Source organism: Bos javanicus, chromosome 19 (genome assembly GCF_032452875.1).
Source record: "Bos javanicus breed banteng chromosome 19, ARS-OSU_banteng_1.0, whole genome shotgun sequence".
In the NCBI taxonomy this organism is placed as follows: Eukaryota; Metazoa; Chordata; class Mammalia; order Artiodactyla; family Bovidae; genus Bos; species Bos javanicus.
The window spans coordinates 36734196-36804229 of NC_083886.1; the positions used below are offsets into that span (position 1 = coordinate 36734196).

The window sequence follows — 70034 nt, forward strand, 5'->3', positions numbered from 1 at the left end:
TTGGTTCTCTGTCCTGCCCTGGGAGGCCGTGAGCCCCTTGTATGTTTTGAGGGTTTCCTGCTGAGGAAGGAGAGACCTGGGCAGGTTCCTGGGAGGAGGCAGTTCCTGGGGCTGTGACACTGAGAGGAACCTTGGGAGCCTGAGGGCGGCAGCCTGCAGGCGAGGTACCAGTGAGGCACTGCCGGGTTTTCACATCCCAGTCACTGGTTAATTGACGCTGGTATTGTCATATTAAGATGTCAGTGTTACAGGAGCTGGCAGCTCTGAGCCTGCTGGCCACTCAGCCCAGTAAACCCCAGCCTGCGGGGTCCCCTCCTCACCCACCCCTGCTCCTCATGGCTCTGTGGCCTCAGGAGCAGCCCCTTGTCTCTGGGCCTCACACTTCTCAAATAAAGGAGCGGCTCAATTGGGCCAAGGGGCTTTTTGCCCTTCTGGCCTGTTTGTGGCTCTGAGAGTGCCCGGCTCAGCAAATGTTTCTTGAACAGCTACTGTGTACCCCACTCAAGGCTGGGAGGGCCTAGGCCCCACCCTGGAGTAGAAGAGAATATTTCAGAGTAAGGTGTGCTGGGAAGGGCTGGCTGTAGCCAAAGCTCCTGCTCGTCTCACTGGCTTCTCACACAGCTGTGGGAGGGGGTTTGTTTTACAGAGAAGGAAGTGGGACCTGCCTCACAGGGTGAGTCAAAGTTCCCCTACCTGGCCCTGCTTGGCCCCCTCCACATCAGAAGGAGGTGTGATGCCCCCACTGCTGTGGGCAGTGCCCTGGAAGGGCCATGAGCTCTCTGCCCACAGGTAGACAGTGCCTGCATCTGGACATGGGAGTGCCTCCCCAGGGAAGCTGGTGACCTTTGTTGCCCAGCCAAGGGCCCATAGGCTGCTGGTGGGTGTGATTAGGGTTAGGAATTGAGTTCCCACCTGGCAGGCAGGTCAGGAGGGAGTTGCAGAGCCTGAGGAGTCAGGCTTATACCTCTGCTGGATGACCTTGGGAAGATGGCAGCTTCTCTGGGAAATGGGTCTGATAAAGGTTCTGGGGGAGGCTGGGGCCCCGGGGTCCGGCTGACTAGCTCTGAGACTGGCCCTCTGGGTGGGGGCTCTGTACTTGGGGCTGAGGGTACCCTCGTCCCAAGACCTGCTTGAGTTCGACACAGAGTTGATCCAAGGTATTCCTGTCTATTCCCCAGCTGAGACCATTTGCTGGAACTGTCTCCCAGCTGAGAGGTGTCTTGGCTCCTCTGGGGACCCTGGGTGTCTTGGGGCCCCTTCCTCCTAGGGTGGTACTCTGTCCTGTCTTCTGGGAACCTGGGCACAGGAGGGTGGGGAACTGAGCCTCTTCCCTCCTCGGTCACCGTGAGGGAGAGGGAGGAAAAGTTTCCTGAGAGCCTTTGGTCCCCAGGGAGCTGGTCTCAGCGCAGGAGAAAACCAGGACACCAAGTACCAGTGGGCGGGGGGGAGGGGCTGTGGCTGGGATCTCCTGGGATGCCCCTTCTCTCTGCTGCAAGCTGTCAAGGCAAGGGCGCTCAATCTGGGGGCAGATATACTTTTGAACTCGTGAAACAGGGCCAGTGTCGTGGTAACAGTGGAGTGTGGTTGTGAGCCAGCACTCGGTCAGCGTTTCGCCGTGAGCCTGCCGAGGGTGTTGAGTGAGCTTGGTCCTCAGTCCTCACTGTAGCTGCACGACCTGGGCGAGGAGAGTGAGGCACAGGGAGGTGAGGGGATCTGTCGCCACCGCTGGGCAGAAGACCTGGTGTGGCTCCAACTCTGGACAGCCTGGGGTGAGTTTTCTGGGTGGCCTTGGCCAGGCCAAACCACCAGCTGCCTGGGGCTGGGAGCCTGGGGCTGGTGGGGCCTATAGACCGCTCTGTCTGAGCAGCCAGCAATCTGGGCGGTGGCCAGAAAGCCATCCTCCTTGGTTAGAATCCTGCAGCCAGTCTCCCTGCTGTGCAGACACATAATTATATTTCACATTAAAGGGGAAGCTGAAGGCTGAGGGGGCCAGAGAGCTCTTTGAGGCTGATGCTCTGGGCACAGACCTACCTCCTTGGCCCAAATCTGTGGCCCCTGAGCTGAGCAAGGGTTCAGACTGGTGATAAAATGGGGTCTCCCTTTTAGGCCAAGGTCCAGCAGGGCAGGTCTGTGTGCGGGGATGAAAGGCCTGGGCCCTGCCAATGGCTGAGGGATCTGAGGCCCAGACAATAGGCCCCAGGAGGCTTGAAGGGCAGGCCTGTGGGAACAGGCTGGGAAGAGGCAGAGGCAGGGGTGGCAAGAGAAGAGGGTCACATGGGGGTCAGGTCCTCGGAGAAAGAGGGCAGGGGGAGGAGCACAGAAAGAAAGCAGGAGACGGAAGAGTCAAGCAGAGCACACGATGAGGAGACAAATTCTATTAAAGAGGGAGAAATATGTGTGTCCGAGTGTGCACGCCTGTGTGCAACGGGAAAGGAGTCCATGGGAATGTGCAAGTTGAGATCTGTGCACAGGTGCCCTCCCGCAGCCACCAGCCTGCACGTGGAAGTATGAGTGTTTATCGTACCTGTACACCTGCAACCGTCATGTATGTCACAGCATGCATTCTGCATGTGTGGATCCAGACGCCTGAGCTCGTGTACTTGGCTGTGTGTGCCTTCGCCATGCACCTGTGTGGGTCCCTGGGAGGACATGCCTCCGCCTGTGTGTGTGTGTGTGTGCGCGCGCGTGTGCACGCTCGCGCGCGCGCTCCAGTGCGCAAGTGGCTGGTGGTGTGTCTGTGTGTGGAGGGGGGCCGGGGCCAGGGACGCCCGGTCAGGCCTGGGTCTGGTGGGCGGGGGCGGCGGCGGAGCGGCGCAGAGCGGGAGTGCTCTCGGCTGAGAGTTAGAGTTGTTGCCGAGCTGGGTTCTGGTGACAGCCGGGCGCGGAGCTGGGAGCGCGCCGAGCCTCAGTCTCCTGCCGCCTCCTCGCCCTCCATTCCACTCTCCCCGCCTTCTCCGGGCCTTGCCTCTGCCACCGCCTCCCGGGGAACCGTAGCTGAGGGCGAGCGGCCGGAGCGGGCGTGGAGGCGCGGGGCGCCTGGGCGTAGGGGAGCGCGCCGGGCCCAGCCTGGGATCAGATAGCAGCAGGCGGGGGAGGGGTTGGATCGGCCGCACGAGCCGCCGGACTGAGGGACGGAAGCCAACCGCGCCGACCCGAGCGTGCGCCCCGCGACCGGGGGCGCCGTCCAGGCGCGCGCCCCCGACCCGCGGCTGGACCGGGGCGATCGGCGGCCCAGACCGACGCGCCCCTCAGCATGGAGCGCCCCCGGGGGCTGCCCTGAGGCGGCGGCAGCGATGCAGGCAGCGCGGCGGCTGCCGGGGCCAGGAACAGCCGCCCGGAGCTCGGAGGACGCGGAGCGCGCAGTGTCCAGGGCACTGACCGAGGTAAGCGCCCGGGGGCTCGGCTCCAGCTCCCCGCCGGTCCCCTCCCGGGCCGACCGAGCAAGAGAGGGTGCCGCAGCAGGGCAGGTGGGACGGCGGGCTTGGTTCGTCCTCTCGTTTTCTGTTTTTTTTCTTTTTCTCCCCTTTCTCCCCCTCCCTGGTGAGCTATCGGAGGAAATGCTGACTGCAAGCTTTTCTCCCCTGCCATGTCTCCAGCCACCGCCACCAAGGAACTTCGCTTCTTGCTAACCTTCGTCCTGGGGGCGCTCCGGGAAACTTTGAGGCGCCCACGGTCCCCTTCTGGACGACTTGCACGAAAAGATTCGGGAGGGAGCGTGGGAAGGCACTTTCGTGGGCAGCGTCAGTCTTACCCATGACCTTCTCCGGAGACCCCCCGACTGGGGTCGGGATGCGCAGGGGAGCGCGGACTACTGGCGGCCGGGAAAATGCCCCCAGGCCCAAGGGCTGCGGGTCCTTGGAGTCGGCTCTCTTTCTCATCTTCTGTGCTCTAATGGAGCAAAAACATTCTGGAAACGGTGTTCTCCGCTGGCGAGTGAGCTAGCCAGCGAGTCCAGGCGCACCTTTTTTTTTTCCTTTGCTTTTAGAAATCGGCTTTGATCGCGGAGCGGGGGGGGGCCTTGGCTGAGAAGCCCGGCGGATTCAGGGCCGGGGTCCTCTCACCGTGCTGCGGTCTGCTCTGGACGTCCTGGGGCGCGGGGGAGGGGCCCCGGAGAGAGCAGCTGGGTGCAGAGCTCCTGTGGGGCTTCAGATGGGATTCGAGGCCTGTTCTGACGAGTGTGCACATGTCTTGTGTATATTTAAACACCTGTGTTCAGAACGAGAGAGCACAGGAAAGTGTCTCTTTGGAGGTGGTCTTTAGTTCTGCCTCCCCATGGCCTGGATCTGCTAGGACCTGGCCACCCTGCTTCCCGTTTCCTGGGCTGCTCATCCTCCCAGAGCACTGCACTGCCGGGACCACTGCCCGCTTCTCTGCTCCCCCATGCCCAGGACGGGCCCTGGAATAAAGTGCTGGGGACTTCCTGTCCCCCATATCCATGTCCCGTCCCACAGCCCGGGGTTTTCAGGCTTCGTTTCCTGGGAGCACAGAGGCGCCCACACGCCGCTGAAATCAGCAGCCGCCTCCTGGAAGGTGTGAACCCAGAAGGTGGTAGCCTCTGGCCTACCCCTCACCTGCTCCCTAGGTGCAAAGGACAGCCAGGCCCTGGCTGCTGCCTGACTTGGACCCCAACCTCCCCTTGTGCTAGTTTGCTCCTATGCAGTGCCTCATCACAGGTCTCCGTCCCGACCGCCACCATGTGGCCAGGGAGGGCCAGGGAGGGGACAGCCCATGGAGCGGTGGGGCTTTCTGGCCTTCCTGTGGCATGCTTCCTCCTCCGTTGTGAGAAGAGCACCCCCACCTCGTGCTGGATTCCCATCTCAAAGAAACTCCCCAGCAAAATCTGCCCCTCGGCTTTCGGACAGCCCCTCCCTTCCAGGTAGGGGGCCGGGTTTTGGCAGCTCCAGAAAGGGGGTTTCCATCATGTGGGGCCAAGACCCCAAGGGAGAGCAGGGTGCAAAGGGGAGGGGCTTGTTTGAGCATCCCTGGGGACAAGAAGGGGGCACCAGTATGCTGGACAGCAGCAGAGGTCCCTCTTCCCTACTGATGTACCGCTAAGCACATGCACTGGGCATTCTACAAATGCTGGGTGTTTACAAACACCTGTGTGTGTATATGTTTGTGTGCTCAGTCATGTCCAACTCTTTGCGACCCCATGGGCTGTAGCCTGCCAGGCTCCTCTGTCCATGGGATTCTCCAGGCAAGAATACTGGCATGGGTTGCCATTTCCTTCTCCAAGGATCTTCCCAAACCAGGGATCAAACCTGGGTCTTCTGTCCTGGCAGGCAGATTCTTTACCACTGTGATTGGGACATACCTGGCACATCTGAATTCCCAGTCCCGGACCTTACCTTGTGCCCCCTGTCCAGGTGAGGGTAGAGCAGAGCCCCCTCCCTAGTCCTGAATGGGATGGACCATCCCTTGGTGAAAGGGGCAGAGCCTGACTTTGCTGGTCTCTCCCTGGACCTCCTCCCATACCCGACTGCCATGTCAGACCCTCATCGGGCTTCAGGTTGCTCAGGAGGGGACCCCCTGAGATATGTACCTGGTGGAAGGATGTTCAGTGAACTGTGCTGTACTGGGAGGAAAAAGTGCCCAGGGAGGGGTAAGATCTTGCCCAGAGCCACACAGCTTGTCAGGAGTTTGAGCATAAAACTCCACCTTGCTCTCCCTAGGCCAGAGGGCTGCCCTGTTGGGTTTCCTGTCTCAGGGCCATGCTTTCCCTCCTCTCAAGTCTGCCCAAACAGGACAAGGAAACACTGGTGGCCCTGAGGCAGTGAAGTAGTAGCGACAGCAGTGATAACAGTAACAGCAGTCACAGCGACCGCAGCGCCCTGTACTTGTGAAGCACTGGGACCGGCTTGGCTGTGAGCAGATTCCTCTGGCCTGGTGAGGCCTCAGGTGCCCTGGGCCATGGCTGGCAACACCAAGCATGGCACCCAGAGCCTTGGCACAGTGTCTGGGGTGGAAGCAAATGCACTGTCACTCCCAGAAACCTCTGTGGCCATTGTCTGGCTCCAGGCTGGAGGCTGCTGAGCCCCCTCAGGGCCCACCTGAATCCCACTCAGCCTGCTGCTCCCAGCTCAGTCTGGCTGTCCTTTGACTGGGTTCACCTGGTGCCTGTTGCTGAGCCCCTGCTGGGGCTTTTGCTGTGAGTGACACTGGGCACACCTGCCCCTCCCCTGGGGCTGCAGCTGGAGCCTTGCCACTGCTGACCTGGAGGAGGGGCTGGGGGAGGCAACTCATGGACAGCAAGGGGTTGGAGGCTGGGCTGGCCACTCGGAAGGTGTGGTGGGTGTGGGCTTGGACAACAGGATGGCTGCTCCAGAGGAATTTGGCCGTGTGGTAGGGAGACAGCCAGGGGAAGGCCAGAGATGAAAGAGAGCCAGCCTGAAACTGGGCTGCGGGCAGGGCAGGAGGCTCAGAGGCTTCAGAGAAGCCGTGGGGGTGGGGATGGGGTTGGGGGTGGGGGTGAGGCCAGGCTCAGGCAGGCGGGTTTTCCAGAGGGTCTGGGGCCGAGAGCAGAATTGGAGCCCTCACTGGGCACTGGCTGAGGGCCCAGCACTCTGCCAACCGATTTAATTTCCTAATGGTCAGCCAGTGCAGAGGGTGGCAGTAGCTTTTGAGTCCCAGGGAGGCTCCCAGAGAGACTGGAACATGGCTCCGACCCAGAGCCCACCTTCCTGCATCCCCCAGATACCCTGCCCAGATGTGTCTCTGCGCCAGGCTGACTGTGGCGGCTCCTACACCCAGGGCTGGACCCCCACAGGGCCTGGTGCCTGCCCGCCATCCCAGCTCCCAGGTTGCTGTGTCCTCAGGGCCTGGTTAAGGCCTCGCATGCAGTAGGAGCTCTGTAAATGTTCAGCGGGTCTGTGTCTGGGCTGCTTTCTCTGCCGCAGAGCCTCAGCAGAAGTGTGCTCCTGGGGTGGAGACTCTGGTGCTCTCTGCTGAGCTGTGGCCCCAGTGCAGTGTCTGGCATACAGAAGGTGCTTAATAAATGGGTGTTGAGTAAATGCAGACCCTGCCCTTGCCCCCAAGGATCTCCTTGTTTGGGGAGAGACTTTGGGGCAGGCAACCGGGGCAAGTGCAGCCGGTGGTCTGACTGCGGCGTCACTTCTCCTCTTGGGCCTCAGTCTGTCATCTGTGAAGTGGGATCAAAGCATCAGGCAGGGAGGCTTCTGAGATGCCCGGGACGGGACAGTGAAATGTGAGCCTCTGTGAGTGCCTCTGGGGGTTCCTAAAACAAATGGGGTGTGGAGTGGAGGGGCTCCGTGGCAGAGGGTGTGGGCTGGTGCTGGGGCTTTTGCTGTGAGTGACACCGGGCACAACTGCCCCTCCCCTGATACCCTCCTCCCCTTGGACAGGTGGGGAAACTGAGGCCCAGCGAGGGCAGCCGAGTCACCTCCCGACTCCCCTGCCTCCACTCACCCCACCTGTGTCCCGCTGCTCCGTCTTCCTGCCCAGCTGCTGAAGTGGCAGCTGCAAAGGCTGCATGAGGCTGTGGGGGCCCTGGGCCCCCAATTAGCCTTCAGTCGGGTAGCACCACACGTGGCTCTCTTTGCGTGGCCCCTAGGGTCTGGGCTCTGGACCCTCCTCATCCTGGTCCACCGGGCCCTGCAGACTGGTCCTCCTTGTGCCTTCGCTTCCTCTTTCCCTCAGGTCATCCTGCTCCCTCCCCTCTGCACCTCCAGCACGCAGGCCAGCTCCTGCCCCAACACTCCCCTGCAGATGTCCACTTGACTCCGCCCTCATCACCTTCAGGTCTTGCCTCTCGGGCTCCCCTGGGCAAAGTGGTCCCTTGTGTTTGTCTTGTTTCCTGTCAGTCTCCCTTGGAGTGTTAGTACCCTGAGTGCTCATCTCCTGAACTCACCTCTGGAACACAGCCTGGTCCCACCCGCTCACTGTGGCCATGGTCCCCAACTGTGGGGGCAGCCTGGGGGAGAGGACGGTGGGACATGCTCACTGTGGGAGTGGGCAGCCTGTGGCCTGAGAGGGACAGCCCCAGCTGGAGGTGGCAGGTCTCTCTAGGAGCAGAGTTGGAGGCAGCAGTTGAGACCCTCTGCCTCTAAAGCCTCCTCACAGCATCTTGGAGGCATCCCTTGGAGAGCTGGGCTGGGTGGGTGAGTGGGGTGAATGTGGAGATACCGAGGTACTGAGCTCTGTGTGTGTGTTTGAACAGCCGATGGCCAAGGTCAAGGAGGGGCTGTGCCCCCGCTCCCCACCCACCTCCTCTCCTTCCAGCTGCAACCCAAGCCCCCTGAGTTGGCTGCTCCAGCCTGCAATTCCCCAGCACTTAAAGTAAAAATAAATCTCTGCCAGCAGCTGGCATTCTGGGTGGTAGCAGTCACGCCACCCCCTGCCCCGACCCTGTGCCTCTGGGCTCTTGGTTCCAGGCCAAGCTGGGCCAGGGGTGCCAAGGGGAGCTGGCTTCATCTGGCCTCTTTCCAGGAGCAGAGGTGCCTCTCTGGGTCACTGTCACTGGGAGGGCAGAGTAGGATGGATGCTGGTGACTCCTGTGGGAGCTGGGATCTGGGGTCAGGTGGGGCTCAGAGGTGGGGCTTCCCAGGGGCCTGGGCCATGACCTTGTGGAGGCAGGGTGTGGGCAGGGCCCTGGAGCCCCTCTCACATGACACCCTCGGGATGGGCCCTTGGATCTTGCTATCCTTGCTGGGCTCTCTTTCTGTTCTCAAAGAGCTCTGGAGGTCTCCGATGGGGGAGTTTTAGTGACACAGGCCTTGAGGAGCTCAGAATTCAGCATTATTCATTCTTCTGACAATTAAGTCTCCAGCAAGCATCATTGCTATGCCCTGTGCCTGGGGCTGGGGCCTGGGAACTGATGTCTCGGTTGGGGGGATAATGAAACAAGTGAACAGACACTTAAGGAAGCATAGACTTTGTCATATTCTTCTGCTAATTATCACAGCTTTTTATGACAAGAGTGTTACATGCTCATGGTAAAGCATCAGAAAATTTTAAGGATAGAAATGAATTTCTTTTTCTCAAACTTTGTCTTCCCCTCACCCCTACCATGAAGCTACATGCACTCGAGGTGACTGTCATTAGAGAACTTTCTGGGTTGTCCGAGTGCTTCACCAGTACATGTCGGCAGTGCCCTGGGTCTCTCTCCCCATCCCCCTTTCCATGTTTCTCATCTTCCACCCTGCTGTCCATGCTGGTGCCCCGGGCCCCATCCCCTGGGGCTTCATCCTTTCTCCTTCGATGGTGTTGGCTTGAGGGCTAAGTCAGAGCCTTGGGACCATGGAATCTTAGCTGTGGAATCTAGGAATGCACAGTCACCCGAGTTCCCAGGCAGTGGGCTCTGAGTTGTGGTTGTGGCCTCTTTGGGACAGAGAACCTGGAGTTGCAGAGTTGGTGTATCTTGGCCCTGGGAGGTGTGTTGCATCTTTGCTGGGGTACCTCCTTCCTCAGCTCCCTCGGGCAGCAGTTGGAGAATCCAGATCTGGCTCCACCCTCAGAAATCCTGGTTCCAGGGACCCGGGGTGGAGCCCTGGCTTAGCACCCGCGGGGAGGTCACCCTGCTGCAGGCAGACCTGGGCTGTCCATGCCTTCTGGGTCTTAGGGACCGTGTGGCCCAGCATGGACAAATGCGAGGCTGAGGCCGGTGTGGTGCCTGACCCTGAAGGGGAAGCGCTGGCCAGGTTGCTCTTCTGAGGCCCTGGGGGCGGTGGGGGTGGGGAAACAGGCCTCTGCTGGGGACGGTCACCCTCAGTCGGCCACCGAGCTTCCTGCTGGGTGCCACCAGCAGTCCTGTCACCTGGTTTGGAGGAATCGGAAGGACGGTCCCCGCCTGGCCCCACTGAGAGCTCCCGTGGAAAGTCTGAGAGGCTGAGTTGAGAGGACCGCCCGGGTGCTCACGCCACGCCTCAGCAGTCCTGCTTGTGAAGTGGATGTGAGCATCACGCCTCCGTCTGGGAATCTGTTTTCTTATCCCCCTTCCGCTCCAGCTCTGCGGTCAGGGCAGCCAGGGCAGCCAGGGCAGCCTCCTTGCTCCCTGCCCCCAGCCCCTCTGCCATGCAGGCCGGAGGCTAACTGTGCCCATCACCTTGGCCCGCTGTGCCTCAAGCTGTCAGCAGCACCTGCCTGGCCAGGGTGGCCAAGTCTCCCCCAACCCCCACCCTGGCTCCAGGAGCCTTCAGGACCATTGGAGGGGATGCCTTCAAAAGTCCTTGGGGGCAGCCACAGAATGGCCTGTCCCCTCCCTGGGGTCATAGCAGAGGAGACCCCAGCCACCCTTTTCCTTTCCTCTGCTGGCCCTGCCAGCTATAGCCTCGGGGCACTTGTGGGCTTTGTCCCAATCCTGCAGCAGATGCCCTGACCCTGAGGCTACAGAGCGAGGTGGCCAAGCTCTGGGTCCTGTCCTGACCCAGCTGCCCTCCCGGTGGGCCTCAGATCAGACACCGGTGGAGGGGGCGGTGGGGGAGCAGCACCCCTGGGAGCTGTGACCTGAGCCTATGGTCTCAGTCTGCTCATCTGGGAACAGGGAACATGAGGGCAAGTGGTTGAACAAATCTGCACAGCTGACATGTCTGCACTGCCCTGCGTGGGGCTGCCGTCCTGAGGACGTCAGTCAGCTAGGTCCCAAGGGGAAAATGGAAGTGGGATGGTGGGGAGCAGGTGGAGTCTGTACTACTTTCTTCTGTAACAAGTCAAAACAGACTGGGGGCTTAAAACAGAGCAGGCTATTGTCTCTCGGTTCCAGGGCCAGAGTCTGAATTCAAGACGTTGGCAGAGTCGCTTCCTCCTTGAGCCCTCCTGGGGTTCCTTGGCTGGTAGACGTGTCCCTGCCATGTGTCTTCATATGGCCTTCTGCTCCCTGAGTCTTCTCTCCTCTCTAGAGGACACTTGTCATTGGATTTAGGGCCATTTTTCCCTGATGACTCAGTGGTAAAGAATGCGTCTATCAATGCAGGAGACTTAAGAGACATGGGTTTGATCCCTGGGTTGGGAAGATCCCCTGGAGGAGGGCATGGCTACCCACTCCAGTATTCTTGCCTGGAGAATCCTGTGGACAGAGGAGCTTGGCATGCTACAGTCCATGGGGTCACACAAAGTCAGACATCACTGAAGTGACTTAGCATGTATGATCCAGGATGATCTCATCTCCAGATCCCTTGCTTAATTATATCTGAAAAGACTCTTTACCTAAATGAACTCACATTCACAGGTACTGGGTGAACACGTAGTTTGGAAGAGCCATCACTCAACCTGGGTATGCTGTCCTGCATCCTGATTTTTTTCTCCTTTAAGAAAAATATGTAGTTGTTTAGCAATATATCTTGGAGAGAGAAGCATATTCAGTATGCTTGGTTTGTGCTACTTACCAGCTGTGTGTCCTTGGGCAGATTTCTTGACTGTTCTGTGCCCCTATTTGCTCATCTGCAAGGGAGGTATTGATGGTCCTCCCCCTCATCAGACTGCGGGAACTCTAAGTGGAAATGCACGGGAGAGGTGTAGTAGATGGCACCTTTGATCAGTACGTCCATGAGCAGAATGGTTTTACAGTCACTTGCATTGCGTGCATTGGGCTGGATTTCTGGTTTGTGAGCAGCCTCACCACCCCACATAACACTGCTGTGATCACCTGGGTCGTGAGGTCCCTGTGCCAGGACCATGCGAGCAAGAAGTCTGCATGTAGCCCTGCTGGGTCAGAGGGCCTGTGCCTTAACAACTTTTATAGCCACTAGCGATGTGCCCTCCAGGGTGGTCGCTGCCCTGCCCCTCGGAGAAAGGACGAGACTCTGTCCTTGTCAGCGCCTCCATGGGCACCTTTCTTGTTTTAGAGCCAGTGGAGCTTTTCTTCCTGTTGAAATACCTTTCTATGGTTCCCTTCCTGGCTGCTGCTAGCTCCTGCTGAGTGGTTATTTCCTTAAACTTTGTCCTTCCCCAGGTTGAGGTCTTTCCCGGTGCCCCTGCCACATGTGGCACCCTTTCTCATCCTGGTGGGTCCTCATGGTTAGACCCAAGGATGACGAGCAGCTGCCCTATTTCCAGATGCCAACACTGAGGCTCAGCTCACAAAGCAGCCCAGCCTCTCTCGTTTCTAATAGTCCATCTGTCCCTGGAGCCTGCAGGGCCTCCTCAGGCGTCTTGGTTTCCCTGCAAGCCTGCTGTCCCTGGAGGGAGAAAGTTGGGTTTCAATCTTCCTGTATCCCCATCCTGGCTGCATCCCTAGGCTGCCAGGCAGAGTCCCTTTGGAGATGGTTGATGTGCTGTTGAGCTGCTGGGATCTGCTGGCCTGAGGTTGCTGCCCCGGGAGCTTGGGTGTCCTCAGCCCCCTCCCTTGGCTCCTGGTGACCATCAGGATATTTTGGATGCTTCAGCAAAATGCCTGCCTTGGCGGTGACTTCAGCAACCCATGGTGTCACTGGGTGCCTTTATTTCTCAGGAAGTGCTCTGATGTTTCAGTGAGACTCTGCGCCCAAAGATAATAATGAAGATGACTGTTTATTCTGTGTTCTGGTTCCAGGCACTGTGCACAGTGCTCTCCCGAACTTTGTCTCATTTAATTCTCAAATGTACTGGCTGGGAGAGGGGCAGGGATTGAGAGATGAGGCACCAAGGGAGGCAGGCGGCCAGCTGGAGAAGCGCCGAGGCTGGAGGCCCCAGGACCTTCCAAAGACATGAGGTCCTGTGAGAAGGCCACGGGTCCTGCTGGGCTCTCCCTTGAGGGAAGGCTGAGACCTGGGCTGAGGATCCAGGTGCAGTGTTGGGCATGAGCCAGGTTGGCCTGGATTTAAGTAGGGCTGCCCCTTGCCCTGTTTGTGGCTCCAGGCAAGCAGCTTCAGCCTTCTGAGCCTCACTATTCTGAGAAACAGGGCCAAGTCTGCCCTTTCAAATGTGGTTCTGCATGCCAGGTTTTAGGAGTATTTCAGAAGCCTAGATGGTGAAGGATTCTCAGTGGCCTGTCCATTTTACCAGTGGGAAAATCGAAGCTCAAGAGGGGGAGGGGCTGAATGACCTTCCCTCCTCCATCCCCTGAGACCTCAGCCACAGGAGTTGGGCTGGTCCAATCTCCCTCATCTTTACTCCCACAAAACTAGGATAGGAAGACAGGTCATTGTTTGAGCAATTGCTCTGTGCTGAGAGGCTCATGCAAGGGAAAGATTTAGGCCAGGGCCCTGCTAAAGCTCTCAGGATAGGGATCAGGCCTCCTTTATCCTTTCCTTAGGCAAAGATGAGGCTCCCATCTCTCCATCAGCCCCTTGTCCTGGGAGCCCCGGCCCCTCCCAGGGCTGAATTCTGTGCTTCAGCATAGGTGGGCGTGTTGGACTTTCTGCAGACCTTCCCGTGAGTGCTGCTGAGAGGCTGGGATGCGAGGGCAGGGCAGAGCTGCTTGGGGCGGAGCAGTGCTGTGCTGCCCATCGACCCATCCCCCATCCACTTCACTTTGGATCAAAGTTAAATGAATTCACGTGGCCTGAGTAGAAGCCCTCGGCAGGGACTGGGGCTGGCGGAGCAAAGAATGTACCTCAGGGGAGGGGTGTCTGGCCCTGGCCCCACATAAGGCTGTGGTGGCGCCCGTGCCTCCCAGGGTGAGTGTGCAGCCAGTGGAACTTAGAGAGCCCTTCAGAACCATCCCTGGTGCCCTGGTCCCCTGCCGCCTGCTTCCTGAGCCCACCCTGTCCCTCCTGGACATGCAGGAGATGAGATTCAAAGGGCATGACCCTCTGCTGCTCTGGTGCTGCCTGGACCCCTCTCTTGCTCTGGTCCCAGACCCACCTCCTCCCTCTCCGTCCAGAAGCTGCTATCTTGGTTCTGGGGCCCTGCCTCCCCTCTAGGCTCCTGGACTCTCAGCCGACAGTGTGGCCGCCTCCTTACTGAGAAAATCGAAGCGGAGCCTTCCACTTGCTCCCACTGCAGCTCCCACCTCCCGCCACCTGCACCCCTTCACCCTGCCTGCATCCCTTCCCTGTGACTGGATTGTTGTGCTCCATGTCCACTCGGCCCCTCCACTCTCACCCACCCAAGGCCAGCGCTGTGGTGTCTCCCTCTCTGCTAGAGCCTTTTCTACATGCTGCACCCATTCCGTTCAGAGGTGACCACTGAGGGCCTGCCATGGGCCGACGCTTCCTCCAAGCACCAGGACATACCAAGGGAGAAAACAAAGCCCGGCCAACATCCATTTGTAATACAAATTCTCAGTGAACTAGGAATCAAGGGAAACTTTCTCAACTTGTTAAAGGCACCTACAGAAATCTAGAGCTGGCATCCTACTGAACGATGAGAAACTTCCCACTAGAATCAGGAACAAGGCAAAGAAGTTGTCTCTCATGATTGCTTTTCAACATCTTACTGGAAATCCTGGCTAAGGAGGAAAGAAAAGGAAATAAAAGATATACAGATTGGGGAGGAAGACATAAAACTATCTCTACGCACAAATGACATGATCATCTATGTAGAAAATCTGAAGAAATTGACACAAAAGCTCCAGGAAGTATTTCCGTGCTCCGTGCTAAGTTGCTTCAGTCGTGTCTGACTTTTTGCCCCTGATCCCATGGACTGTAGCCCACCAGGCTTCTCTGTCCATGGGATTCTCCAGGCAAGATTACTGAAGTGGGTTGTCATTTCCTTCTCCAGGGGATCTTCCCAACCCAGTGATCGAACCCTGTCTCCTCCATCTCCTGCACTGACAGGCAGGTTCTTTACCACCAAGCCACCAGGGAAGCCCATGGAACTATTTGGTGCAAATGTAATTGCAGTTTCAGATGTGAATTTTAAATCATTATAACTAGGTTCAAACACATCTTGATTACTCAAAATAGGAACCATTACAATCAATACATTTTTGCCAATGAGAAATAAGGAAATCAGTATGTTTATTCCTGTAGCGTAAAAACCCATGTTTTGGGATTAGATGAACTCTTGGAAAGCATTTTCTGCCTCCTGCTGGTTGTAGAAGTGTTTTCCCTGCAGAAAGCTGTCGAGAAGCTTTAAGAAGTGGTAGTTGGTTGGCGAGAGGTCAGGTGAATATGGCAGATGAGGCAAAACTTCGTAACCCAAGTTGTTTAACTTTTGAAGCGTTGGTTGTGTGACATTCAGTCTCGTGTTGTCATGGAGAAGAATTGGGCCCATTCAGTTGACCAGTACAGCTGCAGGCATTGCAGTTTTGGGTGCATCTCATCGATTTGCTGAGCATACTTCTCAGATTTAATGGTTTCACCAGGATTCAGAACGCTGTAGTGGATCAGATGGGCAGCAGACCACCAAACACTGACCATGACCTTCTTTTAGTGCAAATTTGGCTTTGGGAAGTGCTTTGGAGCTTCTTATTGGTCCACCCACTGAGCTGGTCATCACCAGTTGTCATATAAAATCCGCTTTTTGTCACATGTCACAATAATCTGATATAGAAATGGTTTGTTGTTGTTGCATGGAATAAGAGAAGATGGCACTTCAAAACAATTTTTTTGGTTTTGATCAGCTCATGAGACACCCACTTATTGAGCTTTTCATCTTTCCAATTTGCTTCAGATGCTGAACGACTGTTAATGGTCGACGTTGAGTTTTCCGGCAACTTCTCATGCAGTTGTGAGAGAATCAGTTTTGATGATTGCTCTCAGTTGGTTGTTGTCAACTTGCGATGGCAGGCCACTATGCTCATCTTCAAGGCTCTCACCTCCTTTGCAAAACTTCTTGAACCATCCCCGCATTGTACCTTTGCTGGCAGCTCCTGGGCCAAATGCACTGTTGATGTTGCAAGTTGTCTCCACTGCTTTACCACCCATTTTGAACTCGAATAAGAAAATTGCTTGAATTTGCTTTTTGTCTAACATCATTTCCATAGTCTAAACTACATATAAAATAAACAGCAAGTAATAAGTCATTAGCAAAAAAATAAAGCAAAATATGCGCATTAAAATGATGTATAACATCACCACATTTATTTAAGAATGTATTCCAATATCAGATGGCGAAGGTTAACAATGCAAAACTGCAATTACTTTTGCACCAACCTAATAATAAGCAGTTAAATCAATGGCACCCCACTCCAGTACTCTTGCCTGGAGAATCCCATGGATGGAGGAGCCTGGTGGGCTGCAGTCCATGGGGTCACGAAGAGTTGGACATGACTGAGTGACCTCCCTTTCACTTTTCACTTTCATGAATTGGAGAAGGAAATGGCAACCCACTCCAGTGTTCTTGCCTGGAGAATCCCAGGGACGGGGGAGCCTGGTGGGCTGCCGTCTCTGGGGTCGCACAGAGTCGGACACGACTGAAGTGACTTAGCAGCAAAGCAAGGTTGCAGGATACAAGATTAATGTACAAAAGTCAATCACTTTCATCAATGGCAACCCACTCCAGTACTCTTGCCTGGAAAATCCCACGGACGGAGGAGCCTGGTAGGCTGCAGTCCATGGGGTCACTAAGAGTCAGACACGACTGAGCGACTTCCCTTTCATTTTTCACTTTCATGCATTGGAGAAGGAAATGGCAACCCACTCCAGTGTTCTTGCCTGGAGAATCCCAGGGACGGGGGAGCCTGGTGGGCTGCCGTCTATGGGGTCACACAGAGTCTAACACAACTGAAGCGACTTAGCAGAAGCAGCAGTAAACAAGTGAAATCTGAAATTAAAATCACAATACCATTTGTATTAGTACCCCCACAACAAAACTGCTGCGCTCAGTCGCTCAGCCGTGTCTGCCAGGCTCCTCTATTGATGGGGATTCTCCAGGCAAGAATACTGGAGTGGGTTGCCATGCCTTCCTCTAGGGAATCTTCCTGACCCAGGATCGAACCTGGGTCTCCAGCATTGCAGGAAGATTTTTCACCTTTTGAACCACCAGGGAAGCCCATGAATACTGGAGTGGGTAGCCTATCCCTTCTCCGGGGGATCTTCCTGACCCAGGAATAAAACCCAAGTCTCCTGCATTGCAGGTGGATTCTTTACCACCTGAGCTACCGGGGAAGCCCTCAAGGAAACTACCTAGATATAAATCCAACAAAACTCTGATGAATGAAATCAAAGAAAAGCTAAATAAATGGAGAGATATTCCATGTACATGGATAGGAAGACTCAATATTGTTAGATGTCAGTTATTCCCAGCTTGATCTATAGGTTCAATGTATCCCAATCAAAGTCCCAGAAAGTTATTTAGTAGATATCGGCAAACTAATTCCAAAGTTTATATGGAGAAGTGAAGGACCCAGAACAGCCAACTATTGAAGGAGAAGAGCAAAGTTGTAGGCCTGATGCTAACTGCCTTAAAGACTTACTATAAAGCTACAGTAATCAAGACAGTGTGGGATTGGCAATGGAACAGACAGATAGATCAATGGAGCAAAAGAGAGAGCCCAGAAATAGACACGCACAAACACAGCCAACAGATCATTGACAGTGGGGCGAAGGCAGTACAGTGGAGCAAGGGTAGTCTTTCAACAAACAGTGCTGGAACCACTGGATGTCCACACGCAAAGGATACAATCTGGACACAGACCACATGACCCTTCACCAGACTGGGTCATAAATGTAAATGTAAGGCACAAAGCTACGGAACTCCTAGAAGACAGTGTAGGAGAAAACTAAGATGACCTTGGGTATAGTTAACGGCTTTTCAGATGCAATATCAAAGGCATGATCCATGAAAGGAATAATTGACAAGCTGGATGGACTTCATTAAAATTAAATGCTCTGGGAAAGATGATGTCAATAGAATGAGAGGGCAAGCTTCAGACAGGGAGAAAATATTTGCAAAAGACACATCTAATCAAGGGCTGTTATCCAAAATAAACCAAAAACTCTTAACACTCAGCAATAGAGAACAAATGACAGACAATAGGGAAAAAAATGGACCAGAGACCTGGACAGATGCCTCAGCAAAAGAAGATACACAGATGGCAAGTAAACATATGAAAAGACGCTCTATATAATTTTTCTGCAGGGAAGGGTAAGTCAAAACAGCAGTGAGACACCGCTCCATACCTTTAGAAGGAGCAACAGGAACTCTCCTCACGGCTGATGGGGCACAAGTGGTACAGTCACTCTGAAAGACAGTTTGGCTCTTATAAAACTAAACATACTTTACTGTATGCCCAACAGTGATACGCCTTGGGATTTACCCAAGGAAGCTGGAAACTTGTATCCACACAAACCCCTGCATGCAGATGTTTCTAGCAGCTTTATTGGTTATTGCTAAAACCTGGAAGCAACCAAGATGTCCTTCAGTAGGTGATGGATAAATGAACTGTGGTCTACCCTGACAGTGCAGTATCCTTTAGTGCTAAAAAGAAACGAGCTTTGAAGCCATGAAAAGATATAGAAGAACCCAAATGCATACTTAGCCATCTGCATGAAAGCCAGTCCTGAAGGGCTGGATGCTGTGCCATGTGATTCCAGCTACCAAATGTTCTGGAAAAGGCAGACCTATGGAAACAACAGGCAGATTGGTGGTTGCCAGGGGTGGAGAAGGGGAGATGGATAGGCAGAGCACGGGGTTTTTAGGGCAGTGAACTGTTCTGTGTGACACTGTCGTGGCAGATACAAGTCTTTGTCCATCTGTCCACACCCACAGGCTGTACAGCACCGCAAGCGGGTCCTGATGTAACCTATGGACTCCGGGTGACAGGCCCAGGCAGGGCCATGGGTCATAGTGAAGGTCCTGCTCTATTGAGGAATACTGATGACGGGGAGGATGTGCACGTGCAGGGTCATGGTAAATGGAGCTCTCTATTCCCTCCCCTCAATTTTGTTGTAAACCTAAAACTGCTCTAAGAAACACTCTTGAGCAAAAAGAGAATCCTGGCCCTCACATGTTCATGGGCGACTGAGTTAGTGACCAGAGAACCTGTGAGAGGGCAGGGTCGTCTGAGCAGAGATCCATGTGGACTTGGGGAGGAACAAAGTAGGGGCCTGAGGGGAGAGGCTGGGGTGGACGCTGCTCGCCGGGTCAGGTATGTCAGGCTGCAATTGGGTTCACGTCTTTTTGGCGTGTGCCTTCATAGGAGTGGATTGTGGTGAACTGAGGAGCCCCTGAGCCCCGTGTTGCTGGGAGTCCAATAGAGTCACGTCGCCCACGCCAGACCCAAGTGGAGCCATGGGAACCCTGGGTCCCACAGGCCTGGCACACAGTAGGCACTCAGCGTGTGCTCACTTAAGGGCCACAGTTGTGGACATGTGTATGCCCTGCAGTGCCCAGTCCCCCAGGCGTGGGCTCCCCAGGGAAGGGTGGGTCCGCCTGCTGCAGGGAGGGCAGAAAGGCAGGCAGGGGACAGGAGCCCCTCCTGTGGCACCCCTCAAAGGCTGCAGCTGCTCCAGTGGGAGGCGGGGGCCCAGCTGGCCCCCCACCCCCTAATCAGCCTGTCAGCACTGAGGAGCTGGCAGGAGCTCCCATCAGCACTATGCTGGTGGCTGGATCTGGAGGGAGTCCAAGCCACCTGGCTCCCCTTGGCCTGGGGTGCGGGTGCTGTGGGAGTGCAGGGTCTCACGGACCCCCACCCTCCTTTCTGTGTCCCCATTCCTACAATACAGCATCCTCAGGGGGTAGAACCCAAGCAAATGGGTTCAGAGGGTAGGCTTGGGACCAGTCTTGTAGACAGGGTTAGGCTGTGAATGGATGGCCAGTGAGCAGGAGGGGTGCTTGGCTGTGTGTTCTGTGGCTGCGCAGAGCCGTGACTGTGGAGGGCACGTGTCTGAACGTGTAAGCAGGAGTGAGGAGCTCGTGCACTGTGACAGTGACACGGATTAGCCAGTGGTGCAGGTGGGGGAGAGCCGTGCCACTGCGAGTACGCAGCACCTGAGGCTTTGGGCCCCACTGCCCTGCGTGTTGTGCTCAGACCCTCAATAACATTTAGGTCCCAGTGCCTTCTGCTGTCCCCTGTCCTGCACTCTGTCCCAGCACCTCCCCAGCTCATGGGTTTTCTGACCCCGTCACCTCTCCACCCCTCTCCCCAACTGCAGGGAGGGCGGGCTCCTGGGTCTCAGGAAAGCATGCTCCTGGAAGCTTCTGCTGCCTGGGGCTTTCGTAGGTGTTGATGCATGGCTTCCCTGGGGTGACCTCGGCAGGTGCCAGTGCTCTTCTTACCCCATTTACAGAGGAAGGCATGAGGCTCAGAGGGGTTTGGGGACTTTATGGGGCCTGAGGTGCCCCCTCTGAGCCTCTGTCTAGAAGTCTGGCTGTGGCTGATAGAGTAGCCTTCAGAAGCCCGGCTTCAGGGCCCCAAATGGTCTGTCCCCACATCCCTGGCTACTTTCAGGGCCGGCCTGCTCACCTCGCCCCCATGCTGCCCTTGCTCATGGGCACAGAGTCTCTGCAACTCCCTGCCTTTGTGCCAGGCCTGGCGCCTCTTTTTCTTTGCTTATGGGGCCATCACTGTCTGCTGGCTGTTAACCTGGTGTCAGGACCTTTAATGCCCCTCTGGGGGCCTGAGACCCCTGAACCGGTGACCTATCAATAGGAGGTGGAGGCCTGAGTGGCAGGAGGCTGGTGGACCCTGGACAGTTAGGACCCCCTGCCCTTCCTTCCACAGCTGATGGCTGAGTGCCCACTGCCAGGTGCTGGGCTTGCCCTACAATCCACTATACAGAGCAGGCCTCAGAGACCCGATGCAGCCTCCAGGTACCTCCTGCTCCACCTTCCAGCCTCCACGTCTCCACTGAGGGCCTACACTGGGGCTAGAATGTGGCTTCCCTAAGCTCGGGGCTGGGAGTACCACCAGGGCTCAAGGGGGCTGTTGCCATTGCTGGTCACAGCCACATGGTCTTCAGTGTTAGGAGGCCACCTTCCTGTGCCTCAGTTTCTTCTGATGTCAAAGCAAGACTCTTGGGAGGCTTAAGGGAGAGCATCGAGATAAAGTCCTGGTGGGCGTGCACACTCATTTCTGGTTCTGCACACAGACATCAGCCCTCGCTCCTGCCCAGCATTGTGCTGGGTGAGTCCAGCGATGAATCAGATCCAGAAGCTCAGGATACCTAGTGTGGCCAGGGTTTGTGTGACACAAAGAAACCCAGGGGCCATGGAGGGCAGGGGGTGACCCCAGACCCAGGCCAAGGGATGAGGCAGAAGCTGCCAGTGGCTGGCACCCTGCCAGCGGGGGCTGCTGGGGTTCAGCATTGCCAGAGGCAAACCCTCGGAAAACGCGCGCTCATCTTCTTTCCGGAAACTTTCTAGGCCGTGCTGGAGCCGCGGAAAAGGGCTGCAGGGACATGCTCGAGGACTCCTGGGGCCTGGCAGGCCTGCAAACAGACCATGAAGGCACAGCATGGCCAGTGCTGGAGTGAGTGGGTCCCTCCTGCTGTCCCCCTGGTGCCTGGCACAGAAATGCTGCTGCTGCTCATGATGGTGATGGTGGTCACTCTTCTCTAGGCTCTTTATGAACTTGTCGGTCCTCAAAGCAGTCACATCTGAATGCCCACACAGTACAGATGGGGAACGAGGCCCTGAGAGGCCAGTGACCTGCCCAGGGCCTGGCCTCGTCTGACCTGCATCCCTAGGATTGCACGTAGTCGGCACTCAGGCAGGGCTGTGGACTGGCTGGGGGAGAGTAGGAAGGGGCTGTGCCCTGTGTCCGGGGCACTGCGGGCCCTCACTGGGCCCCCGAGGGGAGGCCCAGGTGGAGGTGTCCCTCAGGGGTGTCTGCTGCCCCGGCTTTGGGGTCGAGTGGAATGAGGAGCTGTTTGGCTCTCAGGCGCTTGCTGAAGCCGGAGTGGAGTCCGTCGCACACCTGGACAGGCCTGCGGGAAGGCAGGGAGACCATGGCTCAGAGGGGCTGCCAGGTGCCTAGACATGCAACCAAGTAGTCAGAGATGGAATTTGAGCCCAGAACTGGCACACTGCAAAGCCCATGCAGCTCTGTGGGTCGCAGGTGGGCTGCTTCCCGCTTTGCAAACGTCAACATGAAAGCCTACTCTGTGGCCACAGGCTGAGCGGTGACTGTGAAGGCCCAGTGCTTGGCCCCACGTCTCGAGGGCACAGCCCCTCTAGAGGGCCTGTCTGCACCTGTCTTACAGATGAGGACACTGAGGCTCTGAGAGGGGCCTGGACTGCCTTTCGGTAGCCAGAGTTCTAGCTGGCTCAGTTCCCAGGGTCTCAGGAGAAGCCAGAGATTACGGGATGCCTAGGGGATGGGCAAGGGATTCCCGTAATCCCCCATCCAGTGCCGCTGTGGCCTAGTGAGGGGCCCCTTGTCTGTGAGGGTGATGGTCAGAGGTTAGCAGTAGGATGCCAAGCCTCTTCACACTGTCCCTGTGCTGACAGCTGGGCCCTTGGAGGCACCAGAGCCCGGCAAGCTGGCCTCCACAGCTGTTTGGAAGGTGGGCTGGGTGTTGAGGCAGGGCCACCTCGCAAGGTGAAGGGCCCCCACATGGCTTCTGCTTCAGGTAGCAGTGGGGACTGGCTATGCTGAGCCATTCTCTCCCCCTGGGGGTTGCTCCCTGCATGCACCGGAGGGTCACCAGGGCATGGGCTGGGGCACATTACCAGGCAGGGTCATATGTCTGGCGTTCCTTCCTGGCTGCATGACCACGGGCAAGTCCCTTCACCTCTCTGAGCCTTAGTTTCCTCTTCTGTAAAACAGGAATCGTAATGAGTCTCCTGCCTCTGGGACTCAACTGGGGAGGTCTGTGCTGTGCAGCGAAGGCCCAGGTTTGGGGGCGGCCTGGCAGGGGGTTCGTCCCCAGCTCTCCGTCTTACAGGCTGCGTGGCCTTGGAGAAGCCACTTTAGCTCTCAGCTTCCTTATCTGCCCGCTGGGGACAGCAGCAGACCCTACCTCAAAGGGCTTTCTCAGGACGCAGTGAGCAGGCAGGGCAAAGCCCCTGTAGCTGTGAGCGGAGGTCTGGCCCAGGCTCCTGAGCAGAGTGTGCGCACCTCGACTCTGCCTGACGCTGCCGGGTGGCTGCCTGCGGGGAGCGGCGCCCGGCTGGTTCCGTCTGATGAGATATAAATAGCGGGCAATGTTTGCGAGCAAGGATCCGCCTCCCTCCCCAGCCGGCAGGGCAGCGAGGCTGACGAGCTGGTCGTGGGGACGGGAAGGGGACGGGAGCTCGTGAATAAATCATCACACGACCCGGGTTAGTGCCCCGGCCTCAAGGCGGCGGTGCAGTTAGCGCCTCAACCGGCGGGAGAGGGTGACGCGTGCGGCTTGGCCCAGCGGCCCTGATGTGCCTGGCGTCTGGAGCGCCCTCTTCTGGGGCCTGGTGAACCTGCAGGGCGGCCCCACCCAGTCCCCGTCCCTGCCTGCTGCCTTCCCAGGTGGACTCCCCGGTCTCCGAAGGGACCCCACACCACGGACTGCCTGCCCACTGGGTCGAGCACTCGTGTCCTGGCTCTGGCAGCCCTCACTGGCTCAAGGACAGACAGGCCAGGCTGCGACTGGAGCCTGGGCCAAGCCTGGCCCTCTCAGCCCTCCTGCTCCTCTTTGTGTTCAGTGGTTTGATTTTTTTTTTTCTCTTCTTTTGAACCAAGGCGCCCCAGCTTAGCCAACTCCTGCCCCATTACCAGGGTGACCAGGACAGCCGTATCCTTCACCCCACAGCTGCAGCCAGGGTCAGGTGAGGGACTTCAGTGCATGCACATGCATGTAGCCTGAACATGTGTGCATGGCTATGTCACACCGCCTACACACGTGTGTACACACAGCTCACACATACAGATACACGCGTGCAAGAACAGACACTTGGAGACTCACCCCATGGTGTCCAGCCCTGATGTGATGGAGGCACAGATGTGCCCTCGTGAGGACACAGCCCAGGCCCCTTTGCTGATGTTCCCAGAGGAGCAGGGGTGTGTAGACGCGCACCGGTCAGTGTGTGAGCTTTGTTCCTCATGCCCTGGTCTCTGCATGAGCGCCACCTTTGGCCACGCAGCTGTGTGATGAACCACAGCACCCTGTCTCCCGGCCACTGCAGCCTCCAGCGCCCAGAGCACCTGCTTCCAGCTGCTGTCCTTCTCTGGTCACCTCCCAAGTAAACTGCCTGCTCCCAAACCCTCCACTCTAGATCTGTTTCTGGGGAAACAAACTTGGGCCATGTGCGTGCACACTCTGACGCTCCTGGAGTCACACACACCACACCCCAGGCCATCTGTCCATGCAGGATGTGTGCACATACCTTTGTGTGCTGGACTGCGGTCTAGGCACTGTGCGTACACTACCAGGCAGGCAGTAGAACTGGGTCCCTTTCACAGATCTGGAAATGAGACAGAGATTAGTCATATAAACACGTAGCTCAGATGTGGAGGAGGGCAGGCCGGAGCCGGCGAGGCCAGGACCGCGTGCAGGAGGACTCCCCAGCCCCGGCCGCTGGCAGCGCTGATGGTGCAGATGAAGGCAGGAGCAGCCTCCGCATCCCTTGGCTTCTGGTCATGGGCCCCAGCCCCTGGGTACGCACGGCCTCTCCAGGATGTCCGGCCTGAGGATGGCACTGACTAGCCTGTAGCCTTGGGGCACTATATTCTATCTCTGACCCTGTTGCTTCCTCTTGGGGCAGAGTCTCAGGATTGTTGAAAGGTGCACACAGTTGGTGCTAAATAAAAGTTCCAGGTAGGAGAAAGCTTTTCCTGGGGCTCTCAGGGGCCACCTTTCCTGCTCTTGGGGAAACCGCCCCCACAATCTACCTCATCTTCCTGGGCACAGGCTCAGAGAGGGCCAGTGGCTCAAGGCCACGCAGCACAGCAGGGCCTAATACAGTCCAGACTCCATGCCCCTGCCCCCTAGTCTTGGGCTCTCTGCAGCCCCTGGCCTCCCACAGTACTGGTTTGCCATGAAGGAGAGGCAGCCGGGGAAAGCTTCCTGTAGGAGGCAGTCCTTAGCCCTTTGGGGAAAACTGTGGTTTTTCCTGGAGACATCTGGGCCAGACATGTGGTCAGTGCCTGAGTCTTGGTTTCCGTGGCCCTGAATCTGGACTCCAGTGATTCCTGCCCAGCTCTGGGTGGACCAGCTGTGTGACCCTGGGCTTGGTGCTCACCCTCCCTGAGCCCCAGTCTGTTGTGACTATCCGAAGGAACCATAGCGTGAATGGAAGTAGCACGTGTCACAGTGTCCACGTGGGTGCACAGTTCCAGTTGTTAGGGTTGGAAAAGCCTCTGTGGTGGAGGCCAGTGTGAGGCTGTGTGGGTCAGAGGGTCAGACGCCCTCTAGCTTGCTGCCTTGCTACCCTGAGCCTCAGTCTCCTCGAGCAAGGCAGGATGTGGGAGCATTTCCTCCAAAAGCCATTTCTGGGGCGTGGATTGTTCTTACTGCTGGCAGATGAGAAAGAGGAGGCTCGGGTGCCCCGGCACACGCAGCTCTAGCCCCGCTGCCTCCCTCCAGCTCCTGGAGCACATGGAGCAACATCCCAGCCTCAAGGTCTTTGTCCTTTCGCATATTTCCAAGAACGCTGCTGTCTCAAGTCACGTGTCGCCCCCTCAGCAAGGTCTTCCTGTGCCCATTTTGCTTCAGGTATGACTCGGTTCTTTCTTCCCCAGCATGGTTTTTGTCTGCCTTGCCCCCACGCAGTCTTGGCCCTGAGCACCGTGTCTGCATACAGTGGAGGCCCAGACGGTGTCTGCCGAGGGGGTGAATGCCCCGTCCGTCGAGCAGGCGGAGCCCAAGGCCTCGGTTGTGCTCCTGGAGCCCAGCTCTCCAGAGAGTCCTGAGTGGAATGATGGGTCTTCCGGAAGCCCACCCTGTTTTCCCGGCCTCCTGATCTCTGAGCACAGCTTCCGGCCCATCCCAGGGTGAACCCTGGACCTCAGAGGTCTGTCAGGCCTTCCTAGTGAATCTTCTGTTCCAAAATAAAGCCAGATTTACAAGATGAGGACGGGGAGAAGAGGGAAGCTGAGAAAACAAGTGTCCCTCTGCTCCCGTAGCAAGCGTCCAGGTCCACGGGGCACTGAGGCCAGGAGTCAGGCTGTGTCCTGCCTGACCTTTGCCTGGAAGGCCTCACACTGCGCCCAGCCTGCCATGAAGCAAGGTGGTCCTCAGTCAGGAGGGCTCCTTAGGGAGGAGGTGGCTGGATGCAGAGGGACAGAGGCCAGGTCATGGGTGCGGGGCTTGGATCTGCTCCTCAGGGCCTGGTGTTGGTGGACACAATGCTTCTCTCTGCAACTTACTTCCTCCTTGCTCAAAGACACGTGGGCCATCTTACCTGGACTGTTCTTGGGTGCAGTGCCGGGCACTCAGCAGAAGCTAGGCATTCAATTCCAGGGTTCTAAGAAACGTGCTGCCGGGACCTGGCAGGGAGCAGCACGGGACCCAGGGAAATCTTGAAAGGCTTCCTAGAGGAGACATCCTTGGAATTTGAAAGATGAAACGCAGAGCAGGGTTTTCCGAGGTGAGGGCCCAGCCCAGGCTGCGGCTCTGGGTGTGGACACTCCTGAGACGCCCCCCACTGAGGATGGGGGGTTCACACTCCCACTGTGTCCTTTTCTCTTGTTGATTTATAAGAACCCTTTATATACTAAGTATATCAGCCCTTTCTATAGCAAACGTATCATTTACTGTCCATTTTGCTTATAATGCATTTTAATAAGCAACATCACGAATATTTTTATGGTGGCCAATTTTCCAGCCTTTTGTTTCGTGGCCTTTCACATCCCAGGGCGTTCCTTGCCCCTTTGTCTCAGGTCTCTGCTCTGCTGTGCACACTTAGAAACTGTTTGAGACTTAAGTTGAAGATTGATAAATTACAGCTGTAAGGAAAACGGACACCACGGTGCCTTTGCTCACCGCATGGTCCCTCCCGCCCTGTCTATCTGCTCTCCCCTTCCTGCTTGGAGTGAAGTCCAGTCCAGGCCCTCCATGAAGGGACCTGTGACCCTCCCAGGGTGAGTCAGAGGCTCAGAGATGAGGTGGTGGGGAGGTGTGGGGGAACCAGGATATTTCCAGCTCCATGTACTAAACTGATGAAACCCATCATGACCACATGAAATAGATAACGTTATTCATCCCATCTCACTGGTGAGAAAACTGGGCTCAGAGAGTTATGACTTGCTCAAGGCCATCCAGGAAGGGACAGAGACAAGATTGGAATGCAAGCCATACTGCCTCTGGTTTTATACTTTCAAACTCTTCTCTGGCGCCCATTGCTCTTGGGGCCAAGTCCAAACTCATTAAAATAACGTGCAGGGCCTCTCGGCACCTCTGCTTCTACACATCGGTGTGAAGTGCACAGGCACTCAGCGCCTCGTCTCCCTGCTTTTAGGGTCTCTTTCTCCACCCTGCTCAGCCCCAAATCTTTAGGATCCTGAATGCAGGTGCTGGAAGGGCCAGCCCCCTCACGTGTAGTAGGAACAGAGTTCAGAGTTGGGCGAGCTTTGCCCAAGGCCTAGTGTGTGAGGAGCAGAGCCAATGTGCACCCTGCTCTCTGGGACCCCGAGTGCTCCTGGCAGTGTGTGGTCAGTCTGAGCTGGGCCCTCTCCAGGGAGTCCCCTGCCCCTGACTGGGTCATATTCCTCCCATGGCCTCCAAAGGCTCTGACCATGTCTCTGATCCTGCCTGTTGTGGCTGCTACCTAGCTCGCTGTCTTCCTGCTTGATGAGGTGCCCCTTGTAGACAAACCCTGCCGGTCCATCACAGAGCCCCTGGTGCCCAGCTGAGTCCAGCAGTGAGCGAGCGCTCAGGAAAATTTGCCTCCCAGAGGGAGGTCCAGAGAGGGATGGGGGCCTGCCCTAGGTCACACAGTGAGTTTGAGCAGAGCTGGGGGCCCCATGAGTAATCCCAAGATCCCCCAGGCCCCACTTGGTCCCGGGACCCAAGGAGGCCCAGGGATGGGGCAGTGTCTGTAATGGCCACTCTAGCAAAGGGCACAAGGAGTCTCGGTCCTCTGCTGCTTCCAGGGGCCCGGGGCCAAGGACACCCTGTCTCCCTTCTGCTCCTACTCCTCGTGGAAGGATGTTCTCAAGATAAAAATACCCTCGGAAGTATTTCCTGGTGCCTGGTGTGACCTGTCTTCCACACTGGGGGCCAGAACTTCCTGCCCTGGCTTCACCTCAGGGCTCAGAGAGTGGACATTTATCCCTCCTGGCCGCTTGGTTCAGCCTAGCCTTGTGGTCAGTGCATCCAGCCCCTGTCTCCAGGCCGTGGTATCTGAGGGGCCTGAGGGGTTGTGGTCGCTGTGGTTCCTGTAGCCGGCACTTACTGGCACCCTTGCCAGAGATGACACCCTGGGCACAGAGCTGGGGGCTGGGGGCAGGGCGGCCAGACCCAACCCCTGCAGAGCTCAGGGCTCTCCTGCTTCAGTGCCTGTTGGGTGTGTCCTGAGAGCAACAGACCGGGCCACACAGGAGGTGTCGTCCTCTTAGAACCCTGGGACGGCCGGCATTTACTGGGCATCTGCTGTGCTGGACACCCTCTTTGTAGCCTCCCCATTTTGCAGATGAGAAGCCTGAGGCCCAGGGAAGTTCCCACTGGGAGCTAGGGGGTGATCAGGCCTCGAATGCAGGGCTGAGGCTCGCTGGTCCCCGAGCCCCACCCTCCAGGGGAGGCTGTCGTTGGTGAGGACGGTGACTGTGGTGGTGGAGCCGTGTGGTGCCTGGCTGGTGCCCAGTGCACTTCCCCCACGGCATTGGAGCAAGGCTGAGCAGCAAGGGGAAGGGTCCTGCCCCTGACTGACAGGATGGTCCTGGGGGGAAAGCAGAGGGCTCCCCTCCCTTGCTGGGAGGCTGAGGGACAGTCTCGCTGTCAGGTCAGGTCATCCCCGTCAGCTGAAGACCCTGCCCCTGCTCTGACCTTCCCTGTTCAGGACTGTGGACCCCCCCTCAGGAATATGTTTAGTGAACCTCCGACGGTTGGGGGTCACATCTGTCTCATGGGCCGTGGCCACTGCAGGGGAAGATGGAGCGCTGGGCTCTTGTCCCTGAGCTGCCACTCACCGTGTGTCTTTGTGACCCGGGGCAAGTCCCTGCTCTGCTCAAAGGCTATGTCTCCTCCTTCTGGAGCTGGTTTGCTTCCCTCACAGGAGAAAGCCCATTTTAGGGAGCAGGGAGGCAGAGGCTGAGAGCCCGGGGAAGGCAGGCTGAATGACCCCAGCTAGTGGGAGGCAGGCGCTCCTCCGTCTGCCCTCCCCATGGCCAGATGTCATCTCCACTGCTCAGAGTTCCAGCTCTCGGTGACCTCGCCCTGCTCAGCCTCAGTTTTCCCATCTATCCCTCAGGGTGGGCTGTGAAGGTTGGAGTATCAGTGAGGCAAGCAACCCAGCACCCAGGGCCACACACAGTGGGTGTCCACTCCAGGAGAAGGACAAGAGGTCAGAGGCCCCGGAACTAGTCCTCTCTCAAAAGTCCAGCTGCCTGTTGGGAGTCTGGGGTCGAGCCTCCATCGTTCTTAGAGGGGCCAATGGCAAGGCCCCTGGCTGCTGCTTTGGGAACCATGAGGGATGGGGAAGCAGGGGGCTGAGGGCTGGGTGTCTTGAGGTGAGCCTGGAGTGAAGGGAGACCAGCCAGGCCACCTCCTAAAAGCATGAGCAGGTGCCCCGAGCCAGGAAGTGACTCAGCCAAGGTCATACAGCTGGTGAGAGGCAGAGTTGCAACTGAAACTGGGTTTGTATGCTTCTAAACCCACCACTGGCGTTGCCTGAGAAGGCTTGTGATACGGGGCTGACTCACCACCAGTTCCCTTAATCCCAGCTGGAAGATCCAGCGTGACTGTGGATGCCCGCCAATGGTAGCTGCGAGAGAGTGGCCTGCATGGGCACTGTGGCCAGAGGACATCTCAGGTGGACTCGCCTCCAAAGACTCCCCAATGCCCCCTTCCCCCTGCCCCCTGCCCAGACCTCATGGCGTGCTACAGAGGAAGGCAGGGGCTGTCCGCTCACAGCGGGGCCTGTGGTTGGTGTGCTGAAGGCTCTGCAGCTAGCCAGGTGCGCAAGCCACACCCTGAGGGCCTCTGACCTGAGGAGGTGCCCCGTCTCTGCAGCAGGAGCAGCAGCGGCTCCGACTTCATAGGGTTCCAACGTCGTGAGGCTTGCCTGAGTTGGTGTCTGTGAAGCGCCTACCAAGTGGCTGGCATGCAATGGGCATTCAGTAACTGTCAGCGGTCACTTTCTCTGGGGGCCTGCATCGTACTACCTTTCTCTGGTTCTGAAGGGTTGTTATGAACAGACTCACAGGGTCCTCCACCTTCCACGGGATCCTGGGAAAGCAAACAGAAATGGGGGTTTGTGTGGGAGTTTATGACTGTTGAGCTCCCCCCAGCAAGGAGAATGGTAACTGTGCTCTGTCACCTTCAGGGTCTTCCAGCCGCTGAGGCCTCTCCAGCCGGTGGGGCAATGGCAGCCACAGCTAATGCAGCCTTGAAGACGGTCACTTGCTTGGTGAGCACCATTACTTAGAAGATAGGGCTCCAGAGGTAAGATTGGGGCACGGGTGTCCACCTGTCTACCCAGTCATCCTTCCATCCAGACACTCGTCTCTTTACCCACCTGCCCATCCACCCAGCTATGTGACCTCTCATCCACCCTCTATCCATCATCCATCCATCTAACTCTTCATCCACCTACGCAACCCATCCAGCCATCCTTCCATCCATTCACCTCCCCCGCCAGCTATCCAGTCACCCATTCATCCATCCATCCACCCACCCACCCACCCATCCATAGATTCATCTGTCCATCTGTCCTTCCACTCATTCATCCATCCACTCAAACATCCATTCACCCACTCTGTCCATCTGTCCATCCATCTGCTCAGTCCATCCGTCCATCCACTAATGCACTCAAACATCCATCCACCCAACTCATCCAGACCTTTCTCACCCACCTAACTGACCCACCCCTCTAGTCATCCTCCATCCATCCATCCACACGTCAGCCCCGTTTATCCATCTACACGCTTGACCACCCATCGGTACATGCGACGGTCTCCTCATTCATTGATTCATCCATGCCTCTGTTCAGCAGCTTATTCCTTTGTCCTGTCTGAGCAGCAAACATTTACTGGGTGCCCGCTCTGTTCCAGGCCTTCCTCAATCTCTCTGGACTTCTGAGATTGGCCAGAGATGGGGCCAAGGCAAAACCAACTCTCACACAAGGTGGAAAAGCACCTTCTGGTCCTGACAGAAGAAGCCCAGGGCCAGAGAATCTAAAAGGGCCTCAGGGAAGTGGTGGGCTTCCACTGATTCCTAACCGATGGATTTCCAGCATTCCCATTAGCTGTGATTTGGAGACTGGACCACGTGGGGCGAGGGTCACCACAGGAACATCCATAAGGAGCCTGTTGCAGTGTCCAGATAGCAATGCCTGGACAGGAGGGGTCTGTGGGCAAGGAGGGGGAGGATGGCTTTGATCATTCAGGAGATAAAATGCACAGGACCTGGGGAGGGAGTGGATTTGGGGGCTGAAGAGGAGGGAGGAGGCCAGGCTTGTTGACTGGGGTGACTGGGGAAATGGTTGGGCTGCCCAGTGACCTCACAGGGTGTGGGGGGTGTGAGGAAAGAAGGAGACTGAGGGGGGAGGTAGGGGGAAGGGGGTCAGCTTTGGAGAGGAGGAGGAGCCTGTTGGCTCTGCGGTGCTGGGAGGACGTAGAGGGCGTGGGCTCAGGGTTGGGAGTCCCTGCTGCAGAGCAGCCCAGAGGCCTGAGGAAGGCCCAGGCCTGAGGGGCCCTGCGAGCTTGGTAGAGCAGGTTCCCCAAGTGTGCTCTTTGTAGTGGGGAGCTGCTCCCTGGCCTGCCACTGCACCAGGAAAGACTGGTGTTGGTGGCTGGAAACTGGGCAGGTGGGCCTGGAAGTGGGGAGGGCCCAGGGACAGCTGAGCGTCGGCCAGGCCCATCACCAGCACACAGCTCTCCTCAGACCTCACATGGGGCCCCACCCTGAGGGCCTGCACAGTGTTGACTCCAAATGTTTGCAGCCTGTGGGTGACATCTGGGGAAGGGGAAGGACTGTGTCTGGGAAAGGTGGGCAGGCACAGGAGATGGCCATCATCACTGCAGACTGTGAGGGCAGAGGTGTTGGGCTCTCCCCAACCAGCCTTAGCCTGCTTACTGGACCCTGAGGTGCCAGCCTGCCCTCCCCATGCCAGGGATGCCCCTCTCCTGCCTTTGCACCCTGAGCTGCCCTTTCTCCCTGTGGTGCACCCTCCAAGCGTGGCCCAGACCCCTTGCTCCCTGTGTGACTGGGTGAGGCACCCTTCTCAGAGCCTCCGTCTCCCCACCGGCGGATGACGGGTTACATTTTTCAAGCCCTTGTGCTGAGTCTGATAGATAATGTCTGGATTAGAAAAGAGGGCGTGGCCACCACAGGCTGTAGTGAGAAAGTGCTCTGTGATGGATTAATGATGTCTGCCTTGGGCAGGGACCAGGAAGGAGGTGTTTGTAGGTTACATGCTGGCTTTCCCTGAGACAAGTGCTTTGTAAGGATTCTTCCAGTTGACCATGAGGTGGTGAGTGCCCCTTCCCTGGATGTTCCAAGCGGGGCCTGAATGGCCATAGATCAGGGGTGCTTGCAAGGGTCTTGCCTCTGCTTTTGTGTGCTGAGAGAGGGGCTATTTGTGTCTCATCACCACGTGGCATTGCAGGAACCCTGAGGACTGAGGCTAGGAATACAGTGTCATGTCCACAATCTGGCCTTGGGGCTTGGAGGAGATAAGGAGATGGGAAGTTGAGTTCTCTTCAACCTCCCACACTAGGTGCTCACTTATGAAAGGCTGTATGACCCTGGGTAGGTGACTCAAGCTTTCTGAGCTTCAGTTTCCTCACCCAGAAAGTCATAAGAAGGGATTACATGAGCTATTTGAGCTCTTAGTGCCTGGAAGGTAGTAAGTGCCTGACAAATACTGATCACTCTGTTCACACCTATGCAGGAGTCCTGCCACCTGGGAATCCTCCCAGGGAGGGGGACATTGAGCGCCTCCTCAGTGGCCCCTCTATCGACCCAACTAGTCAGTGCTTTCTTGGCTTTGCCCTGGTCCCCTCTCGGATGCTGCAGAAACCTGAGGCCCAGAGCCTCAGGGGACCTGGCAGAGGGTGGCCCTCTCCATCCGGAGGCACCTCCTGATGACTTGGCCCCACCGGTAGTCATGTGTTAGCTGCCTGCCTAAAAGCTCCCAGCCCAGTCCCTGCTGGGGCACTGAGTCTGCTGGGTGCCAGAGCCTCTGTGCGTGGGTGCTGTGGCTGGCGGGCATGCCGGCTCTGGAGACGCTGGGATCAGGACAGGTTTGCCACCCCTTGGGGCTCTCTGGGTCCAGCCCACTGAGGGTGCCTCACACTCCACCTCTGCTGCTGTAGTTACCTGTCCTGGCTCAGGTGGGAGATTCCAGTGCCTGTCTCCCCTTCCCCTCCTAGCAACATCTGGGACCCCTGCCAGTCAACCTGGGCTTCCACTGCTGTGGTGTTAACTATTGTCTTTATCATGTATCTCCTCCTGGCCCATGACGTGTTTTGTGACCTGGAACAAGTCTCAGCCTCAGTTTTCCCATTTATAAAATGGAGAGCTAGCCTCCTTGCTTGCTAAGGCCTCTTCCAGCAAAGCGAATCTAGCTTCCTGTCTGTCTAATCTAACCGTATGTACCCGCTGAGCAGGAGCTAGATAGACCTGTACATCCCTGGTTGAGGATGTTGTCCCACTTTTCTTTCTTTTTTTTTTTTTGGCCATGCCCTGCAACTTTTGGGATGTTTGTTCCCAGATTAGAGATGGGATCCAACTTAGGTCCCCTGCAGTGGAAGTGCAGAATCCTAACCACTAGACCGCCAGGGATGTCCCCCACATTTCTTAAACCGAGTCCTTAAAGACCACAGAGCCCTGCAACCTTGCCTTCTGTGTATGGAGGGTCCCTGCATGTTTGGCAAGTTTGTGGTGCCAGGGCTCCTACTGTGGGTCTTTTTCTCAGCCTTTCTTGGTGGTGGTGTGTTTACCAAGTGCCTGTGAGGACTCCCCACACCCCTGGCATCTCATGCACACACATACATACACACATGTGCACACAGAGCTGTCTGCTGTGTCTCTGCTCCTTAGTTTCCAGGGGGTCTTTGCCTGGGTGACTTTGCTCCAAGTACCAGTTTCCAGCTCTGAATAGTGGGGGAGTGGGCTGTGAATGTGGCCTGTGGATTTTCTCTATGGTTTTAGGAGAAACATCAATAAAATAGGTCTGGGTGGGGCATAGGCACCCAGCCCAGGCAGAGATGCCAGTGGTCACTGTGATACCCGCCACCTGACTGGGAGCTGGCCAAGTCACAGCCTCCATGTGAGGCTGCCCAGCTGCTGGGAACAGTCGTGCCAGTCTGGGCTCTCCTGGCCTTTGATTCTTTTGATTCTGTCCCCGTTACAGGCCTCAAGCTGCTCAGAGCCTTACCTGGAGCAGCCGTGACCTGCTGGACATCCCGCAAGTTCTCCCGGCCACACAGACCTGCCCCTTGCAATCCGGTGGCATGCTGCAGGCTTCTGAGTGCCCCATCCTGGTCACCTCTGCTTGGAAGGCCCAGGAATCTTGGGCTGGGCTGTCTTCCAGGCATGGTCCCTGGGGTACCCCCACCGCCGGCTCCTTGCCTCCTGGCTCAGGCAGAAGCAGTGCCCACCATTATAGCCTCAGGCCTCAGCTCTTCAGACCCAGGGTGAGGTAGTTAGCTGCAGCAGCTGTAGGGGAGAATCACAGTGTGAGGAGAGCTGCCGCAGAGCCTGGGGTCCCCACGGTGGGAGACACTGTGTCAGACAGAAGTAGTTCTGAGTTCAGCTCTCCTGCTTACTAGTTATGTGATTTTGGGAAAGTCATTTGACCTCTCTGGAACTCCATCCAGAGAGTAGAAACAGCCACAGTAGTTACCTCCTTGGGCTGCTGAGGAGTGACCCAGGAGTGTTTGCTGACGGGTCTGGCCTGCTGTCCTTGTGGACGGATGAGCTGGGAGGATTGTGTACTTGCCAGACCTGGGGATCCAGTGACACTGGCAACTGGATGGCTCCTGGGAGGGGTCTGCAGCCTGGCTGGTTGAGTGGGATCCACCTTCACCTTCTCCCAGGTGTTTGGAGCAGAGGTCAGAGGTGGTGCCCTCTCTGCGGCTCTGGCTGTACCCCGTCCCACAGACCAGGGCTGATCCCAACTTAGCCACCTCCTGGCTGTCACCTCCATTCCCTTTCTACTGGTCTGGCTGCCCTGGGACCTTCTCTGGGGCCTCAGCATCTCAGTGCATTCAAGTGCTCCCAGGCTCACCTGGCTCTGACCTCATGGTGTGACTGGTTTGGAGTTGGAGAGGCATGGGGCCCATCAGTGCCCTGCCACACCATTCCCGCTTGGTGCCTGACACAGAAAGCCACATGGCCTCCGTGCCCACCCATGGGCCCAAGTGGAGTTGGGATCTCCCGTCTACAGATGCTGCCCCAGAACCAGCAGGGCCATGGGGAGGGGTGGCTTCCTGCGCATCCGGGGCCTGGATGCTTGCCCCCAGCAGTTAGAATGGGATTTGTCTGGCCGTGGGAACAGTGCTGGGGGTGTGGCTTGGGACCGACCACCCAGTGTGTGAGTGTGTGTGCCAACCAGGTGCTGTGCCGAGTGGGCTGAGGACGAGGGCTCTTATTTAGAGCTGAGGAAGGCAGGGGTGGCGGAGGCCCCCAGGCTGAGGTCAGCAGTCAGTGACCCCTCTGGAGGCTGACTCATGGGCCCCCTTCTAGCCACCTTTGGTGATGGGGAGGCCACAGGCCTAGCTTATGGGCAGTGAGAATAGGCACCTGGGGGAGAGTGTGAGTGTCAGGAGGGTGGTGGGTCCAGCTTTGAGTGTCCATCAGGCCCAGGTCCAGGCCCCAAGAGTGAAACTGCTGTGAACAAACAGCAAACCCCTGTACTCAGGGAGCTGGTGCTCTTGTGGTGGGATGGCTTGTGCAGCCCCGAGCAAGCTGTTGTTGTGGTCACTGGTGTTATGGGGTCAGGGAGGGATGTGTGGGATTCAAGTGGGGTTCTGGGGGGTGTACAGTTTTCTCAGGTGCAGGGAGGCCCTGGGAGATGCCCCCGAGGCATCAAAGCCAGGGCTTAGAGGAGGGTGTCCAGGTGGACCCAGGGGCGAGCAAGGGAAGGCTGGAGACGAGATGGACTGACTCCTGGTGGCTGCCGTGGGCACTGGCACCAAGCAGGAAGGCCAGCATGGTGGCTTTCATGCTGGTCTTCATGGGTGATTTCAAGGACTCAGGCCAGGAGGGTAGAAGAAGGAGCTGGATCCTGAATCCTGAATATATTGGAAAGCAGAGTCCTTGGTGGGAAAAAGGGGGACTGAGGAAGAACCCAGGGCTCTTGTCTGGAGCAGCTGGGAGTTTGGAGGCAGGCGGGGAGCTGGCTGAGATGGGAGGGAGGACCAAGAACTGGTTGTGGGTGAGTCTGGGTCTCCGCAACCATGGCTGGGCCGGGATGGAGGCGTGGAGGTTGGGGGGCAGCTACTGCGCCAGCACCACCATCAGCCCTGCCATCCTCTCTGTTGCAGGAGCTGCTCAATCCTGAGCCAGTCTGGGGTCAAGCGGGGTCTGCTGCCCCCACCTCCTGGATGACTGCGTCCGGCCGCACAAACCCCTACAGCATCGTGTCTTCAGAGGAGGACGGGCTGCACTTGGTCACCATGTCGGGCGCCAACGGCTTCGGCAATGGCAAGGTGCACACGCGGCGCAGGTGCCGGAATCGCTTCGTCAAGAAGAACGGCCAGTGCAACATCGAGTTCGCCAACATGGATGAGAAGTCGCAGCGCTACCTGGCGGACATGTTCACCACGTGCGTGGACATCCGCTGGCGCTACATGCTGCTCATCTTCTCGCTGGCCTTCCTTGCCTCCTGGTTGCTGTTCGGGGTCATCTTCTGGGTCATTGCTGTGGCCCATGGGGACCTGGAGCCTGCTGAGGCCCATGGCCGCACGCCGTGCGTGCTGCAGGTCCATGGCTTCATGGCGGCTTTCCTCTTCTCCATTGAGACGCAGACCACCATTGGCTACGGGCTGCGCTGCGTGACTGAGGAGTGCCCGGTGGCGGTGTTCATGGTGGTGGCGCAGTCCATCGTGGGCTGCATCATCGACTCCTTCATGATTGGCGCCATCATGGCCAAGATGGCGCGGCCCAAGAAGCGTGCACAGACGCTGCTATTCAGCCACAATGCGGTGGTGGCGCTGCGTGATGGCAAGCTCTGCCTCATGTGGCGCGTGGGCAACCTACGCAAGAGCCATATTGTGGAGGCCCACGTGCGGGCCCAGCTCATCAAGCCCCGGGTCACGGAGGAGGGCGAGTACATCCCGCTGGACCAGATCGACATTGATGTAGGCTTTGACAAGGGCCTGGACCGCATCTTCCTGGTGTCTCCCATCACCATCCTGCACGAGATCGACGAGGCCAGCCCTCTGTTTGGCATCAGCCGACAGGACCTGGAAACGGATGACTTCGAGATCGTTGTCATCCTGGAGGGCATGGTGGAGGCCACGGCCATGACCACGCAGGCCCGCAGCTCCTACCTGGCCAACGAGATCCTGTGGGGCCACCGCTTTGAGCCTGTCCTCTTTGAGGAGAAAAACCAGTACAAGATCGACTACTCGCATTTCCACAAGACGTACGAGGTGCCATCCACACCCCGCTGCAGTGCCAAGGACCTAGTGGAGAACAAGTTCTTGCTGCCAAGCACCAACTCCTTCTGCTACGAGAATGAGCTGGCCTTCCTGAGCCGCGACGAGGAGGACGAGGTGGACGGAGAGCAAGACAGCCTCGGCCCCCAGGCCAGGCGCGACTTTGACAGGCCGCAGGCCGGCACAGCCCTTGAGCAGCGGCCTTACAGACGGGAGTCTGAGATCTGAGCTGCCGTCGGTCGGCCGAGGTGCAGCATCTGCCCCGCCAAGGAGAGGCCTGAGCCCCTCGAGGGCTCTGGGCCTGAGCAGGATGAGCTTGGGCCCTGGTTGCAGACTCAGTAGCGTTTTAGATGTTTTATGTTTCTTTACAACGCCTGGGAATGTTGGCGGGAGAGTGGGTGGCTTGTGCTGCCTCCGGAGCTGGGGAAGGCCCAGGGGTGGGGAGGTGGCCTCCGGGCACTGGGCTGCAGGAGCCAGGGCCTTCTGCCTGAGGAGGGAGCTGCAGCCTGTCCAGAGACGGCTGACCAGCCACCTGACCTCTGAGGGCGAAGGCCAGCAGGCAGTAGGGTGCCTCACTGGTTTTTACCTTGGGGAGAAACACCAGTTTCGGCTTTCTCAATCTTAGTTTGAGTAAGACTGTTTACAAAAAAAAAAAGAAAATTAACATGTGATTGATTTTTATAATTTGTTGGGGGGAGAAAGGACAGTTAGAATCCTGTTAGTCTGCTAGGATGCAAGTAGCTGAGTGGAGTTTCCAGCAAGTTCCCGATGCTGGGCAGGCCTCTCTTCCGTGAAGACGGCGCATGTGCCTGATGGTGCCGCCTGCAGGGTAGGCGTGGGGCTCACCCCCATTCTTTGTGCTCACAAAGTGAATTGGATTTCATTTGTGATGGCAATACCGAGACCATGTTAATGATCCTAATGGAAGCTTTCCAGTGTTACTGGGCTGGGGGTAAGGGCCAGGAAGAGTCTGGGAAAAGCTTTCAGGTTTGACTCTGTACCTCCTGCGAGGCATATCTCAGGGCCGGGATGGGACCTGCCGCCTACCGCCCCCAACCCTGACCTGCCGGGTTCTCCTGTTTGCTTCTCTCTCCTTTTCTGCCCAGAGGCCTCTACCCCTTCCCCAGAACTGTGGGGGTGGATGGCTCCATGGGAAGGAGAGCTGGGCTCCCCAACTCCAAGGAAGTGTTTCAGCCCCATCCCTACGGGGCCCCAGCATGAGTCGTGCCTTAGAGACCCTGGGAGTTTGGCTCCAGTTGTCACTGTTTTTATTGGACCCACATGTCCTCTCCGCAGCCCCCAACTCCACCATATTCCTCTGTCTGCAGAGGTTGGGCTGACCTGGCACCCCACCCTCCCAAGGCGAGCAGTGCAGGTGTGCCCGGGCGGGGCCCAGCTGGGCTATGCCCTGATGCTGAACACACAAGAGTGTCCTAGGAAAGGTGAGCTTGTCAGCACACACCTCTGGGTCGGGTAGAGGCTTGGGTTCCTTGTTTGTCACTGGCTTTTGGCTCTGCCAGCCCAAGAGCTGCCCAGCACAGGCTTGTTCTTGATGGAGAAAGCAGCTGGCAGGGGCCAGGCCTCAGGATGGAGCCTGGGCCTTTCCCGGGACTGCTGAGAGCACTGTGCTCACATATGACTGGGCTGTTCAGTCATTAGAGAGCTGGCATCTCCCCAGCCCACCTGCCCAGGTGCTGTGGGACAACTCACGACCAGGAGGTGCTAGGACTCCAGCCCCTCCCCTCCTCCAACCCCAAGGCAGCTGGAGGCTTGCCCCAAGGTCAGGGGCCATGCGGGTCCCGGCACCGACTGTCCATTCCCAGCCAGACAGCCCTGCCCTGGCCTCACCGCACCCTAACTTTCAGTCAGGAACAGTCAAAAGGGTCAATCCCAAGCAGGTGGAGGCTGCTCGTCCGCTCAAGATCTACTGGATGGGCCTCTCTCCTTCCCAGCCCTGAGCCCCGGGCTTCTTCAGCCTTAGTCAGGGGGGTGGGGTGTGGAGTCCCCGTGGGAGCCATGAGGGTAGCAGATGGCCCTGGTTGCTTGGGGCTGGCACACAGGCCTGCCGGGCCAGCCCTCCACTCACCGCACCCAGGCCCCAGCTGTCTCGAGTGGCCTGGGGCACCTCCTCTCAGGCCTGCCCACCTCCCAGGCTCACACTGGATGGCTCAGGCCACAGACTCTGCAGGAGGGCCACTCCGAGCTGCCTTTCATCCCTCACCAAAGGCAGATGCTGTGTTTTCAAACTCCACTATCTGCTTTTTGCCTCCTCTGTTTATTTATTTATTTATTTATTGCTTGTGCTAAAGACCAAAATAGTCTCCCTCTTTAGTGCCCTTGAAGCAGGAGGGCAGATGGAGCAGCTGTGTGTGCAGAGGCAGGATCAGGTGGTCCCTAGGGCGTGTGTGCCTGTGTGTGGGGTATGGAGTTGTGAACTCACTGAGTGTTCAGTGTGCCATGTGCTGTGTGTGTGCGGAGCACGTGTGTTGTGTGGGAGTCTGTGGGCACACAGGTGTAGGTCATATGTGGCCTGTGTGCTGTACAGGTGGGGGTACAAACTTGCTCTGCCCCCAGCCCCTGGCAGTGGTATTTCCAGGAAGCTTCCTGGCAGCCTGGGCCTGGTGGTGCGGGGGCTGGAGCTGCCCGAGGCGCCCTCTGCCCGGAGAAAGCAAGCTGCTTATGTGGGGAGGGACCTGGAGCCAAGTGTGTGAGAGCCGAGGCGTGAATTCCCATATTGAGTCATCTCGTCCATGTGCCAGTGAAGTGTGTCCAGTGACGGCTTTTCCTGGAAGTGCTTGAGTCTGTGCATAGGAGTGTCCTGCAGATGTGTGCCCATGACCATCTCCACATGTGTGTGAACCCTGGCAGGTGGCGTCTGTGTATGATACTCCGTGTGGCTCATGGGTCTGTTTGTGTGTTTGTTGGTTACTATGTTTCCAGGCTGCGGGGCTGGGCATACAGCACTGACAGACCCCAGCTGTGGTCCCACCAGCCCTCTGCCCCGACTCTGTCCACATGGGCAGGTAAGGGGCACGGGTGACAGGGTGAGGCTTCTGTGCATGTTGGCACAAGGTGACAGCCACACGGGTATGTGAGTCTGCCACCTCCAAAGGTGAGCATCTGCACATGACTGCATGTTAGGAGGCCTGTGTGCATCTGTCCACAAACACACGTACATGCATGCGCCAGGCTCCGGCCGCAGAGCTGCGCCTGTCCGCCGAGGGTGGCGTGTGTGTCTGTGGGCCGCTCGTGTCCGCTCAGGCCCAGGTGTGTTTCTCAGAACATGGCACCCCTGCCTGCCATACCTGCTGGTGCTGTGCCGCTCAGTCCCTGCCCCCAGAGGGTCCCAGTGGGGGCTGGGGACCTTGTGGGAAGGAGGCCCCTGCAAAGGTCAAATCGATGTCAAATATATTTTAAATGGTGAAACGAGGAGGATTTTCATGTTATTTTCAACACAGAGCGTCTGGAGGTGTAGGCCACGAGACTAGACCACACTACACTCATCTCAGCCTCCTGGAGCGGTGCCGTGTGCAGACGTGTGTTGAGAGGCCCTGCCTGGTGTGGTGCGCACGGCCCCTCGTGTTGCCCCCGACCCCCACCCAACACCCCGTGACCTGCAGGGGGCTCCCCAGAGGCTGATGAAGGAGGACAGAGAGGACAGAAGCAGCCTCCTTGCAGACCCCTGCGTGTTCCTCAGGCTGTGACCTGGCCCAAGTGTGCCCGACAGCCGCCACAGCTGGGCCCCGGGCCCCTGCAGGGTCCTCCCCAGGCCTGTGCCTCCCTTTCCCTTTCTCCTGCAAGGGTTTGGCGAGGGCAGGGCTGATGTGTGCTGAGCCCCCAGAATGAGGCAGGCCTGGCTCCCACTGGTGTGGGGGAGCTGAGAGGGGTTGAAGTGGGGGCAGCAGGGCCACAGAGGGCAGGCTCGTGCGGCTGCAGTGTGGACACGTTGGCCTGTTCTGGGCTAAGAATATCATCACCTCAAGGGTCTCTGTTGGAAGAAGCCCCCAAGGAAAGGATCCTTCCTTTTGCCCAAACTTTCCCTGAGTGGAGACCCCTCTGTGTCAGTGAAGATCCACGCCATGATTCCGGGCCACTGGAGAGGGAGCCGGGTGGGGACGGGGCTGTGGTCCCGTGAAGGCTTCTTGGCCCGTGTCCCCGTGGGTTGGACCCAGAGGCGATTGGCTTGATGAGGGCGGTGGGTGCTCTCCTCCTCTGGCCCTGGAGCTTTCCCTGGGGTCCCAATGCCAGAAGCTAAGCCAGTCGTGGCCTTCCCTGCCAACCGCCCCCGACTCCCACACCCGAGAGCTCTCACCAAAGCACCGCCAGGCCAGGCCTCCGGGCAGGAGGACCCGGCTCCAGCTGGAGCTCAGGAGTCCCTCAGGCCAGTCCCGACCCAGTCAAACCCCAGGCCACATGCTTGCTTACCAGTCAAGAGTGGCTTCCTTTCCCTCTCTGGCCTCAGTCTCCCCATCGGTGCAGAAGGGCGTTCCTAACAACAGCCAGCCTGCAGATTTGTTGGAGAGTGAAAGAGAGAGCCTGTTAATTCAGCAAGAGCCTTGAAACTGTGCCCTTGGGTTGGAACACAAGCCCTCAGGCCCCCATCCATACGTGGCTGTGCCCACTAGCTGCCTCTATTCTTTCCCGCCTCCCAGAGGATGAAATGAGTCCACCTTGGAATCTTGCCTGAAACAGGTAAAAATGGGGGGGGGGGGAGGGGCATGGAGAATCTGAGATCAGGGGACAGGCGTACTGTCCTGGAGGAGGTTAGTTCTGGGTTATTGAGGGTGTTGCCCAAGGGCAGTGGGAGGGTAGTTATCTGATCTGGGGTCAGAGCTGTGGCTCAAGCCCCAGTGCCCCGTGTGGCCTTCATGTCTGGTCATTGGACACAGAGGCCACTGCCCTCCTAGTCAGGACCGACAGCCTGGCCAGAGGGTCTCCCCAAGTCCACCTTCTGTTGAGGGGGCCTGCAACTCGGAAGGAAGTTGGAAATGGGTTTCCCTTCAGTGCCAAGGAGTCAAGGTCACAGCAGTGTCCTCAAAGGACACCCCCTCGCCCTCCCACAGGCCAGTCTCCACCAGGACCAGAGTGGTCTCCAAACCAGAGTCTGGGCTTTCACGCACTGCCTGTGAGCCCTCCCCCGCTTCCTTCTGCACTGGATCCTGTCTGTCCAACCTGCCTTCATCCTGCCCTCCTCATCCCCCTCCTCTGCTCCAGGCACCCTGTCCCCCTTTAGTCCCTTGAGAGCACGTTTTTGTCCCCACTCCAGGGCCTGCGCAAGGGCTGTTCCGTTTGCCTGGACCGCCCTTCCCCTCGCCCCCTCACCCTTCCCCTAGACTCACCTCCCCGTCCTTCCTGGCCCCCTGCAGAGGCTCCCCGTGGGCAGGGGTGGTGTGTCTCGACCCACTGCTGAGGGCCTAGTGCCCCGAGCAGGGTAAGATGTGCTCCCTGTGTGTTCATCTGGTGAGATGGATGGGCGGAGGGCGGGTCCTGTGGGCTTCCCACCCAGAGAGGGGCCTTCAAGTCTCACCAGCCTGCTGCCCCCACTCCCAACTTCCCCCTAACCCTGTGTGGGCAGAGGCCAGCCACCAGCCATGCTGGGAAGAGACCGGTTCAGTCTGAGGGTAGGGAGGGTGGAGAGCTTGGCACTCCAGGAAGTCTGAACCAACTGAGGGCCCTGGGCCCCTTCTTGTCAGTGCTGCTGAGACAGCACAGGAGGAGTCGTCCTTACCCAAGGCTGGGCTGGGGTCTCAAAGGCCTTCTGCCTCCTAAATGTTTATGATCAGCCATCTTTGGGCCTCAGTTTCCCTGCGTGAGAAACGGGAGCCCCATCTATTCCTCCAGTAGCATTTATGAATTGCCACCGTTATGAATTGCCAGGCACTGGAGGAGAAGGCAATGGCAACCCACTCCAGTACTTTTGCCTGGAAAATCCCATGGACGGAGGAGCCTGGTAGGCTGCAGTCCATGGGGTCGCACAGAGTCAGACACGACTGAAGCGACTTAGCAGCAGCAGCAGCAGCCAGGCATTGGAGCCCTGGGAGGAAGCAGGATAGGCCCAGCTCCTGACATCCCTCTAGGGGTTCAGGGGACAGACAATGGTGTGAGCCTGCAATAGATCCATGTGCCGTGACTCAGTGGTGGGAGGCGGGGTGGCCTGGGGGGTTGGTGAAGGAAGCAGTAGAAGCAGGAGAGGAACTGAAGGGCAGACTTGGGAGCAGCTGAGGGCCAGCCACCTGACCCTGGGTTCAGGCGTGTGAACTGTGACCCCTCTCCATGGGGAGGCACAGCCTCTCAGCACCTTTGGGCCCAGGTGGCTCCTGTTAACCTGGATGATTCTCCAAAGAAGGGGCAGTTGAGATCCACTGGGCAACGACCCAGCAGCAGGGCACGGGGCTCACCCCAGTACAGGCGTCCGATGGTGCACAAGACACGCCTCTGCCGCAGCCGCTGCCACGGGGCCCAGTCCCTGAATGAGAGGGATGCTCAGGCCCCAAGCACAAAGCAGGGGAGGCCTTGTCGGAGGGACCAGTGGGTCCAAGGAAGAGGCATTTCCTCTGAGCTCGGAAGGATGAGTAGAGGTTTCCCAGGTATATGGGAAGGGGCTTCCCAGCGTGGGGTCAGCACCAGCAAAGGCCCCTGGGGTGAGAGCGTAGGAGGAAGTGAAAGGAACAGTTTGGCTGGGGTGGGGAAGACCACACAGGGCCCCATGCGGGGCCTGACCTCCTCCAGACCTCAGCCTTCCTCAGCCCTCCGTGATGGCCTTGCAGCATTGCTCCACAGCCTCCCCAGAGCAGGAGCTCTGGTCCTCTCGTTCTCGATGGAGCCCCAGCACCCAGAGTAACCAGTGCCTGGCTCCCTGTAGGTTCTCAGCTTGGGCTGCTCCCACAAGATGTAAAAGAACTACGGGAAGTTGTTCTTGACCTGTCCTGGGAGGGGCTGGGGCCTTGCCATGGAGCTGGCTGAGGAGTAGGTCCAGGAGGCCTCCTCCGTGTTGGCCCAGTGGCGAGGTTCCTGCAGGCTTGCACAGTTTGTGTGTGGCGGTGTCCTTCTCAGAAGTGCACAAAATTAAACAACCTATGGTTGCCAAGGAACCCGTCCTCATGCAGAACAGTTACCAAAGTACAAACGAAAAAATCTGTGGGATGTTAATAGCTACAGGCTTCCCAGGTGGTGCTAGTGGTAAAGATCCGCCTGCCAATGAGACGCAGGCTCAGTCCCTAGATCGGGAAGATCCCTTGGAGGAGGGCATGGCAACCCACTCCAATATTCTTACCTGGAGAATCCAACGGATAGAGGAGCCTAGTGGGCTACAGTCCGTGGGGTCACAAAGTGTCGGATACGAATTATCGACTGAGCCTGCACGCAGTAACCATGTTTCCTCACTAACTGTTGATGCCAGCTTCCTGGAGGTGAGCGCAGCCTCACTGTCAGGGGTTCCAGAAAGTCACCAGCAAAGAACCCCACCCCTACCTCTCCACATCCCCCACCCCCACCATTCTGCAGGTGGCAGAATTGCCTCCATGTAAAAGAAGAGGACGTGGTCACTTTTCATTAGAGGTGAGAACACAGAGCTGTCCATGCTTCTCACCCAGGTACAGTCCCCGAGCCCGGGTGGGCAGGCAGGCCTGGCTTCTAGCCCTGCAGATCCAGTGGTTTGGAGACAGGCTTGCTGCTGTGGGGCAGGGCAGGGACACTTCTCCTGCAGAGGTCCAAGAGAATATACTGTAGGCTTTGTGGCTACGAGGCCGCTGGCACCAGCATGGCTCCGTTAGCCTGACAGCAAAGCCATTATTATTACTGTTCAAATAACACCTCATTTATGGGCCCTGATATCTGAATTCCATGTATTTTTCACATGGCACAGACTATTACTCTTTGACTCCACTCCCTGCTCTCCCCCACCCCACCATTATTAAAAAATGCAAAACTATTCTTAGCTGGAGGGCCATGAAAACAGGCTGTGGGCTACATCAGAATCTCCCAGAACTTCTTTAAGCTCATACCACTGTGAGTTCTGATCCATCCGGCCCTTGGCAGTCCCTAAATGTGTATTTCTAACAAGTTCCCAGGTGATGTCAAGCTGTTGGGTTGCCTTCCTTACCCTGAGAACTGCTGTTTTTCTGCCTGGGAGATGAAGCCCCAGATGTTTGTGAGTTGACCGCCCGCCCTGGCTCTCACACAGTTATAACCCTTCCCGAGTGTGAGATTAGGTGGCCTGGTGTTCCCTACAGAGGTGCCAAGCCAAGGTAGCCCCTCTCTGATGTAGCAGAGGAAAAAGATGGTTTTCCCCTCTATCTTCCCACATTCTTCAGCTTGTATCCTGCAAATTGGACTAATAAAAGAGGAATAAAGGAAAAACAAGCAGAAGTTTATCAGTATACATATCACACATACACACGAGAGAACTCAGTGATGAGTGACTCCAAAGATGGTTGGAATGCAGACTTTCAACAGCACTTTACAGATGAGGAAGCTGAGGTTCAAGGACAAGCAGGAGTGTGCTGGCCTCTCACCGCTCAAGCCAGATCTCCGCACTGTTTTGGATCCCCCTACCCCCCACTCCACTCTGGTGCAACACCCTGACCTTTTAAATCTTTAGAATTTGTTTTGAGCCCCAATGCATTTCTCCATCCCACTGCCTTCACCCAGTCCAGGCCACTGTCATCTCCGACCTGGACGATTGTAGTTAGCACCTCCCTGGTCCCCTGAGCCTCTTGCCCTTCTGTACCTGGGCAAGACTTTAGAGTCCCCTGGGCTTTGGGTCTGGGTGGCCTGGGCTCCCTGGCCCTGATGGGCCCACGGGAAGCCTGCATGAAGCCTGCTCCAGCAGGCAGAAGGCTTGGCTGTATGAAGAGTAGGCCAGTCACCTGGATCCTGGCTCCATGCTCCCTGAGTGACCTGCCAGCCGCAGCCCCTCCCTGACACCTCTGTTTCTGGCACACGAGGAATGATGTGGAAAGACGCTTCCCTTCCCTTCCTGGGTCAGCGCTTCTTCAGCGTTGAGGCTGGGACTGTTCTACTGAGGCGGGAGCTTGGGCACCACAGCCCTGGGTCAGGGCAGCCCCAGATTGGGCTCTGGAGCAGTGCTGCTGCCCAGTGTACTGCGCACGCCCAGGAGGCCCTTCATGGCCTGTTCCTCCGTGCACAGCAGTGGTGACCTCCGAGACCTCTGGCCTCTCCTCACTGCCCGCAGGCTCCGTGGGGAGGGCCCACAGCACATGTGGAAGGCATGGTGTGGGGTGCCCCGGCCAAGATGGGAGCTGTTTCTGCAGACAGGCACAACTTTTCTTTGTAAACTGACTGACTACCTGGAAAATACTCGAAAGGGTGACGAGGCCTCCTACCCACACACGCACATAACCACATTCACATAGACCCACACATACACACCTGAAATGTACACAAACACACGTGCACTAAACATACACACACGACAGTATGTGCCGTATTACACAGTAGTGCCAAAGAGCAGCCCCCAATGCATGTGCCAACGTGAAGGATCCTCACAGTCACACGTGCGGACATGCTGAGTCTGTGGGGCTAGAGCTCAGGGCGTGGGTTGCCTGTGGGAGCAGGTGAGGGGTTAGGACCTGGTAGGTTTGGGCTCAGAGAACAGGAGTCCCTGGCTCTGGGGAAACAAGTTGACAAGGAAAGGTTTCCAGTCCACGTGTCCTGCCCATCAAAGAGGGGGCTTTTATCAGTATATGCATTGCACACACATGAGAGAACTCAGTGAGGGAAAAAAAAGACAGAGACAGATAAAGTGACAGACCAAAAAACATGCAGCCTGATAGATGGACAAAGAGATAGAATCAGAAAGATGGACACATTAACAGACACATCAACAAGAGACAGAAAGCTATATGGACAACACAGAGAAAAAGACAGGCAGGATTATGGATAGAGAGGTACAGGCAAACTAACAGAAAAGTGAGGCAGACACCCAGACAGGCAGGCATACAAACACACATCTGTACATACAACCACACACACATATGTAGGTACAGCCACACACATATATGTAGGTACAGTCTCTAACACACACACGGATATAGGTACAGCTGCCCACACACAGATGTAGGTACAGCCACACACAGTTGTAGGTACAGTCACATACACAGATGTAGGTACAGTTACCCACACACAGATGTAGGTATAGTCACACTCATAGATGTAGGTACAAATACACACACAGATGTAGGTACAGCCACACACACACATGTAGGTACAGCCACCCACACACAGATGTAGGTACAGTGTCACACACACACACACACACACACACACACAGATGTAGGTTCAGAGAGAGGGGCAGAGCCAGTGGAACAGAGAGGCAGACAGCATTGTTTCTGTCTTTTTCTCTGACTTTGAATAGAGTTCCTCTGTGTGGGGCACATTGGCATGAGGAGGTCATGGCCACCTAAGATGCCATTATGAGCTCCTGTCAATCATGAGCCTTGGATTCATATGACTTCAAGTGACGTGAAGGGCAAAACAATGTAGATCTGACATCTCATATGGGATCAGAATGCTTCTTGCTCTTTGATTATTTGACTAAGGATATACGTTAAGAACGGAGAAGGCAATGGCACCCTACTCCAGTACTCTTGCCTGGAAAATCCCATGGATGGAGGAGCCTGGTAGGCTGCAGTCAATGGGGTTGCGAAGAGTCGGACACGACTGAGCGACTTCACTTTCACGCATTGGAGAAAGAAATGGCAACCCACTCCAGTGTTCTTGTCTGGAGAATCCCAGGGACGGCGGAGCCTGGTGGGCTGCCGTCTATGGGGTCCCACAGTCGGACATGACTGAAGCGACTTAGCAGCATCAGCAGCAGCATACATTAAGAATGGTCATATTTTTATTTTGTTTTTGCTTGTTTCTGTTTAAGAGGAAAAATCCATAAAAATTCTACCCTGAAGTCTTTTTCCTGGAATATACCTAAATGAGGGATTCCAATTGGAGCCAGCAGAGGGCAGGAAGTCATCAGTCACTAGATCGGGTTGCTCGGTCTGTGGACAAGTAAACTCAAGGTTTGCTTGTGTCGTTGCTTCTTGAGCATTTGGTTAACTCCAAGAGCTGCACACACTCATCCACCCTTAATGTGCTGAGTCTTCAGTATCTATAGCATTCAGACTTTCTGCTCTTTCTCAGCAATGAGATATTAGAGGACACAGCTGTTCTTCGAAGTGGGGTGGAAAATCAACAAAAATCCACTCAAAATCAATTTTATGGGAGGTCCAGGAGGATTATATTGGATAGAATAAACAACAATCCAAAATGAATATCTTAGTGCAATTAACAATTTTAAGCTTATTCATTTTCCTTTATATTGCATAATTTACTAAATTCTGCATCCGCAGAAATATGTTTGCTGTTCAGAAAGAATGACTTCTGGAAGGTAAGTAATCAAAGTGTGTCTAAGCTCTTTACACCAATTGACATTGTCCCAGCAATGTGGTCTCTTCATCCAACTGCTGACAACAATTAGTCATGTATTCATCAGTATTTACAAGCAACCCTCAATGCCCATCATCTCAAATGTGGTTTCCAATTACAGATGCATCCTTAACTTTTTATGATTTTGGGACAAGTAGGAATAGGCTGGTCCACATAAATAAGATCAAGCATGTTCCTCTTTGAACATGGAAATTACGAGACCCAAGTTTTCCCACCAACATTCCCTTAGAGGCAGTAGTCTGCTGGAGTCTTGACGGGTGCCGTGAGTTAGGAGATGGCAGGAGGACTCCAGCTAGGACAGCCTGCAGACATCCGGTCTCCAAGGAGAGGAAGGCCCTCTGTGCTCTCTTGGTGAGCCTCACCCTGTGGACCTACCACACTTGGAGTCTCTGCTGGACTTTGCGGTTCCTGGACCTCCAATCGGTGCAAACACACATTAGGTACTTTTTCACATCTAGCCTTTCCAGTCCATATTAAGTCTGTGAAATTCAGCCATATTATATCATTATTTCATATAACAGCCATTCCTGTCATCATTGCTAGGTCCTACTATTGTTTGACTATATCAAAATATACGTATCTGTTCGACTACTGATGTGAACTTTCTAATTCTCTGATTCTTTTAGCTTTTTCCTACTGGCACATCTTCTCATGGACATAAGCCATAATCCCTGTCAGGCTGTGTCATACGGGGTGTGTGTGTATGCTCAGCTGTATAGATATTGCCAAGCAGTTTTCTTTCCAAAGTTGTTATATTGTACTAATTCAGCCCTGTGCTTTGCTAGTGAGGCCTTGCTGGCAGTGTCAGCTTCCCGTACGTGTCCTCTCTTGTCTCGCGTGCCCCCTGCGTGTGTCTCCTGCTTTCTACGTGCTGCCCCGGTCTCTGTTAGACTGATCGGTATGGTTTTGTTTTTTTTCCCCCACCTGGACAATGACAACACGATTACTAACCTGGAAAAGGCAAACTAAATCTATTTGCTGTTCTTGTTAGCCGTCTGGTGGGTAACAACTGAGAAGATTGGTAACATTCAGGGTGGTCAAACCATGGGTAAATATATACACGGAGCTACTGGGCAGAACATAGAAATGTTACGATGGGTATGGATTTGACCAGTAAATTTTCCTTCATGCCACCCCTACCTTTGGAGAAAGATGCTCACCTGAGTAGGAAGATGCTCACTGGCATGATCACCTACACGTGGTCTGGATACAAATGGTCATGACAGGACAGTTGTCAAACTGGCGTCTCCGATGTACAACCTGAGGTCAGTTCATGCAGACTGACCAGGACAGATAGGCAGGACATATGGGGTATGGAAGTGTCAGTCTGTACAGAGAAGCATCTGGAATCTTTGTGTAAAATGATGGCCCACAAACTATCTCATCCCACTAAGAGTCTCAGGTACCAACCATTCAGTTCAGTAGAGGAGCGGAGCCCTAGGTCATCTGACACTTGGCAGGAGCCTGGGGCTTTCGTGGGGAACGGCTGGACTGGGCTCACCCAGCTGGATAGCCCCTGCTGCATGGCTGCCGGCTGAGCCCATCAATCCAACACCGCTCACAGCATTTACTTGTTTGTTCAGGTCATCACGATCACGCTGTGAGCAAGCATGTTCCCAGGTGGTGTGAGAGCTGGGACATAGGATAAGGAGCTGCCGAAGGCCCAGCAGACAAAGCACAGCAACCTCAGTGGGCAGCTGCCTCCCAGGGTGTCTGCCCCGCTGCCACTCCTGTGATTATGTCATTTTCCTGAGCAAAGGGGCTTGGCAGATGGAATTAAAGTTACTGATCAATACCCTTTGGCAGGATAAGATCCCGGTGGGCCTAATCTAATCACACAAGTCCTTACGAACTGACAGCCTTCTCTGGTTACGGGCACAAGGGCAGGTCTGATCTGTCAGGAGCTGAGCTGAGAGGTGTGAGTAGGTGAGTAGAGCCACAGGCCCCGAATGGAGGCGTGAAAGCTTTAATCACTTCCTGGATTGAATGATGCAAGCATCTCCAGCTGTTCCATTGTCCCCCAGGGGAAACGTGTACCTGTTGAGGCTAGGTGGGGCAGAGCATATGGCGGGTCATCTCACAGCGGGGTAGGCCCAGCAAAAGGCTCTGGTGGTTCTAGGGACCCAAGGTGGGTGTGAAGGGGTGAGCTTGGAGTGGAAAAATACTGGGTACCAAGTCAAAGTGGGGAAAGCACCTTCGAGGTTTCCCCCTTCCTCCTTGAAGGCACCTGGGGAAGACCCCTGTCCAAGCATCAGATAAAAGCACCTGGGAATGGAGCTGCCAGGGACAGAAGTGTAAGTCTGTGAAGAGCCCAGCCAGCAGGGGCCTGAGTCCTTGACCGTGCAGGGGGCAAAATCTGTTACCAGAAGACATATCTCTCTGGCATGAGGATTCATTTGGGCTGATTATTTTAAAAAAAAACAGAAGACTCAGGAAGTGTTTTGTTTTGTTATTTTTACCTCCCTCTTAGCTGCCTATAGAATTTAGATATAGAGACCGTTCCTGGAACAGAGCTGTCCTTGGAGAAATCTGGGTTTTGTGGGTTTTGTGCAGTGGGGAGAGTCAGCAGAGCCTGGAGACCAGAGTCCACTCTCATCCCGCTGCCTCTGCAGGGCTCAGGAGACACTGATTCATCAAAATTTGCTTTCCCATCTCCACGTGAATTGTCTGCATTCCCACTGAAGTCCCAAATCCCTACCTGACACCCTCTTTTGTCTTTAGCTGAAGATGGTATTAATATTTAAGCTGAGGGTTTTGGCATTGGTGAGTTATTCAGTTTCCCCAGGTCTCTCCCATGTATACATGTTATTAAACTCTGATGCTCTCCTGTTAATCTGCCTCATGTCAATTTAATTCTCATACCAACCAGAAGAATCTAGAAGGGTAGAGGAGAATCTTCCTCCCAGATAGCGGAGTATTTCGTTATACATACACACATATAGGCCCTTCCCTGGTGGCTCAGATGGTAAAGAATTCACCTGCAATGAGGGAGACCTGAGTTTGGTCCCTGGGTTGGGAAGATCCCCTGGAGAAGGGCATGCCAACTCACTCCAGCATTCTTGCAGGAAGAACCCCCATGGACAGAAGAGCCTGGCGGGCTGTAGCACATACATGCACACACCACACATTTTCTTTATCTACTCATCCATCAGTGGACACTTAGGTTGTTTCCTTATCTTGACTTTTGCAGGTAAAATGGCAATGCACAAGGGACATAGATATGTCTTTGAGATCCTGATTCCATTTCCCTCAGATATACACCCAGAAGTGGGATTGCTGGGTCATATGGTAGGTCTATTTTAATTTTTGAAGGTAGCTTTCTCCTGTTGGCTGCAGCAATTTACACTACTATGAACAGTGCACAGGAATTCCCTTTTCTCCCAGGGGAGCATTTTCCATCTGGGGAGATCAGCAGTGATGCCTCCATGAAACCTCTCTGCTGATTTCTCCTGGGTCTGAGCACCAGACTTTCCAGCATCATTGTCTTGGAGGATACCTGTGGGCATGAGGAAGATTGTCCCACAGAGAAAGCAGAGGCTGTGGGGATGAGATGCAGGACCCATGTGGGGAGAGGCGGGGAGGCACCACCAGCTCCTTCAGCTACAGCTCCTCAAAGGGCCCTGGAGAGTGCTGACAAGGGCTGGTGCTGTCTTGAGAGCCTATCTGAAGAGTCTTCCTGAGGGGTTTGCTCCACGTGGGTGGCTAGGGTCTCAGTGAAGTCTTGGGGGCACCAGGATCCACTGCAGACCACTGGGAAAGCAGCCCCACCTCCATCCCTTCTGCCCTGAGCCTGGCTCCTCTGAGCTGGAGAACCCACCCCTACTGTGCTCCCACACGCACACCTGCTTCAGCTGCTGGAAAACACCTAGTCTGAACATTCCTGGGCAGGTCAAATTTCCTCTCTCACTTTTACACACATTAGCCATTATTTCAACCAAGCATGTCCCTTGTGGATGGGGGACCAAGGTCTCTAAGAATAAAGGACCACAGTTTAAAGCTTGTTCCGCTTCTTCCTGCCCTCAGCATATGATCATGAACTTCTGAAAATAAATTGGCAACTCATGTTTTATATGTTTTGCTGCCTCTAGAGAGGTGGTTGTATTCATACTAGAGCATGTGAATAGATGTGCACAGCTAGGACATATTTCTAGCTGTCACCTGCAAAAAACTGACATCTAGTAGATGCGACTTTCTTGTTAAGTGTCTACAACACACGTAAGTCAATCTTCAGGAGGATGAACGTGACAGGCGCTGTATGTTTATCAAGACCCTTTTTGCAACGCCTTTAAAAATAAATGTGTTGAATTCTATACTTAACCACCTTAGACCTTGATAGCAGGCATTTTCAGTGCCTGTCAACAAAGGGCAGTGAGATGCATCAGATCCCTTACTTGGCTTCCACGTATGAGCAGCTGCATTAATTCAGTGCTTCCTTATTGAGCACCTATTGTGTGGCAGGTTCTGTGTTTGACTCTGTCCTTGGTTAGGCCTTGTTTATTTTTTTTTATTTTTTTATTTTTTTTAGGCCTTGTTTAATAAGATGCTTAGCTCTTTGGGTGGAGGACAAATTGGTCTCGGAGACATTAATCCCATGAGTGAGTTCTTTTGTCTGTTACATAACATAACCTTTCTGTGCTCATTGCTCTCAAGGAGCGCATCTAGGGTTGGGGGAGATGGGCACTACCCATGGGAACCAGGCCCCTACTTGATGGCACTGCTGCCTGACCTCAGAATTCCTGGCCGCCTGCCCCCCTCCAAGACTTGGTCCACAGCCGTCACATCCTTTGACTTACGTGCGCAGAACACAGTGTCTGCATTCTTCTCCTTTCGGTGAACACTGCTGCATGAGCACCTTTGCTTGGTTTTCAAAGGTTCCGGAACATTCCTTTGTTGTGTCATGCTGCTGGATGTCCCATTTTTTAAGCTCTAATAAATAACTGTGACCTTCTAATAAATACAGCCAAGTAGTATTCAGGATGAAGAGATCGTCGTGGTAGGTGTCAACTTGCTTCACTTGATTTTGCTTCTCTTTTCCAGATAAAGGGCCTGTTATATGGGCTGCTCCCCTGGAAGCACACCCTCCCCAATCCAGGGAGGTGGGTGAGACGCCTGTTCTCAGGAGCCTATAGTGTTGGAAGCGTCGGCTCCCTCTCTGACTCAGACACAGGGCCCTGATGGCGTCTGTCCCTCACAGTTGTCAACCTCAGGAGACTGAGTCACCTGGTGCACAGGTGTGCAGCCTCACTGAGATCAAACATTTTGTCGAATGAGAATTAGGGGCAGTGACACCTGTGTGTGACTGACCCAGGCATCCAGGAAGCTCTAAGGAGCCACACCCCACCGTGATGGTCATGGTGAGGCCACCGCTTGTCTCACTGGCGTGCTTGTCAGGCCCTTGTTCTCTGTGCTCTGTTATAGAAAATTCAGCTGCAGGATGGCTGGCGCACAGAGAAGGGAAGGCAGGAGGCATTTGCTGGTGCAGGAGAGGCACTCCGGCAGGGGTGACCAGAGGAGGATCCTGGGAAATCGTGAGCAGCAGGTCTGAGAAATCAGAATGCCCTGCAGACAGGGTGGGTGGTGCTAGGGCTGCTCCCTTGGGTCTAGGAACTGTTCTTGCACTATTGTTCAATGAGCCAAGGACTGATTTTGCAGACATGCATGCCACGCCCCTGGTGGGCAAGGGGTTTCCAGGCTCTGCACCAGGTACTTGGCAGCCATGACTCAAGCTGGTGTCCTTCTCACTGTCCAAGGAACCAGAGCATCAGTGGGGACCCCCAAGTCTCAGGGTCTCCAAGAGCTGCACCAGGGGACAAGATCTCCCATGCCTGGCCTCACGCGGCCCCCTCCTCGGCAACATTCATGCATTTTGGACATTGACCTGACTTTAGCTAATTAAGACTCAAATCAAGTTCTGTCCTATTACGTTAGTTGACAGCAAACCGAAGTAGATATTTTGAAAATCTGAGTTGACAGAGAAGATTGCTCCCACAAGTAAGTTTTCTGGAAAATAAGCCACAATTATGGAGCAGCAGCTCACAGCCCCATACCTGGGCCCTGTAGCTGAGATCCTCCTATAAACTCCACCACATGGCTCACATCACGGGTCCTGCTGGTACCCGGTGGTGATCAACACCAGGGCTGGCCTTCATCCATGGCACGCACATGGCCTCAGCACCTTGCATGGAAGCTAGAACAGAGAACCAACAGTCTCCGAGCCCAGTCTCTGAGGGGATCCAGCCCGCCCAGCAGAGCTACCTGGGTGTGAGGCTCTGACAGACACGTCCATGGTGCTGAAATGATCCCCATCTAACCCCCGCTAATCCACCTCCTCCTGCCACAAACAGATGACTAAAATTCCAGTTCAAGGTGAGTGAGAAGGTCTTAACCCCCTGAGATGGAAGGCAGCAGACTGCCGCAGGTCCGCCTTCTCCCCTCTCTGGCTCATCCCTGTCAGCATCAAGTCATCTTTGGGCCTCAGTCTGCTGCTTTAGGACCAGAGGGAAGGAAACCACTGGAAAAAGCCAATCTCACAGAATCAGCATTTCTTTCCAAGACTCCAGGCCACATCTGAGGAAGGAAAGATCACTGCCCAGGCAAACAGGAGCTCTAGGCTAGTGCTCCTCACCAGCCCTGGCTCAGAATCCACATCCAGAGGGAGGGCTCACGGGGTCCAGGAGTGCATCCAAGCAGGACCCCTTGGGACCTTCCAGGGATACACCCCTCTCCCACGTCCTCTCTCCTCACAATAGTATCTGATATACACTCCTGAGTTGTTTTGCAAATGCTAAAAGCCCCCCAAGAGGAAGAAGTTAACTATTTGATGACCAGGAGCATGGAGCTACTAGAGGCTGAGAACTGATGATGTTCACCCCACCCTGTGACCCCACCCTGTTACCGCACACCTGGAAGACCAGGGCCTGGGCAGAAGCTGTGCCCCTGGGTAGTAAACGAGAATTCCTTGATCCACTGATGTGTTTAAGGACCTTCCCCTTACCCCAGTGTGGAGGCCAAGGAGATAGTTGGTAGGAGAGAAAGTTAAGTGAGCAAGGGAAGGGCTGGGGTCCAGCAGCTAGAACCCTCAAAACCTGACACTTGGAGGAAAGAGATACAGCATCCTTTCCTTCCAGCTCACTTTGCCCTGCTCAGAGACACCTCTCAGAGGTCTTCCTGGGAGGGTCCTCTCATAGTGGCCTTTGATGTGTCAGATGACTGGAGTGTCACCTGGAGACAGGTACTGGCTGAAGGGTCCCCCACCCCCACCCTGATCCCAAACCAGGAGGTGCATGTGGGCCTCAGGACTGCTCTCTTCCAGGAGGGTATCCTCAGTCAGGAATGAGATCCTCTGGGTTCCAGGGGCCCTCGTGTGAGGGCAGTGCTTGGTGGGGACTGTCATCCACCAGCTTCCGCTTTTCCATCAGAGCCCCTCCCAACAGGAGCCCTTGTAGGAAAAGCTCCTCAGGACCCGCTCTCTCAACTTCATTCCTCTCTCCCTCATTTTGGAAGGTTCTGAAGCACACTCTCTTGCTCAAGCTGCTGTGTCAGAGTTTGAGACATCACCAGGAGACTTCTGAACCAGGCGCTGACGTGACTTCATCAAAATGGCCCAGGTGGAACACAGAACCACTGCAGGTCCCGCCCATGTCCCCACTGGGGATGAATCCATCAGGGCACTTGGGTTCACAGACTTCGCGGAAAACCTGTCTTCAGGACTGGTCTCCTTTCTTCCAACCAGCTGTTGGTCAGAGGCCCAGGCACCTCCATCCAGGCTCCACTCCCCAGGGCCTGGATTCTGGGACACCTTAGGGGTAATTCAAGGCTGTCATGCTCCTTTATTTGGGGACAAGAAGGTCCTAAAAGCTGCCTTTGTTTGATTTTGGAGGTCTGATTGTTTTTTGTCCAGATAGGTGGAAACATGGGGTGTGATGTTCCTACACCTGCAGGACCTTCCCAGGGTAAAGATCTGTGTGTTTTCCCAGCCAGTCCGTCCCCTACACCACCCTCCCAGGAAACTCAGATCCAGGATTACGAGAGTAGAAGCTCTCCTATTGTTTATTGTAACTTGGACTCCCACACTGAGGAGCCTGGCTCCCACCATCTGCCCTTTATCTGTGTATTGCTCCTTTCCAGATTACACGTGCAGAAATTTCAGCATTGTTAGCTACTATACCCTGGAAAGAACCCCCAAAATAAAGCCCCCTGTTTATGTACAGTCCGTTTTGCCTTTAGTCTACAGATTCCATTTATTTCTAAAGTTAACTCAGGTCAGCACCTTTTGCCCCCACCCTGACAGTTTTTCCCATACATTTCTAAAATAGTTAGATTTTACGTCGCAGTATTCCATCCTGTGACATTCCTACATCCAACATAACTAAACCTGAATAGTTTATGATTGACCCCCTGGGCTTTACAAATCTTTGGGTTTGGACAATCGCATAGCGACAAGTCTCTGCCCCGAAGTATCACGTGTAATCCTTCAGACCCCCTGCCCTGGTTGGCTAGCATCTGTGTAACTTTGTCTTTCCTAGATGCCGTAGTGGGGTCATACTCCACGTGGCACCTTCAGGCTGGATTCTCTCACTTAGCAATATGCACATAAGACTCACCTGTGTCTTTCCATGGGTTGATGGTTCATTTCCCTCTATTGCTGAGTCGTGCTCCATTGCACGTCCATGGCAGGAAAAACAATTTTCCCTCTCCCCTTCTAGGCTCTTGGTTTAGACTCTGTAGGTCATAAAAGACAGATTAATAGGAGAAAAGCAAAGAGAATTTGAATACATTCATACATCATTCATACATGGGCGATAACCAGGAAAACGGAGTTAACTCCCTGAAATGGCCCAAGTCATCACTTAAAATACATCTTCAGCTAAAAACAAACAAAAAAGACTTTGGGGAATGGGGGAGGCCAGTTATGACAGGTTATCATGCAAAGCACAGTAGACAAGGGTATGGTGGTTATGCAGCTTGACTCAGGACTTCTTCACTGATGAGAGTTTCTCGCAATTTAGTCATCTTTGTATTCCTGGTACAGACAGGGAGACACCATTGGAATGGAGATTTCCCTAACTAGACGTAAATGTCCCTCAAAAAGGGCAAACTCTACTCAGTTTTCTGAAATTCTTCAGTGTGTTTTCAAAAAACTAATCAGGTCAAAATAATCCTTATGCCAAAGAATGTTTGGGGATGGCATATTCTGTTCCCCTTGACAGGGAACCTTGACTGTACCCCAGTTTGTTTATGCATGTATCTGTTGAAGAACTTTCTGATCTCTCCCAGTTTTTAGCCATTATGAGTAGAGCTGTTATGCATAATTCCATCCTTGGTTTGGGTATAGTTTCTCCAAGCAGTTGCCTAAATACTGGAAGCACACACTTTTTGGATCCCAATGTGAGACTTGCTTAGTTTGGGGGAAATATTGCCAAGCTATCTTAAAAAGTGGCTGCACATTCATTCCACCAGTAGGCAGAGACCTCCTGTTGTTCCTCACCCTCCAAGAACTGCTATTGTCATTTTCTGGGAGCTCAGCAGTTCTCACAGGTGTGCAGTGATATCCCATTGTTGTACTGATTTGTAATTCCCTATTGGTGTATGACACTGAGCATATTTTTGTATACTCTGTATATCTTCATTGGCCAGGTGTCTGTCCGTATCTTTTACCTATTTTGAGTGGGGTGGTTTGTGTTTGAGGTGTTTGTGTATTTGAGACAAATCCTTTATTAGATATGTGTTTGCAAGTACTTTTCTCCCCGCTTCTGTCTTATCTCTTGATTTTCTGAAGGAGGTCTTTCATAGGGTAGAAATCTTTAGCTGCTTAAAGTCCATGATATTACTTGCTCCTTTTCTGTGGATTTCCTTTTTCTGTTGTCTGTTAAAGTTCAAAGCTCATGATCTATGAAACAAAACACAAGGTCATGTAGATTGGTTCAGTTCAGTTCAGTTGCTCAGTCGTGTCCGACTCTTTGTGACCCCATGGACTGCAGCACTCCAGGCCTCCCTGTTCATCACCAACTCCCGTAGTTTACTCAAACTCATGTCCACTGAGTTGGTGATGCCATCCAAGCATCTCATTCTCTGTCATCCCCTTCTCCTCCCACCTTCAATCTTTCCCAGCATCAGGGTCTTTTCAAATGAGTCAGTTCTTCACATCAGGTGGCCAAAGTATTGGAGTTTCAGCTTTAGCATCAGTTCTTCCAATGAGTATTCAGGACTGATTTCCTTTAGGATGGACTGGTTGGATCTTCTTGTAGTCCAAGGGACTCTCAAGAGTCTTCTCCAACACCATAGTTCAAAAGCATCAATTCTTCAGAGCTCAGTTTTCTTTATAGTCCAACTCTTACATCCATACATGACCACTGGCGAAACCATAGCCTTGACTAGACGGACCTTTGTTGGCAAAGTAATGTCTCTGCTTTTCAATATGCTCTCTAGGTTGGTCATAACTTTTCTTCCAAGGGGCAAGCATCTTTTAAAATTTCATGGCTGCAGTTACCATCTAGAGTGATTTTGGAGCCCCCCAAAATAAAGTCTGTCACTGTTTCCATTATTTCCCCATCTATTTGCCATGAAATGATGGGATCAGATGCCATGATCTTAGCTTTTTGAATGTTGAGTTTTAAGTCAGCTTCTTCACTCTCCTCTTTCACTTTCATCATGAGGCTCTTTAGTTCTTCTTCACTTTCTGCCATAAGAGTGGTGTCATCTGCATATCTGAGGTTATTGATATTTCTCCTGGCAATCTTGATTTCAGTGTGTGCTTCCTCCAGCCCAGCATTTCTCATGATGTACTCTGCGTATAAGTTAAATAAGCAGGGTGACAGTACACAGCCTAGATGTACTGCTTCCCAGTCTTTTATGTCTTTTTGTATAATTTTGAATAACTGTGTATTTTAAATGTGCCTAAGAATAATTTTGAATGAGTTGGTGTAGGTTGTAACCTTCATGTCTACATTCATTTCATGTCATATTATTTCCAATTAATTGTTGCTTAACTATTTTTGGAGAAATTATGGGATATAATCTCCATTTCAGTGAATGCCCAAAGTTAAATGGGTTCAGCAGTTCTGCCAGCAAGGGGTGCTTTCTCACTCTCCTCTTTCACCCTCATCAAGAGGCTCTTTAGTTCCTCTGTGCTTTCTCTCATGAGGGTGATGTCATCTGCATAGCCGAGGTGTCTCGTATTTCTCCCGGCAATCTTGATTCCAACTTGTGAGTCATCCAGCCCCGAGTTTCGAGTTTCGCATGATGTACTCTGCATATACGTTAAATAAGTAGGGTGACAGTACACAGCCTTGACGTACTCCTTTCCCAATTTTAAACCAGCCCATTGTTAGAGGTCCAGTCCTAACTGTTGCTTCTTGTCCTACATACAGGTTTCTCAGGAGGCAGGGAAGATGGTCTGGTATTTCCATCTCTTTAAGAATTTTCCACAGTTTGTTGCAATCCACATTGTCAGTGGCTTTAGCGTAGTCAATGAAACAGAAGTTGATTTTTTTTTATTCCCTTGCTTTCTCTATGATCCACTGAATGTTGGCCGTTTGATCTCTGGTTCCTCTGCCTTTTCTAAATCCAGCTTCTATGTCTGGAAAGTTCTCAGTTCATGTACTGTTGAAACCTAGTGTGAAGGGTTTTGAATATTACCTTGCTAGCATGTGAAATGGAGAAGGAAATGTATTCTAGTATTCTTGCCTGGAGAATCCCAGGGACAGAGGAAGCTGGTGGGCTGCCATCTATGGGGTCGCACAGAGTCAGACACGACTGAAGCGATTTAGCAGGAGCAGCAGCAGCATGTGAAATGAGTGCCATTGTGCGGTAGTTTGAACATTCTTTGTCATTGTTCTTCTTTAAGGTTGAAATGAAAAACTGACCTCTTGCAGTCCTGTGGCCACTGCTGAGTTTACCAAATTTCCTGACATAATGAGTGCAGCACTTTAACAGCACCATCCTCTAGTATTTAAAATAGCTCAGCTGGAATTCTATCACCTCCACTAGCTTTTTTCATAGTGATGCTTCCTAAGGCCCACTTGACTTCGCACTCCAAGATGTCTGGCTCTAGGTTAGTGATCACACCATTGTGGTTATCTAGGTCATTAAGACCTTTTTAGTATAGTTCTTCTGTGTATTCTTGCCATCTCTTTTTAATCTCTTCTGCTTCTGTTAGGTCCTTACCATTTCTGTCCTTTATCATGCCCATCCTGGAATGAAATCTTTCCTTGATATATCCAATTTTCTTGAAGTGGTCTCTGCTGCTGCTGCTGCTGCTAAGTCACTTCAGTCGTGTCCGACTCTGTGCGACCCCATAGACGGCAGCCCACCAGGCTCCCCCGTCCCTGGGATTCTCCAGGCAAGAACACTGGAGTGGGTTGCCATTTCCTCCTCCAATGCATGAAACTGAAAAGTGAAAGTGAAGTCACCCAGTCGTGTCTGACTCTTAGCGACCCCATGGACTGCAGCCTACCAGGCTCCTCCACCCATGGGATTTTCCAGGCAAGAGTACTGGAGTAGGGTGCCATTGCCTTCTCCAACTCATTCTATTGTTTTCCCCTTTTTCTTGGCATTCTTAACTAAGAATGCTTTTTTTTTTTTTTTAATCTCTCCTTGATATTCTCTGGAACTCTGCATTCAGCTGGGTGTATCTTTCCTTTCTCCCTTGCCTTTCTCTTCTCTTCTTGTCTCAGCTATTTGTAAAGCCTCCTGAGACAACCTCTTGGCTGTCTTGCATTTCTTTTTCTTTCAGATGGTTTTGGTCACCACATCCTGTACTATGTTCCGAGCCTCTCTGTCCATAGTTCTTCAGGCACTCTGTCCACCATATCTAATCCTCTGAATCTATCCATCACCTCCACTGTATAATCATAAGGGATTTGATTTCGGTCTTACTTGAATGGCCTAGTGGTTTTCCCTGCTTTCTTCAATTTAAGCCTGAATTTTGCAATAAAGAGCTCACGATCTGAGCCACAGTCAGATCCAGGTCTTGTTTTTGTTGACTCTATAGCGCTTCTCCATCTTCGGCTGCAAAGAATGTACTCAATCTGATCTTGGTATCGACCACCTGGTGATGTCCGTGTGTAGAACTGTCTCTTGTGCTGTTGGAAGCTATGTCCAGTGTGTTCTCTTGGCAAAACTCTGTTAGCCTTTGCCCTGCTTCATTTTTCACTCCAAGGCCACACTTGCCTGTTACTCTAGATATTTCTTGACTTCCTACTTTTGCATTCCAATCCCCACAGTGAAAAGGACATCTGTTTTTAGTGATAGGTCCAGAAGGTCTTTTAGGTCTTTACAGAACCATTCAATTTCAGCTTCTTCAGCATTAGTGGTTGGGATATAGACTTGGATTGCTGTGATGTTGAATGGTTTGCCTTGGAAATGAACTAAAATCATTCTGTCATTTTTGAGATTGTACCCAAGTACTGCATTTCAGACTCTCTTGTTGACTGTGAGGGCTACTGCATTTCTTCTCAGGGAATTCTGGCCCACACTAGTCAATATAATGGTCATCTGAATTAAATTTGCTCAGTCCTGTCCATTTTAGTTCACTGATTCCTAAGATGTCGATGTTCACTCTAGCCATCTCCTGCTTGATCACATCCAATTTATCTTGATTCATGGACCTAACTTTCCAGGTTCCTATGCAATATTGTTCTTTATAGCATCGGACTTGACTTTTGCCAAAAGACATAGCCACAACTGAGTGGTATTTCCACCTTGACCCAGCCTTTTCATTCTTTTTGCAGCTGTTTCTCTGGTCTTTTCCAGTAGCATATTGGACACCTTCTGATCTGGTGGGCTCATCTTCTGATGTCATATCTTTTTGCCTTCTCATACTGTTCATGGGTTTCTCGGGCATGAGTATTGGAGTAGTTTGCCATTCCCTCCACCAGTGGACCACGTTTTGTAAGAACTCTCCACTATAACCTATCTGTCTTGAGTGGCCCTGCATGGATTGGCTTGTAGCTTCATTGACTTACGCAAGGCCCTTCACCATGACAAGGCTGTGATCCATGGAGGAGAAGGACTACAGAGAGAAGAGCAAATTAAACTCAGAATGACTACAACAAAGAAAATAACAAACATTTGAATGAAAATAAATGAAATAGAAACTAAAAAGAAAACAAAATTAAAAGCTACATTTTTGGAAAAGATAATAAAAATAGGCAAAACTTTAGGTAGACTCATCAAGACAGAGGACTCAAAATAAATAAAATAGAAAAGGGGAGACACTATACCTGATACCACACATATAAAAAAGATCATAAGAGACTACTATCAAAATAACTCACAAACAGCATGGATGGCCTAGAAGAAAAAAATGGACAAACTCCTTGACTCTTAGGCCAACTAAAATTGATTCATAGTGAAATAAAAAGTCTGAAAAGACCAATAATGAGTGAGGACATTGAATCAGTGATCAAAAACCTTAAAATAAATAAAGTTTTATGACTAGATGACTTCATTAATGAATTCTACCCATTCATTTAAAAAGAATTAATACCAGTCTTTCACCAACTCTACCAAAAACTAGGAGAGGGAATGATTTTCAATGGTTTTATGAGACCAGCATTATTCTGATAACAAAAACACAAGGACACTACTTGAGAAAAAAAAAGAGTACAGACCAATAAAGTGGATGAATATGGATGCTTGAATCCTCAGCAAACCAAATTCACCAAGGCACTGTGTTGCAGAAATCAGTACTCAAACACCACACTCAGAGAGTTGGAGAACTCGGGTTTATTATGAGGGCTCAGAGGAGTGCACTCCAAGCTCTGAGCCCCAAACAAAGGAGTTACAGAGTTTTTATAGACAGACTATAGTGAGCAACACTAGCTGCTAATAGGCTGGTTTAAACTAAGGGGTTTCGTGTGCGTGGGAGCGTTGGTCAAGATGGGGAGGGGGATGCCTGACCTTTACACAGACAGGCATGATTATGCATATTTGCAGGGACTGGGCGATTGCAAAGAGCAGGACAAGGGTGAGTGAGATAAGCTCCAGTTCCTAGTACTGTAAGTCTCCATTTTCTGAGACTACGTGACCTACGTGATCCAGACCTTGCAAGGAGCAAGCTGAGTTACAGAGGCAGAAGGAGGAGGTAAAATTTTAACTTTCCTCTTCATTCCCCCCTCTTGATGCTTCTCTCACTCGTTCTAGAAAGCATTATCTCATGTTTTGGTAGGACATTCAGAGTTCCCTATCCTTTAGGGAGCTATACTGAGCTCTTACCATTTGTAACTTTATGGATTCAATCTGAGAGGTTATGAACTGTGTAATTACATTGAGAATACAAGGGCCTAACAAGAGCACCACAAAGAACGTGAAGAGAGGACCAGTTAAAGGGAGAAGCCATGATGCCCAGCTCCGGATATTGTTCCAGTTACCCCAGGGATTTGCTCGTTCCTCTCTCCTTTTTAAGATTCGTTCCTTTGGCTGTTGGGCCATGTCACTGACTATTCCTGGTTGGTTTACATAAAAGCAACATTCCTCTTTTAAGAAGAGGCAGAGTCCTCCCTTTTCAGCTGTCAATAGGTCTAACCCTCTCCTATTCTGTAAAACCACCTCAACCAGGGAGTCTAGCTGGTCCTGTAAGGCCACTAAAGATTTGGCCTCTCTCTCAATGTCATCTGTGAAGTCTTTGGATAGTGTATGGTAAAAGGTGGCTGATGAAGCAATTCCTCCTATTCCCATACCTATCCCAGCGGTGGGATCCCTATCCTAGACCAACCAGTAAGGGTATAAACTGGATGGCTGGTTTTGACCACATATGTGCTGCCAGAGCTTCAGTAAGAGTCTGGTTGTTAGGGACAATATTCATCCAGGGAGTGAGGAAAGCTAAGGTGCAGATACCCATTGACTGGTACCAATTGAGTGGTAGACATAGGTAAGCATCTGTCCCACAAAGAAAAGGCCTGGATGGGGCAGCACCATGTTGTGTTTGTGGGAGGATGAGTGGGCCACTCACCTTTTAAAGTTTGATTACATTGGTCCCTGGCTAAATTGCCAACAGGTTCAGTTCTCCATCATTTGAAAAGCATTCTGGAGCCTTTTGAGTTAACTCAATTGGCCTTAAGACTGGTCCTTGTAAAGGTGGATCTATAGGAGTTTCCATGGCTGTTGCATTATTTAATGGTACTGGTGTAGCTAAATACCATGGAGCTCCTAAGGATAAGCAAAGCCGGCAGTCCCTGGCCAGCTGGGGGTTGGTGTCATTAAGTAGGCGATGAGTTGCATTGAGAACCTGGTGCAAACGAGGGTCTAAGGGGGAGTAAACTCTGTAACCTGGGTTATACTGACATATATGGCAGTATATGATTTGGCAGAGCCAAAAAAATGGCAGAGCCTGATTTTTTTAGGGCAAAGTTGGTCTGTGATTTCGTTTGTCTGCATTATTGTCCCTGTCCAATAGGTTTTTCCATTTATTTGACAGACAGACACCTGTTCTGGGTTGTAGCATCTGCGTGGCATTTGGGGGTGGACGGAGGCACAGGGGCATGATGGCAACGCCATGGTGTCGAGATACCACCGGGGGTTCGGATCCTCTGGTGGGGGAAATATAGCGGCAGCAGGGGGCATACATTTTTGGAAAACATTTTTGGCACCCAGTCCCCTGGATATACATCGCATGGTTATGAAGGCAGTAGGTGATTGGCCTATAGGATTGACTATCTATACGTTGCTCTTGTTGATGGTTAAGTAAGCGATTTTCCAAGGGTTGACTGTAATGTTGACAGGTGCATGATGGATAAGGAATGGCACCATCTGTTACAGCAAGGGACACAAAAAGGCTGCAAAGCACCCTGCACATAACAGATGACGGAACACTAGCAAAAGGTTTTCTCCCCACCTTTGGGTTGTCACAGCTATAGCAACTGAGCCCGTCATGAAGGGGGGTCAGATATACTGTGGAGCAATTTAGTTAGCAGGGAGAATTGATCATAAGATACATCTAATAAGAATGAGGCTTCCCACTACAGTGAGATAACAGACAGCTAACTGCAGCTTCTGACCCAAATCCCAGTCCTAGGGTGTGACTGAAGCTAGTGCTATAGCGAAGACCACAGTGATAATACCAATCAGGCATAGAGTCCAGGACAATGAATATCCATTGATATTTTGATTGCTAGATCCTTAAGCTTCCGCTGTGTGTTGACCAGCCAGCTGCCGGAGTGTGGCTGGAGCAAGGCTGAAGAATCCTCAAACTTCTGCCGTGCGTTGACTAGTCAGCTCCCGGAGAGACTAGAGCAGCGCTCAGCATCCTTCATGGGTGAAGGTCATTGATTTGGAACCAGACCTTGAGAGGATTTTTGGGGTCCCAAACTGTTTTCCGGGTGTCCTCATTACAGGAAACCTCTGCCTTTTTGACTCTGGTGTGGTAGATTCAAAGGATGATGATGCCTGTAACTTTAACAGCAGTAGGGGTTACCAGGACAACTGTGTGAGGGCCTGTCCAAACTGGCTAAAGTGGTTCCTTTTTCCAGTCCTTAACCCATCCTGGCTAATAGGGATGAACCCAATTGCCCAAAGGAATGGGTGTCCTTTCTAAGGTTTCTCAGATGATATGGTGGAAGACTTTTCCCAGGGCCTGGAGGTGTCAGGACATCTCCAGGTCAGCTAGTTGTTGGGGGTGTCCCCTGAGTTTTCCTGTCACTGGGGGTGTTTTCCCATATAAGATCTCAAAGGGAGAATAGCGTGAGGACCTCGGGGTGCATCAAGCTCGGAGTAGGGCTATGGGTAACTTGTCGACCCACAATAACTGGGTCTCCTGACAGAGTTTAGCTAATGTAGTCTTGAGGGTCTGATTCATGCATTCAACTTTCCCTGAGCTCTGTGGCCTGTAAGCTGCATGAAGCTTCCATTTGATTCCCGTGTCCTGGATAAAGTTTGGATTATTTTAGACGCAAAAGGTGGCCTATTGCCAGACCCTATGGAGAGAGGCAGCCCATATCTTGGGATTATGTCTCTTAGCAAGGGCTTGGCTACTTCTTATGCCCGTTCAGTGCGTGTGGGGTAGGCTTCAGCCCATCCCGAGTAGGCGCAGACTACCACAAGTAAATACTTACAGCCCCTATAGGGCTTGACTTCAGTAAAGCCCACTTCTAGATCTTCAAAGGGCAGTGTCCCAACTGTCTGCACCCCTGGGTTGGGTCTTGGTCCTTGGCTGGCGTTGTTTTGCACACAAGTCACACATCTAGCACTGATCTGGGCACACAGGTTTGGGAGCTTAGGAATTAAATAGTAGTGCCTCAATAAACTCTCCAGCACAGTTGTTCCTAAATGAGTTATCTCATGATATTGTTTCATAAGCTGGATTGTTATATTGCTGGGGACAAAGAGTCTTTGGTCTGGGAGCTTCCACCAGCCCTTCTTTTATTTTATTCCTCCCTCATTTAGAGCCCATTGATCTTCTTCCTTGGTGTATCTCAGGGACAGAGGCAATTCTGGTGCTAATAGGACCTAAAAGATGGACTCGGGTCCACTGTGGGGCTTGTTTGTGTCACCGCCTCCTTGGTTGCCTGGTCAGCCAACCGATTTCCTTTGCTTATTGGATTAGTTCCTTGCTGATGGCCTTTACAATGGATGACTGCCACTTGGGAAGGCTTCCAGACTGCTTCTAACAGCTGGAAGATTCCTTTTTTGTTTTTAATCTCCTTTCTCCCCCCACTGTCAATAGTCCCCTTTCTTTATAAATGGCTCCATGTACATGTAAAGTAGCAAAGGCATAGCTTAAATCAGTATAGATGTTGACTTGTTTCCCTCTGGTGTGCCTTAGCGCCTGGGTGAGTGCCCATAGCTCAGCTCATTGTGCTGACCACCCTAGTGGCAAGGCCTCAGCCTTCACTATCTTGTCAGTTGTTATTATGGCATCGCCTGCTCTGTGCTGCCTGTCTTGGATGAAACTGCTTCTGTTAGCGAACAGTTCCAATTCTGGGTTCCTGAGGGGAATGTCCGTCAAGTCTGGCCTGCTCGAGTAAATTTCATCTATGACCTCCTCACAGTTATGTTTGGGGGTTCCCACTTCTGTGTAAAAAGGTGGCGGGGTTCAGCGTCTGCACAGTCTCGAGTTGGACCTGTGGGTTTTCGCAAAGCAGTCCTTGATGGTGAGTCATCCTGGAGCTGGTCAGCCACTTATGCCCCAGGCTGTTCATCAGGGCAGTAACAGCATGCGGAACCTTTACATTTATATTTTGTCTTAGAGTAAGCTTATCTGTTTCTCTGACCAAAACCACAGTGCAGCTAACGCCTGGAGGCATGGCGGCCATCCCACGGCCACCGGATCCAGTCGTTTGGGCAGGTATGCGACCAGGCCCTGCCATGGCCCAGCTTTGTGTGAGGACTCCCAGTGCAGTGTGATTTTCCTCATGTTCAAAGAAATTAAAGTCCCGTGTCACATTAGGCAGCCCTAATGCTGGAGAGCTGGTCAAGAGTCTATTTATCTCTTCGAAGGCCTTTTCCTGTTCAGGTCCCCACTCTAGGGAGTCCTTACCAGATCCTGCTATGGCTTTAAACAAAGGCTCGGCAATTTCAGAGAAACCTGGTATCCAGATCCAGTAGAATCCGGCAGCTCCGAGGAACTCGCGGACTTCTTTCTTGGTGTTCAGCCAAGAAAGAGGTAGTGAACAGATGGCTTGCTTCCTCTCATGTCCAAGCACTCGATGCACTTTTGAGATGACAAACCCCAGATTCTTGACCTCCTGTCTGCAGATCTGAGCCTTTTTCCATGACACCTTGTACCCTGTGGTGGAGAGTAGAGCCAACAGGGCTTTGGTGCCTCTCCAGCAGTCCCCTTGGGTGGGACTGGCTAGCAACAATTCATCCACATACTGGAGTAGGGTGCAGTTTAAAGTTTCTCCGGGAAAGGCAGCAAGGTCTGCAGCCAGGGATTCACTAAACAGGGTAGGTGAGTTTTTGAAGTCTTGTGGCAGTCAAGTCCAAGTCAGCTGTGTCTTTCTCTCGGTGTGTGGGTCTTCCCATTCAAAGGCAAACAAGGACTGGCTGGCTGGTGATAGCCGGAGGCAGAAGAATGCATCCTTGAGATGGAGACAGGTGAACCAGCTTGCCTGAGTGGGTAAGAGACTCAGGAGAGTGTAGGGATTTGGGACCCCTGGATGGATGGTGATCACTGCACTGTTGATGGCACGGAGGTCCTGGACGGGGCGGTAGTTGTTCCCTCCAGACTTTTTGACTGGTAAGAGCGGAGCGTTCCAGGGAAACTGACATTTAATTAGGATCTCAGCATCTCATAGGTGCTGGATATGGTCCCAAATTCCCAGGCATGCCTCCCGTGGTACTGGATATTGTTTCTAACAGGAGGGCTCCTGGCCTCAGGTCCACTATAATGAGGGCATGTTTTTTGGCCAAATCTGGGGGCCCCTTCTCTGCCCAGACATCAGGGAATTCTTTTAGCAGATTGGGGAGATTTATTTATTCCCTCCCTGAGGAATAGAGACACCATTCATCTTCCCTGGGCACGGTCATGGCCCATCATCAGAGCCAATTGGCTCCCCAAGGTGAGGCTCACAGGCTTTCCAGGGGCAAAGGTGATTTGTGCCCCCAGTTTTGTCAGTAGGTCTCTACCCAGCAGGGGAATGGGGCATTCCGGTAAGTACAGAAATTCATGAGTCACCAGATGGCCCCCTAGCTGACATGAATGGGCCTTGCAAAATGAGCGGGCTGCCATGTCCCCTGTGGCCCCAACAACAGTTGCTATTCGGCCTGTGAAGGCAGCCACAGGTGTGGTTAACAGAGTGTTCAGCTCCGGTATCCACCATAAAAGTCACTGATTGGCCCCCTACTTTTATCATGACTGTGGGCTCCCAGGGGCCCAGGATCAGGGAGCCCAGTCTTCCCTAGTCTGATTCTGCTCCGGCCAGGCCAATACGGTTTTGGACAGCTGGCTCAGGCTGGTACATTTCTTTGTTGGGTTGACTGAACTTTGATCCTTTAGATGTCCCTCTGCAATGGGTGCGTTCATTCCTCCAATGTTCAGTTTCTTTTCAATGGGGGCACTGGTCGTAGCGTAGTGGGTGGTCTTGTCTTAGTGTCCCCTTTCCATGAGGGAACAGTCTGTTTCACTGGACCTGAGCTCCTCAATGTTGCTGCTAGCAGGGCTGCTTTCTGTTTCATTTTTGTATCTGCTTCTTGTTGG

At 53.9% G+C, this 70034-nt stretch overlaps 1 protein-coding gene and 1 long non-coding RNA gene across 3 annotated transcripts; one reads left to right on the plus strand and one right to left on the minus strand.

The window, feature by feature from the left end:
• The first annotated feature begins 2765 nt into the window (after nucleotides 1–2765).
• KCNJ12 (potassium inwardly rectifying channel subfamily J member 12) lies at nucleotides 2766–40868 on the plus strand. Of its 2 annotated transcripts, XM_061391318.1 has the most exons (4): nucleotides 2766–3383; nucleotides 23417–23502; nucleotides 30157–30275; nucleotides 36323–40868. In XM_061391318.1, exon 4 carries the CDS (start codon nucleotides 36383–36385, stop codon nucleotides 37664–37666), a length of 1284 nt encoding a protein of 427 aa, XP_061247302.1. In that variant the 5' UTR covers nucleotides 2766–3383; nucleotides 23417–23502; nucleotides 30157–30275; nucleotides 36323–36382; the 3' UTR covers nucleotides 37667–40868. The 2 variants fall into 2 exon arrangements, with proteins under 2 accessions (XP_061247302.1, XP_061247301.1); XM_061391317.1 differs by lacking the exon at nucleotides 23417–23502.
• A 7409-nt stretch (nucleotides 40869–48277) lies between these two features.
• Nucleotides 48278–53749, minus strand: LOC133232203 (uncharacterized). The gene is made up of 2 exons (XR_009731340.1): nucleotides 53692–53749; nucleotides 48278–50178 (listed from the first exon to the last, which is right to left on the minus strand). It is a non-coding gene; the product is annotated as an uncharacterized LOC133232203 (long non-coding RNA).
• Between the last annotated feature and the right edge of the window lie 16285 nt (nucleotides 53750–70034).

Coding starts and splice junctions, on each gene's coding strand:
- KCNJ12 (XM_061391318.1), top strand. CDS start 36,383: ATGACTGCGTCCGGCCGCACAAACCCCTACAGCATCGTGTCTTCAGAG.